The 71,604-nt window shown below is 45.2% G+C and overlaps 4 protein-coding genes and 1 pseudogene across 4 annotated transcripts; 3 read left to right on the top strand and 2 right to left on the bottom strand.

Moving 5' to 3' along the window:
- The first annotated feature begins 15,722 nt into the window (after positions 1–15,722).
- On the top strand, positions 15,723–17,064 carry LOC125534140 (transcription factor AIG1-like). The gene is made up of 2 exons (XM_048697432.2): positions 15,723–16,133; positions 16,262–17,064. Exons 1-2 carry the CDS (start codon positions 15,996–15,998, stop codon positions 16,754–16,756), a joined length of 633 nt encoding a protein of 210 aa, XP_048553389.1. The 5' UTR covers positions 15,723–15,995; the 3' UTR covers positions 16,757–17,064.
- A 2,984-nt stretch (positions 17,065–20,048) lies between these two features.
- LOC125534139 (uncharacterized) lies at positions 20,049–20,722 on the top strand. The gene has a single exon (XM_048697431.2). The coding sequence runs from the start codon at positions 20,106–20,108 to the stop codon at positions 20,562–20,564; it is 459 nt and encodes a 152-aa protein (XP_048553388.1). The 5' UTR covers positions 20,049–20,105; the 3' UTR covers positions 20,565–20,722.
- Positions 20,723–23,119: 2,397 nt separating this feature from the next.
- LOC147986792 (uncharacterized) lies at positions 23,120–26,765 on the top strand (annotated as a pseudogene).
- Positions 26,766–28,412: 1,647 nt separating this feature from the next.
- Positions 28,413–30,664, bottom strand: LOC125539778 (ribosomal protein S5 domain protein). Its single transcript, XM_048703291.2, has 6 exons — positions 30,350–30,664; positions 29,797–29,838; positions 29,594–29,709; positions 29,265–29,370; positions 29,108–29,161; positions 28,413–28,701 (listed from the first exon to the last, which is right to left on the bottom strand). Exons 1-6 carry the CDS (start codon positions 30,629–30,631, stop codon positions 28,546–28,548), a joined length of 756 nt encoding a protein of 251 aa, XP_048559248.1. The 5' UTR covers positions 30,632–30,664; the 3' UTR covers positions 28,413–28,545.
- A 19,931-nt stretch (positions 30,665–50,595) lies between these two features.
- Positions 50,596–52,651, bottom strand: LOC125537925 (BTB/POZ and MATH domain-containing protein 3-like). The gene is made up of 2 exons (XM_048701247.2): positions 51,527–52,651; positions 50,596–50,742 (listed from the first exon to the last, which is right to left on the bottom strand). The coding sequence occupies exons 1-2, from the start codon at positions 52,649–52,651 to the stop codon at positions 50,596–50,598; spliced, it is 1,272 nt and encodes a 423-aa protein (XP_048557204.2).
- Between the last annotated feature and the right edge of the window lie 18,953 nt (positions 52,652–71,604).

Below are 71,604 nucleotides of genomic sequence, written 5' to 3'. Positions count from 1 at the left end.
ACTTGTGGGTTATCAATTGATAACCTTGGTTCTTAACTGATGGAAATACTTATCTCTACTATACTGATTCATCCTCTCCTCTTTGAGGAAATCCCAACACAACTCACATGTAGCAGCCATGAAGGCTTCGGCTAAGGATTCCAGGGCGAGTGCCCACGATTTTATTCTAGGCTCTAAGTGTTATATCAAGGTTGCTTGCTATGGCGATCAGGCCATTGGGTGTCTATATCTTAAGCCTCATGTAGGCGTAATGTCGAATGGCATGGAACTTTGTGAATGCATATCGACCTAGTAGAGCGTGGTAACCACTTCGGAAGGGTACAATGTGGAAGGTCAACTCCTCGGATCGGTAGTTATCAGTTGCCCCGAACACTACACCAAGGGCGATTTTTTTGCTACATCGCGCCTCTTTTCTCAGGATGATCCCCTTAAATGTGGTATAACTGGGTTTGGTGCACTGGTAGAAAAAGGCCATGTTGTCCCAGTTCGTAAGGGCCTTTTGTCCCGGTTCCTGAACTGGGACTAAAGGGTCGGTACTAATGCCCTGTCCCTTTAGTCCCGGTTCAATCCAGAACTGGGACTGATGGGCCTCCACGTGGCCTGTGCGTGGAGCCCAGGCAGGAGACCCTTTGGTCCCGGTTGGTGGCACCAACTAGGACCAATAGGCATCCATGCGTCAGCATTTCTGTGGCTGGGGTTTTTGTTTTTTTTTTGAAAGGGGGGGGTTGGGGGTTTGGGGGGTTTTGGGGGGTTAATTTAGGTGTTTCATATATTGTGTTAGCTAGCTATAATTAATAGAGAGAAGTGTCCTCTCTTATGTCCGTGCTTGGTCGACACTACGTACTATACATACGTATAGAGAGGACTAGACACGCTAGCAAGCTAGTAAGCAAACGAAGGAAACAGAAGATCGTCATGAACATATATGCATACAGAGAGAAGTGATATCGACCACCTCTCCTTCTCCGAGAGATTGGTCGAACAACAAGTTCTCGTATATCTATCTGACACTACCGGCTACATATATACAATAATTATCTCTTACAAATATAATCATACGGACTCATGGTCCACATAGTATTCTCCGTCTTCAGCGATCACGTGGTCAAGAAAGAATGCCGCCAATTCCTCTTGAATTGCTCGCATGCGAGCTGGTGCTAGGAGTTCATCCCGCTTCCGAAACATCTAATTTGAAGAAGGGGGTCAATACATATATATATATATATGAATGAATGAAACTCAGCACAAATGATGGTAATAAAATAAAATTGTGGATGTTGTTATTTACGTACTTCATATTGTTCGTCAGTGTAGCCCCGCTCACAGGTCGTGTGGCGGATGGACTCACAAACGTAGTATCCACAGAAATCATTCCCTTGTTCCTGCCACAACCACTTTACAAGAAATAGAGGTCAATCAAACTGATAAGCAAGAATGCCAAATCAATAGGAGATGCGCGGAACATGCTACTATAGTACTTACTTTCGGGTGTCTAAATTGCAGCTTCTTCGGGAGTCCTGGAGCTTTTTTGGAGAATTTTTTCCAAACCCTGCTAGACAAAGAAAACAATTACTTGATATATCAGGAAATGAACAAAGTTGTTGATATGGTGGATAATGATCGATTTAACTTACTTCTCGAGCATTTGAGTCATGTCCGCATAGTCCTGGGGATCTTTTCGTCTTCAGTCTAAGACAGTTACTAGTCCCTGCTCAAGCTAAATCTCTAGGAGAATATAGTGGTAACTGCACACACATGCATAACTCATCAATTACATTACTATAACCTTGACTAATATATAAGGGAAACCGAATACGCACAAGACAGTAACACTCACTTGAAGTTGTAAGGAAAGAGTATTATATCTTTGTTTTCATTTATTACCAACGATCGTAGCAAGTTGGCCTCGATATCTACGGCATGAAATTTAACCTGAGTTGCATCTATGAGATATGTGTTAATGAACCCAATATCACCGACTTGTCTTTTCTTCAATTCGGCGATCTTCAATCTGCATAATATAGTGAGGATTATTATAAATAAATGCAATGAAAGAGCTGAGCTATACAGAGAGACTTAATGACAGAAGTAGTACTACTTACAGACAGTAGCAGGTGACCGTTGTTTTATCGAGGGCCAATTGATTGAAAAACTGAAAGAACTCCTCAGATGGAACAGGCAACAGTTCAATTCCAACGAGGTCATGCTCCTTTTTAACTTTCACATACAAAGTACTCCTCCCCCCAGAGTCTCTGCAGATTTTCAAGTACCAATCATGCAATCTTCGCATCATCGTTGATAGAGATCTTTCATCTTTGACGAGAGGCTTCCCGTACTCATATCTTTGTATCTGCACCTCCATGGGTTCATAATGTACATCGTTGGGCAGGTAATCGCCAAGATTGCTATAACCGGGCACCATCCTCAGATCATTAGCGATGTTGTCGCTAGGCACCTTGAGCGGGGGGCACGATTGCTTCGCTTGTTCGCCGAGCTGGGCAATTTGTTTCCCAGCTCGTCGTTCTTTCAGCCTTTGATCACTGACAGTACTTCCCGACCGCTCCGCTTTGGCAAATTCCTTTCCAATAATGCGCTCATAGTTTCCTTTCGGCGGAGACTTGGGTGGTTTTGTCAGGGCAGCCAGAGTGCGCTTCGCTTTCACCGGATCTACCTTCTCCTCCAGAGGTGGATGTTTCTTTGCTTTCACCCCTTCAAAGAAGTTCCTCACTTCTTCTCGCGCGATCTCGGCGTTCTCCTCCGGGGTCCTCTCGTATGGTAACTTCTCTGGAGTCTTCAGAGAAGGACCGAATCTGTATGTCCTCCCGCCTCTGGCTATACTGCTAGAAGCCGGCAGAGCATACGGAGCGGTTGTCTTCTTTACTTGCTTACGAGGCGGAGGAGAAGGACTACGACGCGCCGGAGCAGCCGAAGCGGCGACAGGTCTCTTCCCCCTTGCTGACGAGGCAGAGAAGGAGGAGGCTGGCTGCTCGGGCGCGTCGGCGCAAGCGGAGAAGGAGGTGGAGTGCCGCCACGCGCCGGAGAAGGAGCCGGTCGAGTTCCCTGATCGTCACTCGCTGGAGGAGGAGGCGGTGGAGGAGGCGGGGTGCCCTGACTCGCTGGAGAAGGAGGCGGTGGAGGAGGCAGAGTGCCCTGACTTGCCGGAGGAGGAGGAGGAGGCAGAGGCGTCCAGTTCGGAAGGTTGATGAGCTCCTTCCGCCATAGGCATGGAGTCTTCAGAGCAGACCCCAGCCTAGTCTCCCCTTCACCGGTAGGGTGGTCAAGCTAGAGGTCCTCAAATTCCTCTGTTATTTCATCCACCATCACCCTAGCATATCCTTCTGGAATCGGCCGGCAGTGAAAAGTTGCGCCGGGTTCGGTAGGATAAACAGAGCCAACAGCCGCCTTGACCTTCAAATTCATCCATTGCGTCATAAGGTGGCAATTTTGAGACTCCATGATAGCATCCACAGGATAGCTGGCAGGAGCCGTCAAGGCATGCTCCGGCTGAAGCAGCTCGGTGGAAGCCACGCTGCTTCTCCGCTGAGATGGCGGGGTAGCTTCGTGGGAAGCTTCGGCAGTATGTTTGCTGCGATTTGCTTCTCGTTCCTCTATCACTTGTACCCTTGCTTGCAGCGCCTGCATTTGGGTATGCTGCAATTTTTTCCTCCTCTCCTGGGATTTGTAACCGCCTGTGTCTGGAAACCCAACCTTCCATGGAATGGAGCCTGGCGTGCCTCGTGTCCGTCCAGGGTGCTCAGGATTCCTGAGGGCCATTGTGAGCTCGTCGTTCTCTCTATCTGGAAAGAACGTCCCTTGCTCCGCTGCTTCGATATACTGCTGAAGCTTCCTGACTGGTATGTCCATTTGATCGTTCGTCCAAATGCACTTCCCTGTTACAGGGTCCAAGGTTCTGCCAGCCCCGAAGAACCAAGTCCGGCAACGGTCTGGCCAATTAATTGTCTCTGGTTCGATCCCTTTATCAACCAGATCATTCTCAGTCTTGGCCCACTTAGGCCGGGCTACGAGGTAGCCACCTGACCCCGTGCGATGGTGATGCTTCTTCTTCGCAGAATTTTGCTTGTTTGTCGCGGACATCTTCTTACTCTTTTCCGATGTCTTATGGGCCACAAATGCGGGCCAGTGATCTCTGATCTTCTCATATCTACCCTTGAATTCTGGTGTCTCTTTATTTTTGACAAACTTATTCAGCTCTTTCTTCCACCTCCTGAATAGTTCTGCCATCCTCTTAAGAGCAAAAGACTTGATTAATTGCTCTTTAACTGGCTTCTCTGGATCATCCTCTGCCGGTAGGGTGAAATTTGACTTCAGCTCAGTCCAAAGATCATTTTTCTGCATATCATTGACATAAGACACCTCAGGGTCTTCTGTAGCCGGCTTTAACCATTGTTGGATGCTGATCGGGATCTTGTCCCTAACCAAAACCCCGCACTGAGCAACAAATGCGCTCTTTGTCCGGAGGGGTTCAATCGGTTGGCCGTCGGGCGCGATTGCTATGATCTCAAACTTTTCATCCGAGCTCAACTTTTTCTTCGGGCCTCGTCTCTTTACCGAAGTTGTGCTTGATCCGGAGGGCTAGAAAAAAGAACAAAGACTTAATTAATATGTGTACATACCAAAACAATGAATGCATCAATTAGCTAGTCAGCAGAAGCTTAACTAATATATATACCTCGCCGGACTCGGTTCGGTCACCGAAGACGTCATCACGGTCTCCTTCTTGCACCGGCGTTGGGTCACCGGAGCCGTCCTCATGGTCTCCTTCTTGCACCGGCATTAGGTCACCGGAGCCATCATAATCATAGCCAGCTGCTTCCAGACCATTGGTGTCGTTGAGAAACAACGAGACGACGGCATCACTTCCTTGTGTGATTATGTCCCCCAACAACTCTTCTTGTACTTCGTCTCGGGCGGTGTCCATAGTTTCTACAAATAATGACAACATGGCAATTATTATTCAAACATGAAAGATGGATATATTAGTGGCAAACGTAGAACTAATATTAATTAGTGGCCTCAACGCTGCTTCTCTAGGGTTTGGGGTGGCCTCAACGCTGCTTCTCTAGGGTTTGGGGTGGCCTCGACAACGCTTCAAGGATAAAAAAATAAGAGGAAGAAGAAAAAAAAGAGGAGAAGAAAGAATAGAGGAGTACTCCTCTTTTTTTCTTCTTCTTCCTCTTTTTTTTATCGGGAACGAGGGTCGTCGAGGGTCACCGAGTGGTAGAGGAAACCCTAAATAGCAAGTATCGTGGGTGTGAGATACATGTGGCCGTCGGTGTCGGACACTACATCCACGTCCCACAAGTGACGTGGGCGTCGAAGCCCGCGCCACTTGTGGGACGTGGATGTAGTGTCCGACACCGACGGTACATGTATCTCACACCGACGATACTTTCTATTTAGGGTTTCTCCTCTACCGCTCGGCGACCCTCGACGACCCTCGTTCCCGATAAAATAAAGAGGAAGAAGAAAAAAAGAGAAGAAGAGGAAGAAGAAGAAGAAAAAAAAGAGGGAAACGAGGGTCGTCGAGGGTCAGGGTTGCCGAACGGTAGAGGAAACCCTAAATAGCAAGTATTGTGGGTGTGAGATACATGTGGCTGTCGGTGTCGGACACTACATCCACGTCCCACAAGTGACGTGGGCGTCGAAGAAAGAATAGAGGAGAAGCTCCTCTATTCTTTCTTCTCCTCTTTTTTTTCTTCTTCCTCTTCTTTTTTATCCTCTTCTTCCTCTCATGTTCGACGACCCTCGACCCCGATAACATTTTTTTCCCCGATAACATTTTTTTCTCCGAGAGAGTTAGTGTTCCCGAGTGAACCGGAGGGGGACATTGGTCATATCGGATTCGTCATATTTTCTACGAATGTTCTATATACATACATCCATCGATATCATTCCATACATACATAGACATCTACATTATATATGAACAAAAAATATCAAAATTCATCATACATACATCTACAGTATATATGAACAAAAATTATAAACTTTCTCCCCAACTCATACATACATACATACATCTACATCATATCAATATTTTGCAAATTAAGGAGCAGGGAAGGAAGGAAGGGGGAGGATGGGGCGGTAGCTACCTCTCCCGGAGGGATCGGGGAGGAGACGCGGGCGGCCGGCGTCGGGGGCGACGGCGACGAGGACGGGCTCGGGTCGGCAAGGGCGAGGGCGACGGCGGGGCGCGCTCGGGGGCGGCGGACGGGCTCGGGGCGCAGGGGGTGCTCGGGGGCGGCGGACAGGCGGCCGGCGACGACGGTGAGGTAGGGCGCGCTCGGGGGCGGGGCAGGGGCAACGGCGGCGACCGCGAGGCGCAGAGGGTGCTCGGGGGCGGCGGACGGGCTCGGCGGTGCAGGGGGTGCTCGGGGGCGGCGGACGGGCGGCCGGCGACGACGGCGAGGCAGGGCGCGCTCGGGGGCGGGGCAGGGGCAACGGCGGCGACGGCGAGGCGAGCAGAGGGGCAGCCTGGCGGCGTCGTCGGGGCGGGATTGAAGAACTGAACCAAAATTTTCACAAGTGCTGTATATATAGACGGAGCATTGGTCACGGTTCGTGGCACCAACCGTGACCAATGCCCCCCTTTAGTCCCGGTTGGTGCCACCAACCGGGACCAAAGGCCTCTTTTCAGCAGCCCAAAGGGCGGGAAGCGGCGGCCTTTGGTCCCGGTTGGTGGCACCAACCGGGACTAAAGGGGGGCATTGGTCACGGTTGGTGCCACGAACCGTGACCAATGCCCCCCTTTAGTCCCGGTTGGTGCCACCAACCGGGACCAAAGGCCTTGTGCGGCTGCGGCGTCGAAAGTTTAGTCCCACCTCGCTAGTTGAGAGGGGTGCGTAGTGGTTTATAAGCCCCACTGTCGCACCCCTCTCGAGCTTCTCTCCATTGCAGGCTTATGGGCCTAATTGTCACTGCTATGCCTGTGGGCCTGCTGGGCCTCCTGCGGGCCTAAATCCTAGCCCTTTGATGGGTTTCTAGTCGTATTCAGGCCGTGGGGGCCCAGTAGGTGGCATTTTTTTGTTTTTTTGTTGTTTTATTTATTTTATTTTATTTTGTTTTTTGCTTTATTTTTTAATTCTTTATGCTTTTAGTTTTAGAAAAATTATAAACTTTTTGTTAATGCCATTAGTTTTCAAATTTGAAAACACTTTTTTTTGTTTTTTTTGTATTCTTTGTTGCTTTATTTATTTTATTTTGTTTCTACTTACAACAAAATACTTATTGTTGCTATTTTTTCCAGTTTTTTTGTTTTGTTTTCTGCATTATTTATTTTCTTTTGTTTTTTGCTTTATTTTTTATTCTTTTTGCTTTTAGTTTTAGAAAAACTATAAACTTTCTGTTAGTGCCATTTTATTTTTTGATTAACTTTACTATAAAAATAGTTTTTTCCTGTTTTTTTGATTTGTTTTTTGCATTATTTATTTTCTTTTGTTTTTTGCTTTAATTTTTAATTCTGTTTGCTTTTAGGTTAGACAAATTATAAACTTTCTGTTAGTTCCATTAGTTTTAGAAAAATTATAAACTTTCTGTTAGTGCCATTAGTTTTCAAATTTGAATAGTTAAAATTTGAATTCTTTGAAAATTGTTTGAATCACAAGTTTGTGATTAACTTACTAAAAAAATGAGAATAGATGCGCTTATAGAGAAAATTCAACCTAAATTCATAGTAAATTTCTATGAATTTCAGAGAAATTCACTATGAATTTAGGTTAAACTTTTCTCTATTAGGGCATCTATTTTCACTTTGAGAGGAGCTCAACAAGGCAGAGAGGGAAGGGCTTATAAACCGGTGTGAGCCCCCTTCGGTTGGCGAGGTGGGATTAAACTCTGCCCGCAACGAGGACCAACCCTTTAGTCCCGGTTTGTGGCACAAACCGGGACTAATGGTCATGGGCCAGGGGCGAGGAGCAAAATTATAAACTTTCTGTTAGTGCCATTAGTTTTAGAAAGTTGAAAGTTGGCATGGGCCAGGGACTAATGGTCATGGTATTACGAGGGCCGAACCATAAGACATGAAAGCATTTCAAATGAACTCTGAAAGAGTTGAAAGTTGGCATGGTATCATAATTTCACCCACATAGCATGTGCATGTACAAAATGGACAATGGTAGCATGTTCGTGTGTTACAAAGTTGGCATGGTATCATCATAATAGTTGCGGGAGAAAGTCTTCACTTTTTCTTCGCTTGTGTCATTTGCTTATTGCGTCGTAACCATGGATAATCTTCATTGTTTATCAGGATGCTTGAGTCAGCCTTGACATTGAAGGGAGGAATTTCATGAAACTTTTCATAATCTTCAGACATGTCTGTCTTGCCGTCCACTCCCAGGATGTCCCTTTTTCCTAAAAGAACTATGTGGCGCTTTGGCTCATCGTATGATGTATTCGCTTCCTTATCTTTTCTTTTTCTCGGTTTGGTAGACATGTCCTTCACATAGATAACCTGTGCCACATCATTGGCTAGGACGAACGGTTCGTCAATGTACCCAAGATTTTTCAGATCCACTGTTGTCATTCCGTACTGTGGGTCTACATGTACCCCAACGCCTGACAGATTGACCCATTTGCACTTAAACAAAGGAACCTTAAAATCAGGTCCGTAGTCAAGTTCCCATATGTCCACTATGTAACCATATTGTGTGTCCTTTCCGCTCTCGGTTGCTGCATCAAAGCGGACACCGCTGTTTTGGTTGGTGCTCTTTTGATCTTGGGCGATCGTGTAAAATGTATTCCCATTTATCTCGTATCCTTTCTAAGTCAATACCGTCAAAGATGGTCCCCTGGAAAACAAGTACAACTCATCACAAACAGTGTTGTCACCTCTGAGACATGTTTCCAACCAACTGCTGAAAGTCCTGATGTGTTCACATGTAATCCAGTCGTCGCACTGCTCCGGGTGTTTGGAGCGCAGACTGTTCTTGTGTTCATCGACATACGGGGTCACCAAGGTAGAGTTCTATAGAACTGTGTAGTGTGCTTGAGACCAAGAATATCCGTCCCTGCATATTATTGAGTCTCTTCCAAGAGTGCCTTTTCCAGTCAGTCTCCCCTCATACCGTGATTTAGGGAGACCTATCTTCTTAAGGCCAGGAATGAAGTCAACACAAAACCCGATAACATCCTCTGTTTGATGGCCCATGGAGATGCTTCCTTCTGGCCTAGCGCGGTTACGGACATATTTCTTTAGGACTCCCATGAACCTCTCAAAGGGGAACATATTGTGTAGAAATACGGGCCCCAGGATGACAATCTCGTCGACTAGATGAACTAGGACGTGCGTCATGATATTGAAGAAGGATGGTGGGAACACCTGCTCGAAACTTACAAGACATTGCGCCACATCACTCCTTAGCCTTGGTACGATTTCTGGATCGATCACCTTCTGAGAGATTGCATTGAGGAATGCACATAGCTTCACAATGGCTAATCGGACGTTTTCCGGTAGAAGCCCCCTCAATGCAACCGGAAGCAGTTGCGTCATAATCACGTGGCAGTCATGAGACTTTAGGTTCTGAAACTTTTTCTCTGGCATATTTATTATTCCCTTTATATTCGACGAGAAGCCAGTCGTGACCTTCATACTGAGCAGGCATTCAAAGAAGATTTCTTTCTCTTCTTTCGTAAGAGCGTAGCTGGCAGGACCTTTATACTACTTCGGAGGCATGCCGTCTTTTTCGTGCAAACGTTGCAGGTCCTCCCGTACCTCAGGTGTATCTTTTGTCTTCCCATACACGCCCAAGAAGCCTAGCAGGTTCACGCAAAGGTTCTTCGTCACGTGCATCACGTCGATTGAAGAGCGGACCTCTAGGTCTTTCCAGTAGGGTAGGTCCCAAAATATAGATTTCTTCTTCCACATGGGTGCGTGTCCCTCAGCGTCATTCGGAACAGCTAGTCCACCGGGACCCTTTCCAAAGATTACGTAGTGTAAATCATTGACCATAGCAAGTACGTGATCACCGGTACGCATGGCGGGCTTCTTCCGGTGATCTGCCTCGCCTTTGAAATGCTTGCCTTTCTTTCGACATTGATGGTTGGTCGGAAGAAATCGACGATGGCCCAGGTACACATTCTTCCTGCATTTGTCCAGGTATATACTTTCAGTGTCATCTAAACAGTGCGTGCATGCGTGGTATCCTTTGTTTGTCTGTCCTGAAAGGTTACTGAGAGTGGGCCAATCGTTGATGGTCACGAACAGCAACGCCTTAAGGTTAAATTCCTCCTGTCTGTGCTCATCCCACGTACGTACACCGTTTCCATTCCACAGCTGTAAAAGTTCTTCAACTAATGGCCTTAGGTACACATCAATGTCGTTGCTGGGTTGCTTAGGGCCTTGGATGAGAACTGGCATCATAATGAACTTCCGCTTCATGCACATCCAAGGAGGAAGGTTATACATACATAGAGTCACAGGCCAGGTGCTGTGATTGCTGCTCTGCTCCCCAAAAGGATTAATGCCATCCGCGCTTAAAGCAAACCATACATTCCTTGGGTCCTTTGCAAACTCATCCCAGTACTTTCTCTCGATTTTTCTCCACTATGACCCGTCAGCGGGTGCTCTCAACTTCCCATCTTTCTTTCGGTTCTCACTGTGCCATCGCATCAACTTGGCATGCTCTTCGTTTCTGAACAGACGTTTCAACCGTGGTATTATAGGATCATACCACATCACCTTTGCAGGAACCCTCTTCCTGGGGGGCTCGCCGTCAACATCACCAGGGTCATCTCGTCTGATCTTATACCGCAATGCACCGCATACCGGGCATGCGTTCAGATCCTTGTATGCACCACGGTAGAGGATGCAGTCATTAGGGCATGCATGTATCTTGTCCACCTCCAATCCTAGAGGGCATACGACCTTCTTTGCTGCGTATGTACTGTCGGGCAATTCGTTATCCTTTGGAAGCTTCTTCTTCAATATTTTCAGTAGCTTCTCAAATCCTTTGTCAGCCACAGCATTCTCTGCCTTCCACTGCAGCAATTCCAGTACGGTACCGAGCTTTGTGTTGCCATCTTCGCAATTGGGGTATAACCCTTTTTTGTGATCCTCTAACATGCGATCGAACTTCAGCTTCTCCTTTTGACTTTCGCATTGCGTCCTTACATCGACAATGACCCGACGGAGATCATCATCATCGGGCACATCGTCTGGTTCCTCTTGATCTTCAGCAGCTTCACCCGTTGCAGCATCATTGGGCACATCGTCTGGTTCCTCTTGATCTTCACCAGCTCCCCCCGTTGCAGCATCACCGTATTCAGGGGGCACATAGTTGTCATCGTACTCTTCTTCTTCGCCGTCTTCCATCATAACCTCTATTTCTCCGTGCCTCGTCCAAACATTATAGTGTGGCATGAAACCCTTGTAAAGCAGGTGGGAGTGAAGGATTTTCCGGTTAGAGTAAGACCTCGTATTCCCACATTCAGTGCATGGACAACACATAAAACCATTCTGCTTGTTTGCCTCAGCCGCATCGAGAAACTCATGCACGCCCTTAATGTACTCGCAGGTGTGTCTGTCACCGTACATCCATTGTCGGTTCATCTGCGTGCATTATATATAATTAAGTGTCCAAATTAATAGAAGTTCATCATAACATTAAAACCAAAGTGCATACATAGTTCTCATCTAACAACATATAGCTCTCTAGAGCATCTAATTAATTAAACCATACATTAAAACTATGTAAAACATTTCAATGCGAAAACAAATGCGATCATAATCGCAACCAAGGTAACAATTGATCCAACGGCATAATGATACCAAGCATCGGTATGAATGGCATATTTTCTAATCTTTCTAATCTTCAAGCGCATTGCATACATCTTGATCTTGTGATCATCGACGACATCCGCAACATGCAACTCCAATATCATCTTCTCCTCCTCAATTTTTTTTATTTTTTCCTTCAACAAATTGTTTTCTTCTTCAACTAAATTTAACCTCTCGACAATAGGGTCGGTTGGCATTTCCGATTCACATACATCCTACATAAATAAAATTTATGTCACGTTGGTCGGCATAATTTTCATAAACAATAAATGAACCAATAGTTATAAAGATAATATATATACCACATCCGAATCATAGACAGGACGAGGGCCGATGGGGGCGGATACCAAAACCATCGCACTATATAAGATGCAATAATAAAAGTAAGAAAATAATACAAGTATCTATGTAAACATACAAGTAAGAATTTTTTTTCCTTTCAGAAAGAAGATAAGAACAAGAGGCTCACCACGGTGGTGTCGGCGATGATCTCGGCGCGGGTGATCAGCGGCGGTGAAGACGGGGATGGGGCATGACGGACCGCTAAACCTAGACAAATATTATGGAAAATGGAGCTTGGAGGTCGAGTTTGGAGAGGAGAAAGCTTAAGTAGTGTGGCTCGGGCATTCCATCGAACACCTTGTGTACATAGGAGGTGAGCTAGAGCACCACCAAGCCCTCTCCCCCTCGGCCAGAGAAAAACAGAGAACTGGGGTGCTCTACTCGCGAGCGAGGGGTATATATAGGCACCTCATTGGTCCCGGTTGGTGACATGAACCGGGACTAAAGGGGAGCCTTTGGTCCCAGTTCAAGCCACCAACCGGGACCAATGGTGGTGGGCCAGGAGCGAGGCCCATTGGTCCCGGTTCATCCCACCAACCGGGACCAAAAGGTCCAGATGAACCGGGACCAATGGCCCACGTGGCCCGGCTGCCCCCCTGGGCTCACGAACCGGGACCAATGCCCACATTGGTCCCGGTTCTGGACTGAACCGGGACTAATGGGCTGACCCGGCCTGGACCAAAGCCCTGTTTTCTACTAGTGGTGTGCGATTTATCACATTGCATCTTTTGTAGAGTGTCATCGTATATGAAGTTTAAATTACTGCCATCATCCATTAGGACTTTTTGTAGCGACATCCATCCACTATAGGGTTGAGGACTAAGGCCGTTGCTCCTCAGCTCTGGCCGGTATTTGGCTGGTCCTTCTGTCCGAAAGTAGTAGGCATGTCTGGCCATTGATTCGATGTCGCTACGTGATAAACGTGGCTCATCCCCCAAAGGGCTCTTTTTCGTTGATTCCTTGAAGGATGAGTTTTGTAGATCATTAAGATCTCGCAGTCGTTAGATGATGATACGAATGCTTGTTACGCGATTCAATGTTGTTGAGGAGGTCTTCGCCTCCCTTTGCCACCTGTTTAACCACCCAGGAAGTTCGAAGGCTATGAGTTGGGTTTGTGTTCAACGGAACATAGTGGATTGGACATGGTTGGTCCAGGAGTGAGTCAAGGGCAGTTTTGGTTCCTATTACAGGATTCTTTCTTTTTCATGATGACTCTTCTACCTTAGAGCGTTAAAGGCACTCGTTAGGTTGTGTATGCCTATCTCGGTTTGCTGCTTCGACACAAATTGAATCAATCTGTTCTTTTTAAGACAACCAAGTGTCCTCCATGATGTAGAATCTTGATACCAAGTCCTCTACTTCGCAAAACATTTGAACTCGTTGGCGAGAGAGGGCGTCCAAGATGCCCGCATCTTGGCAATTATGCCGAAAAGCTGCTAAGACTTCCAAGTCACAACAATCCAGAATTTTGTTCTTGACGAACAAGAATCTCATCCAAAATTGCCAAACCATCTCGCGAGGTTGTTGTTTAACGTAGATTAGGTCCGAGACATCGGGTGGCCCTGAATTACTCGGGTAGTACTCGATGTCGGGGTGGTTGGGATAAAAAAATTGACCCCGATCTGTTGTGAGCTTGACGCTCTGAGATGTTCTTTTCGTGGTCGCTGCGCCAAAGCTGAATCGGCTGAACCTGCTTTCAGGTCCGAGCTCCAAGCTCTTTCCCGTTGGGCTCGTTTTTGTTGATTCCTTGAAGGATGAGTTTCGTAGATCATTAAGATCTCGTAGTTGTCGGATGATGATGCCAAATGCTTGTTACATGATTCAGCGTTGTCCAGGAGGTCTTCGCCTCCCTTTGCCACATGTTTAACCACCCAGCAAGCTCGAAGGCTATGAGTTGGGTTTGTGTTCAACAGGACGGAGTGGATTGGGCATGGTTGGTGCAGGAGTGAGTCAAGGGTAGTTTTGGTTACCGTTACAGGCTTATGTCTTTTTCGTGATGGCTCTTCTACCTTAGAGTGTCGAAAGCGCTCGTTAGGTTGTGTATGCCTATCTCGGTTTGCTGCTTCGACATGAATTGAATCCCTCTGTTCTTTTTGAGCCAACCAGGTGTCCTCCATGATGCAAAATCTTGATACCAAGTCCACTAGTTCGAAAAACGTTTGGGCTCGTCAGCGAGAGAGGGTGTCCAAGATACCCGCACCTTGGCAATTATGCCGAAAAGCTGCCAAGACTTCCAAGTCACAGCAATCCGGAATTTTGTTCTTGACGAAATCTCATCCAGAATTGCCGAACCATCTCTCAAGGTTGTTGTTTAACGTAGATTAGGTCCAAGACATCGGGTGGTACTCGATGTGAGGGTGATTGGGATAAAAAATTTGACCCTGATCTGTTGTGAGCTTGACACTCCGAGATGTTCTTCTCGCGGTCGCTGCGCCAAAGCTGAATCAGCTGAACCTGCTTTCAAGTCCGAGCTCCAAGCTCTTTCCTGTTGGTCGTGTCCGCCATCCTCCATCAAGTGGCATGTCGGTTCTTGGTTTGTACGCGCGTGGAGATCCTCGGTCGAGCTGAGAGAAATAGTGTGAGCCTCAGCTATAGGTTCAGGATAGTTACTCCTCAGCTCTAAAAGTGAGGAGGGCGATCCTATATGGTTTTCATCTTTGGTTGATCTGATGACTTGAGGGTTTGGCGCAAGGAAAGTGTCGTCTTGGGTTTGATCGTTAACCAATACCTCTATTGTTTCGGAGCGACTGCACATCGGGACCTACATGGGCCACCAATATCGATGCTAAAACGACGGATCTTAGGTAGGGGGTCTCGAGCTGTGAGCCTAGGAACAATGGTAACAGAAGACAAAAGGGACAATGTTTACCCTTTCAAAAAGGTAAAATCCTACGTCCTACTTGTTTGCCCCCGGCTCTCTTTTTTTAGGGGACAATGTTTACCCTCCCGAGAGCAAAGAGTACGTACGAATGACATGTCCCGGCCACTCTCTTTGCTCTCAACTTTCTTTCCCTTGTCTGCCCCCCGGCTGCCGCGTCGCGAGGGGACACGCCACACAGATCCCGGCGCCCCTGTCCTTCCCTCGTCTTGGTTCATCGGTGGAGTGCGAGAAAAGCCACGGCTCCGCTCCATCCAGCATTCCAGCGTTTTTTACTGCACCGAAAAGCTCGAGGAATTTTGACCACTGTTCGGGAGTATACAGCGCGCCCTTTTAGCAGCACCACACCGTTCAACATGGACAAAAGCCACTCTCTTTCGCCGGTCCTCTCTGCGACGCCTGTCTCCACGACTTGACCCCAGATTTACTAGCACAGTGGAGAACTCTGAACTTCATTGATTCGCTTGCTGCCACGCCATGGAAGAAGAGGCACTGTGGAGACATTAACCGTGGGCGGCAGGGGGAGATGGAGCTGCTAGTTAATGAAGTTGGCGGGCGCAGCGCCGACGCTCGGAAACCGAGTAACTCACTCCGTCAAAAAGGCAGGAGGAAGGGCATGATGAGATCTCCAATCGCAAAGGCTGCCACCGCGCAGCGATCCATGCATACGCCATGTCCCTGCCGTGTCCCCCCGCGCCAGCCGCCAAAACAGCCGTCGTCGATCGACCGCGCGCGCTGACGCCATCCACGATCCTGCGGCAGGGCGACGGGCGACGGGAAAGCGCGGCCGCGTGTCGGCGTCCGTCCGGCCCGATCGAGAACCCACCGCGCTGCTATCGAAGCATACGCCACCGACCCCTGGGGTTTCCCGCCTCCTCCCTCTTAAACCCCCCTCTCCCTCCCTCCCATGGTGGCAGCAGAGCACGACGCCTCCACCCAACGGTTGCGCTCCCGATAGCCCGATACGACGAGTGAGGGTCGATGGCGACGGACGGGGAGTGCTCCACGCCGGGGAAGGGGGCGACGGTCCGGAGCCACAGCGAGGCGGAGCGCAAGCGGAGGCAGCGCATCAACGCCCATCTCGCCACGCTCCGCACGCTCGTCCCCTCGGCCTCCCGGGTACGTACCTGTACCTACGTCTACGTGCCGCCATGGGCACGCACGAGGCTAGTTGTGGCTCGAGTTCTATTGGCATTGGCGCAGACAGACGCATTTGGTGACATGGTTGGCCGCGTACGTGCGTGCAGATGGACAAGGCGGCGTTGCTGGGCGAGGTGGTGCGGCACGTGCGGGAGCTGCAGGGCAGGGCCAACGACGCGACGGAGGGCGTGGTGGACGTCGTTCCCGGGGAGACCGACGAGGTGGGCGTCGAGGAGGGCGACTACATCAATGGCGGATCAACGGACGACGACCCCCGGTGGCGGCGTCGCGTCCGGGCGTGGGTGTGCTGCGCCGACCGCCCGGGGCTCATGTCGGACCTGGGCCGCGCCGTCCGCTCCGTCGGCAGCGCGCGCCCCGTGCGCGCCGAGATCGCCACCGTCGGCGGGAGGACCCGGAGCGTCCTGGAGCTGGACCACGTCTACCTCCAAGCCGAACCAGCCAACGACAGGGCGGTGGCGCTCTCCACCCTGCGCGCCGCGCTCCGCACCGTGCTGCTCAACCGGGAGGAGCTCCTCGCCGCCGCGGCCGCCGTGGACGGGTACAAGCGGCCGCGCCTCTCGCCAGTGCACCAGCTCAGCTAGCCAAGCTCTAGCTCTGGCTCTAGCACCCATGCAACGCCAGGGCAGCAAAACGGAGGGGACAATGCCGTGTACACGACACGACAGCGCCATGGCTGCCTGTGTCGTGCTGCTATAGGCCAACCTGCATGCGTACGTACGTGTAGTTTCGCCTGCCATGGTCGGTTCGTGTACTTGCAACCGGCACTAGGAGACCTGTCAGGTATACACTGTGGCGGTGGTTGAGTTTTGCAGCTTGGCTCGTGTGGTGCACTGTTGTGTTTTGTTTTTATCATCAAGTTTGGATTTTCGAAAGAAGAAAAGACACAACAGTTGTGGTGCACTGTTGTGCTGTGTTCTGTCCATCGGTAGTTCAGAACAGTCTGAGCAAGAATCGATCGTTCCTGCTGGTTTGCAGACCACCGCAATGTTTGTCATTAACACAATATATGATGATTTAAGTCAAAAAAAAAAACAGCATTCTAGCGGAGCCGTCATTTCGCCCCTGATCGTCATATATTTAGCAACAGGGGGTGTTGGTTTGGAGCGTGCTCCATTCACCAACCGCTTGCGCGGGAAGAAAGTTTCGTCTCCCTCCTCAGCCTTCCGGGTGGCCCATCTTCTCTTCTTGCCGATGACCCAGACGGCCATGGCATCGGGAAGCATTGCCAATTAATGGCAGCCGCCATGTGCCATGTGCCCACGACCACTCTTGTCACGTTTTTCACTATACTTTTTTGACGCCTGTCACTTTTACCCGCCGCTCGCCGTCAATGGCTACTAAAAGGACGTCGTCATGGCCGAATAGCTCACGACCTCCACTTCAATCCCGCTGTTCGTAACCACTTTCTTCCGCCCTGTCGCCATGCCTCTTCCCCTGCGGCCGGATTGGGTGCTGCTCTCGGAGAAGGAGCGAATGTTGGACGAAGAGCAGGCGGGAGGAGGAGGCCTCCCTCATCGCCAAGGAGGAGGATGTCCATTATGTGCTGGAGGCCGCGCACAAGTAACTTGCCCTTGATGAGTGTCTGGATTGAAATCCCATGACACATCCATTGTTTGATATATACAACATAGGTACGTGCAGATCTCGTATGAGTAGGAGAGGACTTGCCCGCGTAGCTCATCTCGGGTACCATGTCCTCCCCGTTGTCTCTCTATAAGGGAGGCATGGGATGAATGCTACGCTACCTACGCCTCGGCCGGTCGCCCCGGTGAAAATTTCAAACATAGCGACACCGAGAAGGCAGTGTGCGTGGAGAGCGACCGCACCATCTGGCTACAATATGAAGAGGAACATGTGGACCTGGCAGCGGAGAGGGAGCGCATCAGGCGGCGCACATTCGACATGAACATGATGGCATTCATCTAGATGAATCGCGCCCTCTTGGGTGTTCCCCCCTCTTGAAAAATCCGTCTCTAGACTTAACGGTGACAGGCAGGAATGAGATGAAGACAAGGTCATCGGACCATCACATCACCGTGCATAGAGGACAAGTCGACTCACCACATATGCATGTGCCCCATGTACTGCATTACCATCGTCGTGGTGAAGAGCAACTAATGCTTCTCTTAACTTGTAAAAAGTCATTAGTTTAGTAAATAAAGTTAATAAGTGATTTTGCTACCCCCTTTTTAATCACTTTCTAATGCAATGTTATCTCAAATGAGTGTTTTAATCACTCAGATTGAGTGTGTGAAATTTAGAGTTGGTGTAACAAAAAAAACAGGAAAAAAAATGAAGCCGCATTATAGCCACTTCATGTTTGCGCAAAGCGGCAATGACCTCTTATCCATATGAGCGCTCTCCATATCCCATATGACTCTGCGGGCCTAGCCTATAGCCCCGTGGCACATATCTACTACTTCCATCAAAATTGCTTAAATTATATTGAAATCTCCAAAGAATAACTTGTGCTCGATGCACCAATCAAGTGTGAAATTTACTCAGTTATATGCTAAAACCCCCGATTTTGCTATTTTTCATGCAACTAAAATGAGTTTTAGCGTCAGTCCATTCTTCCTTTGCATAGAAGGACAAGGTAGCAAGGAGCAGTAAAGCCCCGAGCCTGTGATGGGGAGGCCGCGTCCTCCACGGTGAGGGCAAGGCGGAAACAAGCAGGAGATGGGGATGCCGCGACCGCCATGGCATCACCCGCGGGGAACAAGTCCAAAGCTTGACAGGGGCCGCCAGTGCCAGAGAGAGTTGGGCTTAGAGGTTTGTGGAGGCACGGGCGGGTGTGGCGGCTGCAATGTGAATGGCCTATTCCATTCATGTCACCCCGCAAATTTAGGAGCACTCAAACATTGGTCTTTAGAGATAATAATAAGAAATAATCCATTGTATAATATATTTTAGGCATCTCTAAATGACATGCATGGCATAAGATGAAGTTGTCTTATGAGAGCGGCTATTCTAAGCCCAAACTCATCTATTTCCGTGTGTGAACAGTAAATTCTTAAGAAGAATAGAAGAAAAATCCAAAAACACTATTTTTTTACATTCATAATGGTTGAGTGCGCAAGGTGCATGCAAATTCTTATGGTGTCACGACATTCAATGAGGTCGTCGGAAAAAATGGCTTTCAAAGAAACTTTAAAGAATTCCACTGTTTAGATCCATTTTTTTTGTTATTTTCCCTGAATTTCCTTTTTGGCAAACAAAATCTTGCATGCTCATAGAAAACTCAAGTATCCTGGATGTCACAAAAATTTAGAATCTTTTGATATATTTTTGGTTATTTCCCTGAATTTACTATTAATCGAGAGCATCTGACCCATATTCAGTAGTCCACGTTTCTTGCTCGGTATTCCCACTCTTTTTCTGTTTTGTAGTCTTTTTGGTCTCATGCTGCAGACTGTCTCATTTCAGCATTTATAATAAAGTATAGAGGTCTAGAGTGACCAAGCTGCAGAGATGCTTGGAGTGTGGCAGGGCGGATGCCCAGCTGCTTTTTTTCTGGCAGGACCAAACCTGAAACCTGACCGTGTTTATCAGTTTCATTCATGCACAAGAAATTGGTAGCCATGCCACCTTCATCGAGAGAAAAAGATTCCCACCCACGATGAACTCACTACGTGTACAATCTTGGTAATCAAAAGTTCAGAACAAAAAAAAAATTTCCCAACCACTATGAACTGCGCCGTCCATCAACCCAAGCTGCTAAGCGAAGAACTTCCCAAACTCCCTGATCTGCATCTCGAAAGTACATTGGGCGGTGAACAACCAGACCAAGGACTTCAGATCAACCACCAGTGGTGGCCATAGTATATCATGCATCTTTGTACAAATAGCCCCAGTATCTCAGATTCACAGATATCTTCAGAGCAAATAAACATAGAAGGCCTGCCTAGCGCGCACACACAGTCGCTTACCATGGCTCCAGGTGTCCACCATCTCCTTGTGCTGCTCCTAGCCTTCACAGCCTTCAATGGCAGCTCTGCGGCGTCTCGTCGTCTTTTGGACACAGCAGCTGCACCAGAGGCCACACCAGCTCAGCCTTCGACGCCGGAAGTTCCAACCACATTGCCTTCAATTCCTTCCATTCCCGCAGTTCCGAAACTCACAATGCCACCAATACCGTTCATTCCGATCCCGAAGGTCGCCATGGCACCAACCGCCACTGGCACAGTTCCATCTCTTCCGATTCCGGCGATCCCAACCACCATGCCGACCATTCCTACTTTGCCTGTTACCATGCCACCAATGCCCTCAATTCCAACTATTATTCCATCCATCCCGATCACAATACCAACAACTATCCCTACCATTCCTGGGTTCCAGATGCCACCTATTCCATTCATGTCCCCACCTCCAGAAACCACCAGCCCATGAAGGTCATCATAGCATGAGACTGCTAGTCAGGGGTTTGATTCGTACACATAATATTATCAGTGTGTTTGTAATGTTTTTGTTCTATTGGATGTTTTATTACTGGCTTGCGTTTGGTGTTGATTGTAAACGCAGATAAGTTTTTGTACTGTCCTGTTTGTTAATAAAGCATTGCTTGGTTTGTTTAAGTTACTGCAAAGGATAAGAATCGTGAATTCCTTTTTCGAATGATACTCCCTCCGTTCCTAAATATAAGTCTTTTTAGAGATTTCAATAAATGACTACATACGGAACAAAATGAGTGAATCTACACTCTAAAATATGTCTATATACATCCGTATGTAGTCCATAGTGGAATGTCTAAAAATACTTATATTTAGAAGCGGAGGGAGTAGCATGGTGTCAACTGTCAACAGAAAAGAATGATGACATCTAAAATGCTCTTATCTTGTTTGATAGAAAAGAATGATACTAGCATGCTCATCTTTTGTTTGACAGAAAGGAAAGATAGCATTTGTCTTTCAACAAAATTAAACAAAGACAGCATGGCATTAACTGAATAAACACCAGCAGGAAGCAGGCACGGCATGTTAATTTACCAAGACATGCTATATGACAAGTATTGGCTAGATGTAAGCTTCAGTGTATCTGAACAAATCCCGTGGCTATCTCGGACTCGTAGGAGAAATAATAAACACCAGACATGCAACAAGATACTCCTGGACTTCCAAACAGTGAGAACAAGGAAAAAAAACATTACGCCATAGATGGAAGAGAGGATTTATCCATCAAACTGACACATTGAAGCAAGAGATTCAAATTTGATGTTAACGGTGATAACAAACATGGATACATTATCATCAGAAATTTTCATAGCATAAGACAGCACTAACACAGAATAACAAAATTTTAAAATGGGCACCACTAAGTTCCATTGATTGTAACTTAAAAAAGGATACATCATGTGAAGCTAATATATCTATAATGATGGGAGTGAACAGTCACCTCTTTGGAGGTGGATGTAGGGTTTATCAAAGGCACTCCAGTATGGAGTTGAAATTACAGTGAGACTAGAGAGTAAATACTTCTGGTGCCTACATGCCACTGAGCCAAGTATAAAAAACAAAGCAGAATTAAAGGCTTGGTAGTACATATGACATATCTTTTGGAAAGGTCAACGGGTTGCTTTGAGCCCACGTGAACTAATTTCCATTAAGCCATTGAGCCAAAACAAACATGGTGGGATTAGATTGAGGTAAATGCACTGGTGGTACATGAAGTTGCTTAGAATGTGCAGTTTGGTGCCTGATGTTGCAAAATACGAAAAAGTGATGCCAAAAGTTGTTTCTACGAGCACGTACGGTTCAAAACAGAGGTGACGCCGTACCCTGACTCGCGGGGCCCAGCTGCAGCGGCTGGAAGCGGTAGGAAAGTGGCTGGTGCGTGGCGGTTTTGCAGAAACACTCCTAACCTCATACCGATTCCCAGAAAAAAATGCCGAAACGGCGGGAGAAGGCAGTTTTTTCGTTTTTTGCGATTTTGTCCTGGGATCGCCTGTTCGTACGCCTTCTTTCTTTCCTTCTCTTCCCGATCAACTCGAGGCGGCGACGAACGTGGCGACAGTCCAGCACGGTGGGTGGCGGCGATGACGGGCGAGCCTCGGCGTCGGCTGCCCGGCGAGGACGCACCACACTATGGTGAGTTCCTTTCTCGTATGTGCCGTCTCTGCCCCCTCTCTGACCCTATTTAGGTTAGGGCTAAAAGGGTAACGATCATGATGTGGTAATCTGATTTTACACGTATGTTTCGTGTGTGCTGTGATTTGAGTATCTGTTCATCCATGAAGGATTAGATGGGCAAAAGAGCAGATTCGTTCCAGGGTTTAACAGGGGGTTTAAAGGTGGTTCCTTCATCCGATTTTGTTAAAGACAGACAGGAAGAACATATGTACTGGTCAAATAGAGCGTGGAGATGTAAATTTAGTTGAAATGGGCAACACTGTGTTAACTCATACATCAAATTAATGTTGATTTACCTCTGCACATAACTGAATGTATGGCTTGCATGAGTTAACTGAATTTTTAACAGTTCAGACTTATCTGAATTTGTGGACAGATTCAGTTATCTGAATTTACGTACAGACTCACTTATCTGAATTTATGGACAGATTTAGTACATAGTTATTTATGGTACAACAATGTGTTAACTCAGCAATATAATTAATTTGATTTATGGTACAACCCATGAGAAGTTTTAACCTGTAATTGTAAGCTAGTCAGTCTACTCGCTAGATGCAATCACCAGCCACAAGACTGACGATGACAACACAGGAGCAGCTACATATTTATTACACACCTGGGAGTACAATGAGACATGCAAACTACAAGCGAGCCTTCTTCTACTACATAAGTTAACTGAATTATTAACAGTTTATAGTAATCTGAATTTGTGGACAGATTCAGTTCAGTTAACTGAATTTTTTGCCATATACATTTAAGTTTATTTGAGGACACTTTCAGTTATCTTAACTGTACAATATAATTAGTTTACTGAATTTTTTGCCATATACAATTAACTTTATTTGAGGACACTTTCAGTTATCTTAACAGTACAATATAATTAGTTTACTAATTTTTTGTCAGTTTCAATAGTTTGTAGCATTATAGAGTTGTGTTAATTGGTTTGACAAATCAAGATGTATATTTGATTGCAGGATCTTTTGATGGCCTTTTCACTGTCGAAATACGCCACAGAGGATTTTTTTTTGGAAGTGACTGCAACATGACTTATATGGACTATGAAGTGGACCGGTTTGATAATTGTGATAGTGACACTTGGTCAGTACTGTGGATTGATGATTTTCTCAAGCAACTAGGTTATGACAGATCCGTGGACAAGCATGATGTCTATTGGTGCCATCCTGGAAAGTCAGTAGCCGATGGACTGAAAGAGATTAAGTGTGATGCAGATATCTTGTTAATGATTTCAGCAACAATTGAGCACAAAAATTTTCTATTGATTATTGACCATGGTGATACTTTGCAAACTCTGACCACAGATGATGTGCTGCTAGATGGAGCTACTGAGCTGCCTAGAATTATAACCCCATCAAAAGTTAGCAAGGGAAAAGAAACTGCATGGTCTTCAGAAAATCCTAATAGTCCAAAACAGAAGAGAGAGAAGAGAGTTAGGAGGTCCATGTACTTTGGTGAAGGATCCAGTTCAGGTGTTGGTCATGTTGTTGAAGAAATGGAAGGAGGAGAGAGTAGAGAGGCAGAGGGACAAGAGGATAATTGTGATGAAGAAACGGATGAGGAGTTCTATGATAGTGATTTTGATGCAGAAGATGGTGATGATGATTTGTTTGACAAGAATGTGGACAAAGAAGTTGATGATCATAGAGAAAGTGAGTTCATACCTGACATTGAAGCAGAACTTCCTGAAGATGCACTAGATGATAGTCACTTGGATCTGAGCAAAGAAGAAAGGGAGAAACTGAAGTACAATTTTAGAGCATTTAACCCAGAGACTGACTTGAATGCACCAACTTTCAGGCTTGGCATGGTTTTTGGAGACATGAAGGAGCTTAGACTTGCTATCAGTTCTTATAGTGTTAGAAACAGAGTGGTAATAAGGAAGACAAGAAATACAGCAACTACATTAGTTGCTGTGTGCAAAGAAGGGTGTTCTTGGTACATGAAGGCAGGCAAGGACAATAGGACAAGTAGCATTGTAATCAAGAATTTTGAAGGTAAACACACCTGCACTAAAGCTTGGGATCTCAAAGTGTTGACTGCACCTTTTCTTACAAGAAAGTTCAGAGAAGAGTTTAGAGATAATGAGAAAATGTCCTTGAAGAAATTCCAAGACAAAGTCCAGGTTGAATACAACATGATTCCAACCAGATTCAAATTGGGAAGAGCAAGGAGAGCAGCAGTTAAGGAGATTAGAGGTGAAGATGATGACCAGTTCAAATGGTTGTGGGATCATGGGCAGGAGCTTAGAAGAACTAACCCAGGCAGCAAGTTTTTCCTTTGCACAAAGGAAGTGATAGATGAGAAAACTAAAATGCCACGGGATCATTTCTCAACTTTGTACTGGTCAATAGATGCTTGTAAGAGAGGGTTTCTTGTTGGTTGTAGGCCCATAATATTTCTCGATGGTTGTCACATTAAGACTAGGTACAAAGGGAATCTGCTTACAGCTGTGGCTATTGACCCCAATGACTGTATATTTCCAATAGCTTTTGGCTTGTGTGAGGTGGAGTGTACCAGCAGCTGGGAGTGGTTCTTAGCATCACTCAAGGATGATCTCAATATATGCAACACTTCCCCCTACACTATAATGAGTGATAAGCAGAAGGTTAGTAGGTGTTTATTTTAATTTCAGTCCTCATCAATTAATTTAAACTTGCATAGTTCTTACTGTACTCTTATTTTTCTCAGGGTCTAATAGCTGCAGTGCAAAAGATTTTCCCAGATGCCGATCACAGATTTTGTGTTAGGCACATCTACCAAAATTTCCACAAATTGCATAAGGGTGAGCAGTTGAAGAATGATCTTTGGGCAATTGCGAGATCAACACATGATATTGAATACAAGAAAAACATGGACAAGTTAAGGGTTGACAGTGAGGAGGCTTACGTATGGGTTGAGGGATTGGAGCCTAGAACATGGATTAAAGCATTTTTTAACACATTCCCAAAGTGTGATATACTCTTAAACAACATGTCAGAAGTTTTCAACAGGTTAGCTTCCAATCCATCCATATCTAATTATGTATTGCAGTCAATTATTAGTTGAAAACAATGCCATGATAGTCCATTTGTAGCCATATAGTAATTACTTTAAAACCATGTCATGACATTCTTTATTAATTTATAGTTATATACTGGAGGCAAGAGAACTACCAATGGTGTCAATGTTGAAGAACATTCATGACAAGTTATCTCGCAGAATTGTTGGCAAACAAAAAGAATCAGATAAGTGGACAGGGAGACTCTGCCCAAAGATCCAGAAAAAGCTTGATAAATACATTGAATGGGCCGCTCATTGCATGGTTCAAGAAGCTGGTAGAGGAGTTTTCCAGGTAACATCCTTCAACAACATCTATTTGGTGGATCTGAATATGAATAGCTGTGAATGCAAAAAATGGGACTTGTCAGGCATCCCTTGCCATCATTCCATAGCTTGTTTCAGACATGAAAGAATTGAACCAGAAAGCATGGTTCATATGTGCTATACCGTGGAGAGTTATAGGAAGGCCTATGCTTATAACATCATGCCATTAAGGGACAAAGCTAGATGGGAAAAAATGTATGGCACTGTTGTCTATCCACCTTTGTACACTAAAGTTATGGGGAGGCCCAAGAAAAATAGGAAGAAAGATCCAGAAGAGAAAAAGGACAAGCATGGAGGGCTGAAGCTTACAAAGCATGGATCCACAATGCACTGTTCCATATGTGGAGCACCTGATCATAACAAAAAAGGCCATTACAAGTAGGAATGACATTCCAAATGAAGAAGTTGCTCAAGCAGCAGAAGAAGATTATGATGATCCATCCATCCTTGCTGTAATGTTCTAAGCTATTAGCGTTATGATTTTTCCCCTAAAAAGTGCACCGCATAATATGTTCTTTACCATATGCAGGACATAATGCCACACACAGTGCATGCTGATTTGGATCCAACTCAAACTCCTGGGTCAATGATTTTCATGATGCAAGAGCAGGTGTTATGTCAACTGAAACTCGAACTCAAGATTCTTCCACTGTTTAGTTTTTTCTACTTATAATCATATCATTTGATTTATTAGGAGAGGTTCACATATCCACCTGCCAGGGACTTTGGTCCACTACCTGAGTCCACTTTCATTGCAAATGCAAGAGCTGATCTTCCACCTGCCAGAGTGACTACAGCTATGTCCAGGGGCAGGCAGCAATCAGCAAGAAGAGGAACAAGAGGAGGGGCTGGGAGAGGACCAAGAGGAGGGCCTGGGAGGGGAGCAAGAGGAGGTGCTACAAGAGGAGCAAAAGCAACTGCTACAAGAGGAGGTGTTGCAAGGGGAGGTGCTACAAGAGGAGCAACAAATGTTGTCGGAACAGAAACTTCACGAGCACAAAATTATGTCCAAGCAGAGGAAGAGGCTGTGTTCACACAGAATGCACCTCCAGATGATGATTGGAATGATTTCCTCTCATTGTAGTTCAAGTAGATGAACAACACCTGAAGCATTTTAAGTGATGCACTAAGTTCATGAATGAACTACCTATGTACTGAATACTGTGTACTGAATCTTCCCTTTTGTGTTGTTGAACCTTTTCATTTTGTTAATGCACTATTGTTGCCATGTATGATGCACTAAATTCATCTCTGATGTAGCATTCCTTTGCAAAATGGATATAACCTGCTTGTACATGTTATTTACTTCTGTATGTGCTTCTCGAAATAAGCAGAGTGCACTGTATGTTGTTCTACCAACATAAAAATAATCGTACTGTTATGTACCTGTTTAATTTCTCACCAAAAAATATTGTTCTTTGTACCTGTTTAATTTGTCCCAAAATAATACTGTTCTATGTACCTGTTCAATTTCTCCCAAAAAAGTAAGGTTCTTTGTAGTGTTCTTGTAACTGTTTAGTTTCTCCCAAGGAAGTGCTTATCTATGCTTTGTTACTCTGTAATATGAGACAAACGGTCAACAACAAATTATTCAAGCTTCATTCTCATTCAAGAAAAAGACTAAACACTTAACATTCTCCGAAAGATTTCATTCGTTACCATGTCCAACCATTACATTGCAAATAAATAGGTAGCAAAATTACTTCTTTGCTACTTCAAACAGAAGTGCAAACATGCCAACAGCAGACAATAACATCCTATCTCTATAGTTCAGCCTCTCCTTGTACATCCTACTTACTAGCTTCTTCTCCAGTCCGTGCCTCTCCTTCTCATCAACCTTCTTGGCCTCCTTCTCCTTGATTAAATTCTCCAGGATCAAATTCTTGCTAGCTGCCTCACCAATAAATTCCCATGGTTTGTCCACCCACTCCACATACTAGCGAACCCTGAAATCCTTTGCAAAATCTCATGGGCAAAAACATTTCACTATGAACTAGTTAAGCAACAACAAGAAATGACCAGTGAGCAGCAAAAGACCTCATATTGACACCCCCAAAATGCAATTATCCAGCAACAGACCTCATATTGCACTCACCCAAAATCAAAATCCGGGAGCTCTTCATCCTAAAAAGGGAATACTTCCTCATTCATTTACAGGGCACCAACGAGAGTGAGAGAAATAAAGGGGTTGAGCACCAGCGGTGATTTTTTGGGGGGTTGTACTACACCTCCGACGAGATTTTGTACCATGGCTCGCCGGCGCCGGCCATCTCTGCTTGGGAGGTCTGACTGCAGCGGTCCCGCACCTCCTCCACATTGCGCTAGCCGACGCCGACGCCGCCCACCTCCTCCATCCTCTTCTCTCAAGGGCTTCGCGGCCCTGTTCAGGCACCAGGCCATAGTCGCCGCAAAGCCGCCGTCGGCAGAAGTGTGTGATTGGGGATTTTGCAAGGGTTAGGGATTGCAGGTGTGCACGATTCATGATTCAGGTAACAAGTGGCCAAATGCCGGTTCAGGTTTTTTTCTGGGAATCGGTATGAGGTTAGGGGTGTTTCTGCAAAAACGCCACACACCAGCACTTCACTTCCACTACGTACCGCTTCCAACCGCTGCCACTGGGCCCCGCGAGTCAGGATACGGCGTCACCTGTGTTTTGAACCGTACATGCTCGCAGAAACAAGTTTTCGCACCATTTTTTCGTATTTTGCAACATCAGGCACCAAACTGCACATCCTAAACAACTTCATGTACCACCAGTGCATTTACCTCGATTAGATTGTACAAATACTTACACTCAACAAACAGAAGCTATACTAGCTGCCAGTTAAGCATTGAAACTGAACAATCAATCTTGTCCCCTCTGCTTATTGTAATAATTCAATTTTCCTGCTGCAAGCTGAATTCACTGCGCTTCCAAGACTCTCAATTTTTTCATATTCTACTTTGAACATGACAACAACTGTACCATCTTTGCCAGTGTCATAGTCCTGTTTAATATCTTCGGCATGGAAATGCTGCAGCTGTTCAAAGATTCAGCGGTCATACTTAGGCTTCAGCAAATTGTAGCCATTCACCCAAAAAAAAAGTTAGAAGTACATTAATAACCTCCAGAAGACACACAAGTATTGCTTGGAATTAATTTACTGGTTACATTAGGCTCTAAACTCAACATAACATACAGCAGAACAACTCAATGTACTGTGATTTATTTCACTTTGCTGCATGCAAGTACTCAAACTAGATAAATAGCGCTTAGGTTTTTCAACACAATTGGTTCTATTGAGCAGACACACCATAAATATGATATACCCCACAAATGTTTATAATAGCAACTCTGTATTTATGCTTTAATTAATTGTCTGAAAATAAGTGTTGGTGTCTGAGGTGTCTCCAGTACAATATTTTTTGTGTATATGCTTACTATACCTGATTATAGACCGTGCCCAAGAGATCAAATGGTACTTCCATGCCCACACGAGCCTGAAATGAAAATACCCACCAAGTCAGAATTATACACACTTCCAGCTTCACATTCTTGCATGAATCAGGCAAGAGCAGATGGAACATATTTGAGCTTGACCACCTTGGGCTTCACAAGACAAGTAGGAGCATCTTTAAGGCACTCAGCAGCAACCCCACCATAAGCTCTCACCAGCCCGCCGGTTCCCAGTTTTATGCCTCCAAAATATCTTTAGCAATGTTTAAAGGAGGAAATTAGCATAAAGAGGTAATCACATGAACCATGTGTCTCATAAAAAGATGTAGTGACATATATGTTACCATCACTTATCTACAATTTCATTTCTATAGCTCACTTAACTTATACAAAGTTAAATACCAACAAACTGGTAAAATTATTAGTCATGATAAAAAATCATGAAAATGAAGGGGCATTACTTGACAAATGGCTACCTTATTACAACCACCATGACCATATCTATGCCCGATGAACTGATGGCAGAGTATATTGGCTTTCCAGCCGTGCTTGAAGGTTCGCCGTCATCGTTATAACGGAATTGTTCTCCCACCTAAATACACAAGAGTGCAAAGACAACTCGCCATTAACAATCATAGAGACGGCATATCAGTAGAAGGCTTTATATAAAACCACGAACCTTGTATGCCCAGCAATTATGGGTGGCACGAGGATCCTTGACCTATAACACAAAACCATGTAGATCTAGTCAACAGAGTACACGGAAGTTCTGGTTTCGGGATGGACAAGTCAAGTTTGCTAGTACAGTCCAAATGCAAATACACTGATGTATATAACTGTATACAACCGCAAGGCTAAGCCCGCACACATAACAAGCAACATATCAGGCGCAATGCTTGTAAATCTTAGACAAAAATTACACCATTGGAAGCACTAGATCGTGAATGAACACATTCAGAAATGCATCAGCATGACAAGGATAACCTTGTAGAGCATAATAACTGAATTAACACATGGTTCAGGTGAGCAGAACATATTATTTTACTAGATAAACTAATGAGTTCTCTTGATAGAGCATTTGATTGGGTTGCACATCATTTTCTGATGACCAGGTAGAGAAAACAAACTAGATTGCTCCAATCTGCAATCAGGACTACATGAGCCGCTGCAACTGGAGATTAGGGGTCAAGAACTCGATGGAAAAGGAATCGGGTGGGAACGAGGAGGCGCACCTCGTTGAGGAAGGACATGGCGGCGCGCTCGTCGGGGACGGAGGCGGCGACTGCGATGAACTTGCTGCGCTTGATCTCGCGCTCGCAGCGGACGCGGCCCACGAGCGTCGTGTAGGGGGTGGGGGCCGACGACGCGGAGGAGGACGAGGAGGACATGGCGCGCGCGGCGGCGGTGGCCGAGCTGCCGCAGGAGCAGCGGCGGTGGACGGCGGCCGCGGGGTCGAGACCGGGGAGCAGGAGGGGAATCGAGCGGAGGCGTGGGGATAGGCGCACGGCCGCCATGTCGCCGGGCGCCGTGGGTGAGTGGAAAACCGTTGGTGGGTATGGAATCGTCGCCCACGTTGTAACGCTCATGGGCCAGCCCTAGAACGTGTGGCCTGGGAGCCCACGCAGTGCTAACTGGGCCGGTCACAGGCGCGGCCCAAGGAGCTTAGATTTTTTATTCAAAAATAAATAAATAATTCGTAATATATTACTAAAAATATTTATATAAATTGAATATTAAAATAAAATTACGAATTTTCACGAAAACATGTATTTAGTCAATGTTAGTCATGCATTAAAAATGTTTAATGTATATCTAAAAAGTTTCAACATGTATTGAAAAAAAGTTCAGAAGGTATCTAAAAATGTTTGTCAGTGTATTTATATAATGTTCATCATGTATTTTTTTAAATGATGCATTTTTTAGAATACATCATGAATTACAAATAAAAAATTAAGAAAACAATTGAAAACAAAACTAAAAAACAAAATGAAATAAAAATAGCTCAAAGCCGAAGAAGCACTCAGACAACAGAGTTGTCGAACTGGGACTGCCCAACAGTTAGCACTCATGTGCGTTACTGGATAGGAAATGCCATGTTGCCCACGCGTTCAAGGACACAGACAGTTTCGTACAATCTAGAGTGAAGTTACAGGTGGTGGTGCATACTCATGTTTGTAGGGTTGCGGCCTGATGTAAGCATGTCTTCTGGTTGAAATTCTCTTTCCTTCCTTTTCTTATTAGCATAGTGTCCCGTTCTTTCTTGGGCTTGAAGACAAATTTCCTTGATTTGCCTAGCAAGGGCATGTGGATCAAGAACTACATGTTGTAGTTCACATGCGTTGCCAGCACGCGAAGTGGAAGTTCAAAGAGTTGCAGAGGATCCCTTCCATAAAGAACTTTATAAGGAGTCATCTTTTTTTTTTGAAATAAACAAAATTTTATTCATTAGCAATAACCAATACATCGTTTGTGAGAAATGTTACAATTTCACTAGTAGGCTCCTCAAACCAATCCGAAGTCGGAAAAAATCTAGCTAATCTAGCAAGTTCATGTGCTACTTTATTTGCCTCTCTGTTACAATGTTCGAATTTAGTCATGATAAAATCACAAGCATAGTGATAGCAGTCATCGAAGATTGCCGCCGCCGCTCCCGCTGACTGTCCTCCGTCTTGCATGGTCTCAACCACCTCCAGATTGTCAGAGTTGATGATTAGGCGATTACATCCTGCCCTTTGCGCTAAATCTAGGCCAAATTTGAGAGCTAAGGCCTCCGCCATGAGAACGTCCGCACAGTAGTCTATCTTTCCATTCCCTCCCGCAATAAACCTACCTTTGTCGTCTCTCAATACTGCCCCCATCGTACCCTCCAGCAAGTCATGGTCAAAAGAGGTGTCAACATTGAGTTTCACAAAGCCCCTAGGAGGACATTGCCAACCCCCCTTTTTCATGGACGCATTTGAAGATGATGCATTTACAAAATTATATGTAAGAGCTATGATCCCCATTGAGATCTGAGTCGCATTTTGAGTGAATTCCTTATGCACTAATTTCCTTCTTTCCCACCATAGATACCAAGGAGAGATAGCTACCATTTCTCGAACATTTTCGTACCCCATAATGCGCGGATCTTGATCTGGAAGGAGTAATAAGTATTCCAGTATTGCCTCCCCAGCACGATCAATCTCACAAGCTCTCTCAATAATCATATCCAACCCTAGCCTTTTCCAAACCTCCTTCGCTTTTCTACATAGGAAAAGCAAGTGCTTCATATCTTCTACATCCTGAGAGCATGTAGGACAAAAGGGTGAGACCTTCATGTGTCTATTAGTGAGTGTTGCCCGACATGGAAGAGTACCATGTACTGTCCGCCATAAAAAAATTTGACTTTAGCCGGACAAGATAACTTCCATATCTGACACCATATAGGGTTACGTGTGCTCCGTCCCATCCCGTTTGAAATGAAGTATTGTGCCACCATTCAACACTCTGTCCATACAAGTTTGGAGTTTAACTGAACTTACTGTGCTATTAAATATGCATTTAAATCATAAAGTATGGACTTTGGAGGGGCATTAGCTACGGTTTCATGTAAGATGCATATAGATGGCTTACGGAACACGACAACTAGGGGTAACCCTAATACAAGAGTAGTTGAGCTCAAGCTCCAATTCGTGTCTCTTGCAGCTGACAAAAGCAAAAGTAAATAGCAGTTTATCGTAGGAATCAAACAACGACCCTTAGATTCACCAGAGCTGCCCGAGGGAGATCAGCATGGGGGTGGGGTCAAATTTTCAGTGGCTCAGGGGACATCCCCTCCCACCCCCACCCCCTCCAACCACGAAGAAAGTCATGTCGCGACGTCCCGTCTACAGGAGGAGGCTTGAGTATTCATCGAATAAGAGGATACGATGCTCGGGCCTCCACCAAGCGCGTGGTCGACTGGGAACCCGAAAGAGACTCCGGGTCTCCCAAGGACATTTCCCCAACCAGTGGGCCTGACTTGGGAAGAGGGTCGTGGCACTTGGTTGCACGGGGAGCTATGGTGACGCGTGTTGTCATGTCTCTGGGGCGTCTGGCCAGACCTCCCCCCATGGGACATGCACGTCCCCTTTGGCATATCCCTTATGTAAGCAGTGGCGGTGCCAGGAATCCAATCATGTGTGGTCAATTAAATATTATGTAGTCAGATGTATGCATTTATAATATTTTTTGGCATAATTTCTACTTGATGTATGTAGCTTTTGCCAAAAGCTGTGTCGTCAATTGACCACTCAGCTTAAGTGTGGCTTCGTCACTGTATGTATTGTAAGGACTGGTTCAACCATACCCGACCTCAATGGGCCACGTGCGCGTGGTCAGAAGTGTACCGTGGCGTCATCAACCGGGGTTACCTACTATCGCTATTAGGCACATGAAAGTGCGTTATATCGACTAGAGGGGGGTGAATAGGCGATTTTTATGAAAGTCTTCAAAACATGGAAGTTATGAAGACAAACGATAGAAATAAACCTATTGCCATGCAGCGGAAGGTAGACTACACTAAGCAAACCATAGTCAAGTATTCAATGGAGTGAAAGCACAATGACTAATAGCAGTAATGTAGTAAGGATCAGGTAGGAAGATATTATGAAGCCAAACAGAACATGCAGTCACTCAGTGAAGACAAAAGATAGTGCAATCATACAATGACTTCACAAGGACCAACAGTAAGTAAAGGGAAGGGAAGGATGAAACTAGTGACTCGTTGAAGACAATGATTTGTTGGACCAGTTCCAGTTGCTGTGACAACTGTACGTCTGGTTAGGGCGGCTAGGTATTTAAACCTGAGGACACACAGTCCCGGACAACCAGTCCTGAACATGCAGCTCAGGACACCCAGTCCTCACCATATTCCCCTTGAGCTAAGGTCACACAGACCTCGCCCAATCACTCTGGTAAGTTTTCAAGGTAGACTCCCAAACCTTCACAGACTTCGTTCACCGGCAATCCACAATGTCTCTTGGATGCTCAGAATGCGACGCCTAACCGGCTGGAGGATTCACAGTCCTCAAGTGTAATAAGTCTTCAGATCACACAGACAAGAAGACTTAAGTGATGCCTAACACTCTTAGGCTCTGGGTGGTTAGGGCTTTATCCTCGCAAGGAATTCTCTCTCAAAGGCTTCGAGGTGGGTTGCTCTCCAACGACAAAAGCCGTACTCTAACTCTGAGCAGCCAACCGTTTATGGTTGTAGGGGGTGGGCTATTTATAGCCACTAGGCAACCCGACCTGATTTGTCCGAAATGACCGTGGGTCACTAAGGAACTGACACGTGTTCCAATGGTCAGATTTCAAACTCACGCGGCAGCTTTACTTGGGCTACAAGCAAAGCTGACTTGTCCGACTCTGGACAAGTTTCGCTCTCATAGTCTTCACTCGAAGACATAGGTTTTGGTTAAGCATCACTTCAGTCATTCTGACTGGTTCACTTGGACCCCACTTAACAGTACGGTGGTTCCTATGACTCAACAAAGAAGAAAAAGAACTACGAAAGATCTAAGTCTTCGAGCTCCATAGGCTTCATGCGATGTCTTCTCTTGTCATAGTCTTCAATGTGAATATCTTCATATACCACCTTTGACATCAATGTCTTCATACATTTTTAGGGGTCATCTCTGGTAGGAAAACCGAATCAATGAGGGACTTCTACCTGTGTTATCCTGCAATTCTCACAAACACATTAGTCCCTCAACTAGGTTTGTCGTCAATACTCCAAAACCAACTAGGGGTGGCACTAGATGCACTTACAATCTCCCCCTTTTTGGTGATTGATGACAAACTAGTTGAAGTTTTCAATGGGGAATATAATATGTGAAATTGTAAAGGATAAGGAATTGTCTTCATAAGTTGCAAGGGCTCCCCCTGAAGATGTGCATATAAGTAATTTGCTTTTGGAATGCAAATGCACATGGCAGGTTGTACTTGTGGAGATCCTCTTCAACTTATGATGACAATCCATTATGCATGTGAAGGTATGTGAAGATAATGACATGCATAATGGAAAATGGATGTCTGCAAAATGATCTAAGTGCGGAATTTATCGTCGCACATGCGGAATTTATCATCGCATCACAAAGTGGTAAATAAGTAGCAGACGACCATTGAGTTTAAGTGTTACAACTCAAAGAACCAAATGTATCAAAACGAGAGTTGTAAACACGAAGCAAAATATAAAGCAACCGCCCATATCGACCCGCTTGAAGACTATCAAACTCATATGCTTCTCCCCCTTTTGTCAGTAAGGACCAAAAAGGTTTGAAGACATAGAGCATCTACTCGTTCCCATGAAGAGTAGATGAAGCAGCAGGGTCGTCGGTGGTGTTTGGCGGTGCAGAAGAGCTTGGAGCAGTGTCGAAGCGTGCTGAAGGAGGTGGTGGTGAAGTAGCATCGTCTTCATCCTCTATCACTTTGGCATTCATAGTTGTAGCAGAGGAGGAGAACTCAGAGTCTTCAAGAGATGGAGTTCGTCGCAGCACTGCCTTTCGAGGAGGTGTGGAGTCAAACTTGAAGCATTCAAAGAAGCCATCCTCTTGAAGATCATCTTCAGAGCACATCAACGTCAGCCCTTTCCATGTGCGTCGAGAGGTTTCATGGGAAACAAAAGCATTCTTGGTGGCAAGATTGCGAATGCGGTTGACATCCACCAAGAGGCTTTGCATTTGAAGCTTCAGCCAGTCATGATGCCTATCCTGTTTCTGATGAAGAGCCACCAGAAGCTCTCGGTCATTAAGAACACGAGTGCGCTTCTTGGGTCGTTGGGCAGTTGTGCTGTCGGTGGCTTCAGTAAGGGCAGGATGTGGTGCACATGTAGTTCCAGCCAAAGGATACACACGAGTGACTGCTTCAACTCCTTCAATGTTCTGAGAAAAACTTTGATGCTCCGCATTCTGAAGACTTAGAGGTTCCTTGGCAGGCTCAGGATAGATGGCTTCAATAGACATATCCACATCAGGCAGAAAGATCCGATGATTGCGAGCAGATGGCTGATATGAGATAGCGGAGTGAAGTTTGATCAGCCGCATTACCCATGGGGCGTAGAACTTCAAGCCAAAAAGATTAGAGCCTGATGCAGCAAGTTGGCGAATGAAGAAGTCCTGTGCATTGAAGCATTTGCCATGAAGAATATAGAAGACCAAAGTCTTCATTGCACCTTCCAGCTTGGCATGTGGAGAGTGTCCTTTGATGGGCCAGAGAGTTCGCCGTATGATGTGATAAATAGTCCTTGGCAGATACTCTAGGTCTTCAACACAGAACTCTTTGGGATATGCAGCATCTTGGGGCAATGGCTTCATCATACTAAGCATCTGACTCATGTTAGGTTCAGGCTTCTGAAAGATGCTCTCCACAGCTTCACTGTGAAGTTGACAGCCAGATTCGTAGAGGTCGCCAGGAGTGGGTAGACCAATGAGCTCAATGATGTCAAAGGCTTTGGCTTCATGATGAACGTTTCCTGTCATCCACTCTAGGACCCAAGTCTTTGGATCTCTATTGTACCCGCGGATGTGAAGTGTGGCATAGAATTGGAGCAGCAACTCTTCATTCCAATGCTCTTGATCGGTGACGAACGGCAGCAATCCAACCTCCTTGAAGCAATCCAGAGCTTCTTCCAGGCATGGCAGACCAGCTATTGCTTCAATGTGAAGACGCTTGTGTGGGAAGATGCGACCTTGATTGTATAGAATGCAGGAGTAATAGCTTCGCTGCGGATAGCTCCAGAACCGATCAGATGATATTCTTTCCCTTGAGTAGGGGTTCCTGGAGCTATTGAAGAATGTGTTGTCTGCTCTGAATCCATTGACATTGAAGGATCCAGGTGCTGATGCAGGACCTGGAAACCTGGGCAATCTTGGGATTGGCTTATGTACCTGAGGCCTGTGCTCAACATGATAGTTGAACTGAGGACCGGCAGCAAGCGCAGGAACAGAAGCAGTGGGATCAGTGGCGTCGCTGACTTCTGGTGCTTGGGTTGGTGAAGGCTCCACATTAGCTTCAGCCATGACAACGTCAGTGGCTTCATTGGTGTTGGTGGTGGCAGCCTCAAGATTTTCAACCTCCACTTGACAAGCTGGAGAGTCGGTCACAGTCACGTTCTCCTCAAGAACAGCTTTTTGTTGGGACGGGGGTGTAGCAGCTTTTGGGGCTTCTTCTTCATCGGCTGATGCAGTCGGAATCTCTTCAGCAGCTTTAGCTTCAGACTCAGAGACTGGAGGCCTTGGTCCTTTGCGAAGCCTGCGCAATGCTGGCGACGCCTGTGGAGTTGGAGTTGGCTGGGCCTCAAAGTCTTCTTCCTCTTGTGGGCGATCAGCCCATGAAGCATCCTAAGAAATTGGCGTCAGAGGACGACCAATGCTGATGAGTTCGCTGTGTGTTAGCACAGGCGATGATACCTGTTGGTGCTCGAGCTGAGGAAGGACTGCATCATCTTCAACATGGTCATGGTGACCAATGTCTTCAGCAGCGATGGGATCAGCTGCTGGAAAGTCTTCAGCTTCATGAGCCTCTATGAAAGCAGGCTCATGGACAGTCAGTTGACGTTCTTGCAGTTCAGCGTCAGGGTGAACCATGGAGATGGGTTCAACAATCAAGGGCTCTGTGGGAGCAGCCCGTTCCTTCTTGGTCTTCCTTTTCTTCTTGGAGGGGGCAGTAGCAGAGGCTTCAGGATGTTTCCTCTTCCTGGCTTCAGCCTCAGCAGTCCTCGTCTTCTTCAGCTCTGAAGCGGTTGACCGGGCCTTTGGCTTCGAGCCAGTCATGCTAGTTGGGAAGACAATGGGATCTGCTTCCTGCCTTGGTGCGTTGGGTTCGGCCATAGTGGGCTTCTTCTTCTGCTTAGCAGCCATCCTGGGATCAATGCCCGGACGCCCAAGGGCCTTGCGCTTCTCAGCCTCGTTGTAGCCTTGCACACATTTGTCAGCCAGACTCTTCATGCGCTCCCGAGAACTCTGAGCTTCTGCGCGTTTCTTGAGAAAGGCTTCTTTGAGCTCGTGCAGCATAATCTTGAAGTTTTTCACCTCTTGCACGCTGAGCTTTGCCATATGCTTCTTGAACTGAGCCTTTACATAGTCAATCTTTTGCTTCAGTTTGACGATGCGCTGAGCGAGAGCTAGCTCTGAAGCAATGGCGCCATGGAAGGCGACACTGAGGCCAATGGGTAGTTGCAGATCTTCGAAGCTGATGTTGGGCGTGTCAAACCACTCATCAATGAAGTTGTGGATGATTGTCACGTCAAAGAGAGGCAGATCATTGAAGATTTCTGCTTCTTCTTTGCTCTTGATGAGTTGCTCAAGAGCGTCATCTGCAAGATCTTCATCACTGGACAGATCAATGGCATCGTTGCGCAGAATGGCAGCAGCTGTCAGCTCTTGGCCGGTGTGTGGTAGAGGCATCTTGACCTTCTGGGGCTTGGAGATGCGTGACAAATCTTCAGACTGCACACTGTCTTCAGGAGGTGCAGTTGCCAATGGCTTCGCTCGTGAGATTTTTGGTGCAAAGGCAGGCTTGGAAGCTTTTGGCTGCTTCAGTTTCTTTGGCTTCGGCGCTGCAGGCGCTTCATCTGAGTCAGCGTCATCTGCAGGCTCATTTACGGCAGTCCCTTGAACCACTATATGGGTGATGAGACCTTCAAGGTTGTAGAAGGGCCCAAGAAGATTGGGTTCAGCTTCGCGAGTTCCATCGGCACGGGGAGCAGAGGGACCAGGGTTGAAGTCTAATCCCAAAGACTTCTTGTTCTGCTTCGCTGAGTTCTGGGCAAACTGGAAGTTGCGCTTAAACAGATTGTCGTCACGACACCATAGCAGTGACGATGGGTCAGCATCCGCAGGCTGTGGTCCACGGACCATGCAGGGATAGAAGCCTTGTTCAATGGCTTCATCTCTGGTCCTAGGTTGAAGATTTTTGTAGAGGATGTCTCCCCATGGTCACTTAATGGCATTCTTTTCAGCATATTCCTTTGTCACAAATCTGTACTTGAACCACTGTTCTGCCCAATAGCGTCGAATCCATTGGATTCGTGTCTTGCGCTGATTGTAATCCTCTTCAGGATCTGTCTTGTACAGCTCTGAGAGGTCATTGGGCAGATCTCTTGATGTTTCTCCTCGACGCTTTCTACCACCCTTCCTTGCTGATTTCTCTGAAGCCATGAACTTTAAACTGAAAGGCTTCAATACGTTCAAAGGCTTCAAAGGTTTTCGCTTGCTGGACAAACAGGAACTGGCTTCGGGAGAATTTATGTGATGCTGTAAGTATTCTGCAAATGAATGCAGACTATGAGAACCAAGGGATTCTCCCACGGACATGTACCTGTGACAGCCTTAAGGTGCGAGGGAAGGGGAAGAGGTCATATGCATTCTCAGAAGATTTTGAAGATAAATCAGTTTAGAAGACATTGACCTCATCGTGCGAAGACATTCACTCATAGATAAGGAGTTGGTTCCAGATTTGTATGAATCCATGGATCAGTACAAGTGAGGAATCTAACTACTTTGTGAAATACAAGTGAATATACTAGGCATATTATGAGATGCAGTATGTAAGAGATCCAACTTGTGTGAACAGAAACTGCTTGTGGTAGAAAGTGACGAAGCTATAGGATCAAGGGGGCTGTAAAAAGGAAGTTTTATTTACCACACGAAGAACTGCTAGACGGAGTGGAAGAGGAGGCCGAGCAGTTCGATCGTCCGTGCCCTAACTTGGCGAGGGAGGACACCTACGGCGACGGCGGAGAAGACGATGTCCGCGGTCGGCGTGAAGACGGCGTCGGAGAGGTTGCGGTAGCGAAGCGCTTCATCGCCGGCGTCGTCGAGGGCTAGCGGTGGCGCTAGGGTTCGTGTGAGAGTGGAAGAAGAGATAATGACTGCTGTGAGGTGTGTATTTATAGGTACAGGGGTGGCACTACGTTATTACACAGGTGCCCCTGGCGATTCACATCTGAGGAACACGTGGCCATCATGCAGCATATCGGGGGTTGTTCCACGTCCCACACACGCCTGGATTGTCGGGTGGTCGTTCCCACTTCTCCGGGTTTCAGGTGAAGGAATGAGCATTGAAAATGGTCTTAATGTTTGTCTCTGTATCTTCTGCTGACAAGGACGCAGAGAAGTCATTCGACAATTTCAATAGAATGCATATGACTTGGAGAGATAGAGTTTGAGATAGAAAGCATAGAGAGGTTAGGGTCCGATCACATTCACTTAGTTCAAAAGATTCAACAAGAAGACATAGCTATAAGTGAATGCTGTAGAGGACAGAACACTAGTATATATATATATATTCAACATAGTGAAGATAAACATGAAGACATGTTGAGACTTAAGCCAAACCAAATGTGAAGACATAGCAAATGTAACGCCATGAGTGAAACACTTCGAACAGAACCTTTGGTGGTGGAGTTACCCACCGTATAGGAAGTATTAGACCAAGACACGACGCACAATTATTGTGGCGCTCCGAAGTCAAATTCCACATTAATGTATTCACACTTAGAATGTATGTCTTCATTGATTGAAGATATACTTTACTTCGTGTGTTGCACATCTAAGTCATCAATCTGCATAAGTGTTAGGATGTGTGCCTGATCACAGGACATTTGAGGATTCCAAGATATTTAGCTCACACCGTAACTTGCAAAATCTCTTCTCATCCAAGGGCTTGGTGAAGATATCCGCCAATTGCTCTTCAGTGTTGACGTGTATGATATCAATATCTTCCTTCACAACATGATCTCTGAGAAAGTGATGACGAATTTCAATGTGCTTTGTCTTCGAGTGCTGAACTGGGTTGTTGGCAATCTTGATGGCGCTTTCATTGTCACAGTAGAGTGGCACTTGCTTCAGATGAATGCCATAGTCCTTGAGTGTTTGCTTCATCCACAGAAGCTAAGCACAACAAGATCCAGCAGCAATGTATTCAGATTCAGCAGTGGAGAGAGATACACAGTTCTGCTTCTTTGAAGACCAACATACAAGTGATCGTCCCAGAAAGTGACATGTGCCTGATGTAGACTTGCGATCCACTTTGTCACCAGCATAATCAGCATCCGAGTATCCAACCAGATCAAACTCTGAGCCCTTTGGATACCATAATTCTAGAGTTGGGGTGTGAGCCAAATATCGAAGATTTCGCTTCACAGCTAAGTGATGCGACTCCTTTGGTGCCGCTTGGAATCGAGCACACATGTAAACACTAAGCATAATATCTGGCCTAGATGCACATAGATAAAGTAAAGAACCAATCATGGAGCGGTATACCTTTTGATCGAACTCTTTACCATTGTCGTCGGGACCCAGATGATGTTTGGCTGGCATTGGCGTCGTGAAGCCTTTGCAGTCTTGCATACCGAACTTCTTCAGGCAATCTTTGAGATACTTCTCTTGAGATATGAAGATGCCGTTGCGTTGCTGTCGTATTTGAAGACCGAGAAAGAACTTCAGCTCTCCCATCATGGACATCTGATATTGCTCTTGCATCATATATCCAAACTCTTCACTGTACTTCTGATTGGTGCAGCCGAAGATGATGTCATCCACATATATTTGGCACACAAACAGTTCACCATCATATGTCTGTTGGAAATATGCCCTAGAGGCAATAATAAAAGCATTATTATTATATTTCCTTGTTCATGATAATTGTCTTTATTCATGCTATAATTGTGTTATCCGGAAATCGTAATACATGTGTGAATAATAGACACCAACATGTCCCTAGTAAGCCTCTAGTTGACTAGCTCGTTGATCAACAGATAGTCATGGTTTCCTGACTATGGACATTGGATGTCATTGATAACGAGATCACATCATTAGGAGAATGATGTGATGGACAAGACCCAATCCTAAACATAGCACAAGATCGTATAGTTCATTTGCTAGAGTTTTCCAATGTCAAGTATCCTTTCCTTAGACCATGAGATCGTGTAACTCCTGGATACCGTAGGAGTGCTTTGGGTATACCAAACGTCACAACGTAACTGGGTGACTATAAAGGTATACTACGGGTATCTCCGAAAGTGTCTGTTGGGTTGCCACGGATCAAGACTGGGATTTGTCACTCCGTATGACGGAGAGGTATCACTGGGACCACTCGGTAATGCATCATCATAATGAGCTCAAAGTGACCAAGTGTCTGGTCACGGGATCATGCATTACGGTATGAGTAAAGTGACTTGCCGGTAACGAGATTGAACGAGGTATTGGGATACCAACGATCGAATCTCGGGCAAGTAACATACCGATTGACGAATGGAATTGTATACGGGGTTGCTTGAATCCTCGACATAGTGGTTCATCCGATGAGATCATCGAGGAGCATGTGGGAGCCAACATGGGTATCCAGATCCCGCTGTTGGTTATTGACCAGAGAGCGATCTCGGTCATGTCTACATGTCTCCCGAACTCGTAGGGTCTACACACTTAAGGTTCGGTGACGCTAGGGTTGTAGGGATATGTATATGCAGTAACCCAAATGTTGTTCGGAGTCCCGGATGAGATCCCGGACATCACGAGGAGTTTCGGAATGGTCCGGAGGTAAAGAATTATATATAGGAAGTGCTATTTCAGCCATCGGGACAAGTTTCGGGGTCACCGGTATTGTACCGGGACCACCGGAAGGGTCCCGGGGGTCCACCGGGTGGGGCCACCTATCCCGGAGGGCCCCATGGGCTGAAGCGGGAAGGGATCCAGCCCAAAGTGGGCTGGGGCGCCACTTCCCCCTAGGGCCCATGCGCCTAGGGTGGGGGAAACCCTAAAGGAAGAGTCCTAGGAGGGGAAGGCACCTCCTAGGTGCCTTGGGGAGGAGGGATTCCTCCCCTTGGCCGCACCCCCTAGGAGATTAGATCTCCTAGGGCCGGCGCCCCCCCTGGCCCTCCTATAGATAGCGGGGAGATGGAGGACTTCTTACCCCTTGCCTTTGGTGCCTCCTTCTCCCTCTCCAACACCTCCTCCTCTTCCATAGTGCTTGGTGAAGCCCTGCCGGAGTACTGTAGCTCCATCACCACCACGCCGTCGTGCTGCTGCTGGAGCCATCTTCCTCAACCTCTCCTTCCCCCTTGCTGGATCAAGAAGAAGGAGACGTTACGCTGACCGTACGTGTGTTGAACGCGGAGGTGCCGTCCGTTCGGCGCTAGGATCTCTAGTGATTTGGATCACGTCGAGTACGCCTTCCTCATCCCCGTTCTTTGAACGCTTCTGCTCGTGATCTACAAAGGTATGTAGATGCAATCCGATCACTCGTTGCTAGATGAACTCCTAGATGGATCTTGGTGAAACCGTAGGAAATTTTTGTTTTCTGCAACGTTCTCCAACAATGTCTTCGTGAAGAGAGTGGGATCGAGGGAACCAGGTATGAAGCCTTTGCTCTTCAGGAAGTATTTGAGTGTGTCATACCAAGCCCGAGGGGCTTGTTTGAGGCCATACAGTGCCTTGTTGAGCTTGTATACCATGTCAGGATGTTTTGGATCTTCAAAGCCAGGCGGTTGTGCAACATACACTTCTTCTTCAATCTTGCCATTGAGAAAGGCGCTCTTCACATCCATTTGATATAGAAGTATGTTATGATGATTTGCATAGGTTAGCAGTATGCGTATGGCTTCCAGTCTAGCCACAGGAGCAAATGTTTCATCGAAGTCAATGCCTTCCACTTGAGCATATCCTTGAGCAACAAGACGAGCTTTGTTTCTGACAACTTGACCATGCTCATCTTGCTTGTTGCGGTATATCCATTTGGTGCCTATTATGTTGTGCTTCCGAGGATCAGGACGCTTAACCAGTTCCCATACATTATTCAGCTCAAACTGTTGAAGCTCTTCTTGCATAGCTTGAATCCATTCAGGTTCCATGAAGGCTTCTTCAACTTTCTTGGGTTCTGTTATTAGACGAATGCGAAGTGCCCACAGAAATTTGCTAGCTGAGTTGCCCTTGAACGAGTGAGCGGACCAGGGGCATTGATGCTATCAATTATTCTCTCAATCTGCACTTCATTGGCAACACGAGGATGTACAGGGCGAAGGTTTTGCTCTTGCTGATCATTGTCATTGTTAGTGGGATTGTCTTCAGGCTGAGCATTGTCTTCAGGTTGATCAGGTGCGGAGATGATAAGTTCCTCTTCAGGTTGAGCTTCAGAGGGTATGATTTCTCCAGTTCCCATAAGGTTGATTGATTCGCTGGATGGAACTTCATCTAGCACATTTGGGAGATGCTCTCTTTGTGAACCGTTAGTCTCATCAAACCGCACATCCACTGTTTCAACCACTTTATAATGAAAGATATTGAAGACTCTGTAGGAGTGCGAATCCTTTCCATATCCAAGCATAAAACCCTCATGTGCTTTTGGTGCAAATTTTGAAGTGTGATGTGGATCCTTGATCCAGCACCTGGCTCCAAATACTCTGAAGTAACTAACATTTGGCTTCTTGCCAGTAAGGAGCTCATAAGATGTCTTGTTCAGAAGCTTGTGAAGATAAATACGATTGATTGTATGGCATGCAGTATCAATGGCTTCAGGCCAGAATTTTCTTGGAGTCTTGTATTCATCAAGCATCGTTCGGGCCATCTCAATGAGTGTTCTGTTCTTGCGTTCGACGACGCCATTCTGCTGTGGCGTGTACGGAGCTGAGAATTCATGTGTGATGCCCAAAGTATCAAGATATGTATCAAGGCCAGTGTTCTTGAATTCAGTGCCATTGTCACTTCTGATATGCTTTATCTTGGCGCCATAATTGTTCATTGCTCGATTGGCGAAGCGTCTGAAGATATCCTGCACTTCAGTCTTGTAGAGGATTATGTGCACTCAAGTATATCTAGAATAATCATCAACAATGACAAAGCCATAGAGACAAGCAGTAGTAGTAAGAGTTGAGTAATGAGTGGGACCGAAAAGATCCATGTGAAGCAGTTCGAAGGGTCGAGTGGTTTTCATGATTGTCTTCGAGGGATGTTTGGCCCTCGTCATCTTTCCTGCTTCACAGGCACCACATAAGTGATCTTTCTTGAACTTGACGCCCTCGATGCCTATGACATGCTTCTTCTTTGCAAGGGTGTGGAGGTTCCTCATGCCAGCATGCCCTAGCCTCCGATGCCAGAGCCAGCATTCTGAAACTTTTGCTAGAAGACATACGGCAAGCTGTGGTCCTGCTGAGAAATCTACCACATAGAAATCATCTTTCCGATACCCTTACTTTTACCAGTGTCAGCAAATGTGATGTGACTCTTGTCGGATGGACGTAGGGTTGAGTCCATAAGAAGGCTTCTTTTGCCAGTCATATGATTGGTACACCCACTATCAATAATCCATTCTAAAGATGCTGGTGTCGTACCCTACAGTGCAGTTAAGGGGATAGGCTTCACGAAGAGAATTGTGAAGCAAAACATTTGATGAACCAGTGGGTTATGAAAGCTTAGATCCAGATTAGGACTAATAGGGAGAGTAGCAAGCGATTCAGGAACGAAGTACATAGTAAGACCATTCGGGCATTTGATCTTGCGCCCTACAAGATGTTTAAGGTCCCCAGCAATAGCGTCAGACGATTTTGGTTTTCTGCTGGAGACCTTTCCCTGCAAAAGAGAGTTAAGCTTTCTTAACCACCCACATCTTCAAGGGTGGCTTAGAAGCAATAAGTCTAAGTGCAGCATCTGAGAACTTTGGCTTTGGAGCCCTAGCAAGCAGTCTTGCAGGCGGACAATAGTACTCATAAGAATAAGTAGAATAGTTCTTGGTCTTATGAACATGGCGGTTTGATGAACCGTGCTCATATTCATAGGCCTGAGTATGGTTTCCCTGCAAAATATTTGCGTTAGTGTGACTCAGGTGAGTCCTCTGTCTGTATGAAGCCTTTGGACCGTATGAAGCCTGTGGTCTGGGGTTTGTCTTCTTCACGTGTGGTGTCATGATGACATTCACAGGAAGATTCTCCAGACACTTTTTCGGAACCCAGATCTTCTTCATAGGCGGTCCATTCCTGCAGTTAGTACCAATGTACCTGGCAAACACTTCACCATTCTGATTCTTAAACAGTTTATAGTTTGCATCAAAGGATTCATCAATGACAATGGGGTTTGCACAAGTGAAGCCAGATAGAGTGGATGGATCTGCTGAAGATTCCTTTGAAGCAACCCATGTGGTTTTGGGGTACTGCTCAGGTTTCCAGTAAGAGCCATCAGCATTCATTTTCCTTACGAACCCAACACCCTCTTTCCTCGGGTTTCAGTTCAAGATCTGTTTTTTGAGGACATCACATAGTGTCTGATGCCCTTTAAGACTTTTGTACATCCCTGTTTCAAGCAATGTCTTCAACCTAGCATTCTCATCAGCAATAGTAGTGGTATCCTCAGCAGAGGGGTTAGTTTCCACATCAACAGTTGAAGATATTGCAACAGTAGTAGCAGTAGAACATTCAGCAACAGAAGTAGTATTATCACGCTCAATGCATTTAAGACATGGTGGTTCAAATCCTTCCTGAGCGGAACTAATCTATTTGGCGCGAAGTGACTTATTTTCCTTTTGAAGATCTTCATGAGCCGCTCTCAATTTCTCAAGATCTTGCTTCCTTTGAAGATAATCATAGGAAAGCTTTTCATGAGTTGTTGAGAGCGTTTCATGACGACTTTCAAGTTCCTCATACTTAACGTGAAGATTTTTTATGTCTTAATTAAGAACTCAGAATGAGTCATTTCAGCGCCTAACAGATCATCACTTTTGTCTAACAGTTTTTGAATATGTTCCATGGCTTTCTGTTGTTCAGTTGCAATTTTAGCAAGTGTTTTGTAGCTGGGTTTTGAACCACAATCAGTGTCATCGTCACTAGATGTTTGATAGTGAGTAGTGCGTGTGTTTACCTTGGCACCGCGTGCCATGAAGCAGTAGGTAGGAGCGGAGTAGTCCTTGTCATTTGCATTGGTGTCGATGATGAAGTCATTGTCTTCAGTGTTGAAGATGGACTTGGCAACGTATGCTGTAGCCAGACTTGCGACGCCAGAATCAGACTCCTCCTCAGATTCCACCTCCGCCTCCTCAGAAGCGGACTCCTCCTCTGAATCCATTTCCTTGCCAACAAACACACGTGCCTTGCCAGATGAGCTCTTCTTGTGTGATGAAGACTTTGAGGAAGACTTGGAAGAAGACTTTGAGTATTTCTTCTTCTTCTTGTCGTCAGAGTCATATTTCTTGCTCTTCTTCTTATTTTTGTTCTCATTGTCCCATTGCGGACACTTAGAGATGAAGTGGCCAGGTTTCTTGCACTTGTGACATGTTTTCTTCTTGTAGTCATGAGCAGAAGCTTCATCATTTCTTGAGCTTGATCGGGAAGACTTTCTGAAACCTTTCTTCTTGGTGAATTTTTGGAACTTCTTCACAAGCATAGCAAGTTCCCTTCCAATGTCTTCAGGATCATCAGAACTGCTGTCAGATTCTTCTTCAGATGAGGAGACAGTTTTTGCCTTCAAGGCACGAGTTCGCCCATAGTTTGGACCGTAGATATCTCTTTTCTCAGAAAGCTGAAACTCATGTGTGTTGAGCCTCTCAAGTATGTCAGACGGATCGAGTGTCTTGAAATCAGGACGTTCCTGAATCATCAGGGCTAGGGTGTCAAACGAACTGTCAAGTGATCTCAGTAGTGTCTTGACGACTTCATGCTTGGTGATCTCAGTAGCGCCAAGGGCTTGAAGCTCATTTGTGATGTCAGTGAGTCAATCAAATGTGAGCTGGACATTCTCATTGTCATTTCTCTTGAAGCGGTTGAAGAGGTTGCGAAGGACACTGATTCTCTGATCTCTCTGGGTTGAGACGCCTTCGTTGACTTTGGAGAGCCAGTCCCAGACTAGCTTAGATGTTTCCAAAGCACTCACGCGGCCATACTGTCCTTTGGTCAGATGACCACAGATGATATTCTTGGCAGTAGAGTCCAGTTGAATGAACTTCTTGACGTCAGCAGCAGTGACACCTTCTCCAGCCTTGGGAACGCCGTTCTTGACGACATACCATAGGTCGACGTCAATGACTTCAAGATGCATGCGCATCTTATTCTTCCAGTAGGGATATTCAGTTCCATCGAAGACGGGGCATGCAGCGGAGACTTTAATTATCCCTGCAGTCGACATAGCTAAAACTCCAGGTGGTTAAACCGAATCACACAGAATAAGGGAGTACCTTGCTCTGATACCAATTGAAAGTGCGTTATATCGACTAGAGGGGGGTGAATAGGCGATTTTTATGAAAGTCTTCAAAACATGGAAGTTATGAAGACAAACGATAGAAATAAACCTATTGCCATGCAGCGGAAGGTAGACTACATTAAGCAAACCATAGTCAAGTATTCAATGGAGTGAAAGCACAATGACTAATAGCAGCAATGTAGTAAGGATCAGGTAGGAAGATATTATGAAGCCAAACAGAACATGCAATCACTCAGTGAAGACAAAAGATAGTGCAATCATACAATGACTTCACAAGGACCAACAGTAAGTAAAGGGAAGGGAAGGATGAAACCAGTGACTCGTTGAAGACAATGATTTGTTGGACCAGTTCCAGTTGCTGTGACAACTGTACGTCTGGTTAGGGCGGCTAGGTATTTAAACCTGATGACACACAGTCCCGGACACCCAGTCCTGAACACGCAGCTCAGGACACCCAGTCCTCACCGTATTCCCCTTGAGCTAAGGTCACACAGACCTCGCCCAATCACTCTGGTAAGTTTTCAAGGTAAACTCTCAAACCTTCACAGACTTCGTTCACCGGCAATCCACAATGTCTCTTGGATGCTCAAAACGCGATGCCTAACCGGCTGGAGGATTCACAGTCCTCAAGTGTAATAAGTCTTCAGATCACATAGACAAGAAGACTTAAGTGATGCCTAACACTCTTAGACTCTGGGTGGTTAGGGCTTTATCCTCGCAGGGAATTCTCTCTCAAAGGCTTCGAGGTGGGTTGCTCTCCAACGACAAAAGCCGTACTCTAACTTTGAGCAGCCAACCGTTTATGGTTGTAGAGGGTGGGCTATTTATAGCCACTAGGCAACCCGACCTGATTTGTCCGAAAAGACCCTGGGTCACTAAGGAACTAACACGTGTTCCAACGGTCAGATTTCAAACTCACGCGGCAGCTTTACTTGGGCTACAAGCAAAGCTGACTTGTCCGACTCTGGACAAATTTCGCTCTCATAGTCTTCACTCGAAGACATAGGTTTTGGTTAAGCATCACTTCAGTCATTCTGACTGGTTCACTTGGACCCCACTTAACAGTACGGTGGTTCCTATAACTCAACAAAGAAGAAAAAGAACTACGAAAGATCTAAGTCTTCGAGCTCCATAGGCTTCATGCGATGTCTTCTCTTGTCATAGTCTTCAATGTGAATATCTTCATATACCACCTTTGACATCAATGTCTTCATACATTTTTAGGGGTCATCTCTGGTAGGAAAACCGAATCAATGCCGGACTTCTACCTGTGTTATCCTGCAATTCTCACAAACACATTAGTCCCTTAACTAGGTTTGTCGTCAATACTCCAAAACCAACTAGGGGTGGCACTAGATGCACTTACGGCACGTCATGACTAGTACGCCCCTCCCCACTCGGTAAGGAAGGAAGTCAACTCTCTTCCTCCTAGGATATAAAAGGGATGACAAGCGATGGAAAAAAGGAGAGAACTAGAACCGAGCGATGGAAAAAAGGAGAGAACTAGAACACACAAGGTGCCCCTCCACCTGTTGTAAGCAGAGAGCCCTTTTCCCTCTTGATACACAAGAAAATAAACACACCTCAGAACAAGGGGGATTAAACTGAAGCTAGTGGCCTGAACCTGGTTAAGCTGCCTTTGTCGTAACTCGTAATGTGATGGGGGTGTTTTAACCCCTGACCGGACAATTTAGGAGCTCATCTGTAGCTTCGATATCAACAATCACCCATCGGCACACCTAGATTAGAGAATGGACACATGTCCGTTGACATTTCAACCTTTCTTCTTCGGTTTAGTTGGCTTGGAGGATTAGTTAATTGGATACCCAATCTGCATATATTTTTCAAAGTCGTTGCTTCTACTTGCATCATCATATGGGCCTGAAGCGGTGTAAGTAAGGCATGGGCGTTGGATCAAAGATCAACGGCGAGAACTAAGCAAAGTGAATTGAGACAGTACTTAACTGAAGAAATAAGACAATTGCACAGATTCAGGCCCAGCTCCTAATAGGTAGGAGCTGTCGTTAGGTTTTGTACAGTATGTGAGCAAAGGAGAAAACGAGCACAATCGAACCAAAAGCAAACCCACAAGGTTATTTTGTACATTGAGTAACGTTGGCAAAAAGAAGTCGTTATACACTGAATAACTGTAAATTCCAAAATAAAGCCATAGCCTAGGACATTCATTCTACCAATTTGTGGTTACGGACTGAGAGTCCGAGAACAGTATCCGCTCCACCGGTTCACATGCCCATCGATCCACCCTTGATCAGCCGACCAGACTAGCGGCGCCTCATGTACACTCGACAAGAGACCACCGCCGCGGGCACCAAGACGCAAGCGGAGACGAGAACCGCACGGCGGACCTGCGATGAGCGCTGCTGCCTCTTGAGCCATCCGGGTGTCCTCCGCGGATTGGTCCGCACCACCTGATTGCAACAGAGAGCCAACAAGTACGTATAAGATACCAGGAGTATATATGGGCGTTTCAGAGCACTATTGATGGCTGCATATGCATCATCTCATCTCAACACACGCCCTTGGTTATCTATGTTATATTATTCAGCTCAAGCCTAGCTAGGCGAATGATGAAAGAAGCAAACGTGAAAATACTGCATGTGCAGATCAGCTTATAATTTGTACACATTGTGGCGATGAGTCGGGATAGTGGTGATGCCAAAGGCAAGAATATATCGGCTTTAGACATAGTTAAACATGCATGCTCTTTAGTTTGAAGGATTCTCAAACATAGTCACGGATCCTCTTTTCGCAACGTTCTCAAAACATGCGAATGTTTGGTACCTTTTTTGTTTGAAATGATAATTGGAATCTATTGATACTAGACCTTACATCATATCAAATGAAAAAAGTGAAAAAAAATATGCGAAGAATTTCATGTTGGTCCACCGCTGGCTGGGGTGTGGATTCTTTTCGGAAAAAGAAGATCTACTTATAAGAATCAAAATCCTGTAAAATGTCAAAATTCATTTGAATCGCAGGAGCCTCTCTCTATACTATCGTAAACTTCATATGTGTATGTATGTGTAAAATTAGTGGTGTTTCTTGAAAGACCGGCCCTGTAACCAACATGTTCAACACATGGAATCACCACTGAGCTTGGTGGTTTAGCAAGTTGTGCAATGGGTACGCTAGTGGTTTAAAAATCAATATATTTTAACACGTAAAAAGAGTTCTTATGTAAATTTCTCCTACCTCTGGCAACGGCAAATTTTCTTGTAAAATTTCTGACATGACCTCCGGACAGCTTGTCACAAGGTGCTTGAATCCATCGGTCTTCTTGACATCACCGAACACATCCCGCGAAGACATAAAGTCAATGCAAACGTCTTTCAGTCGCTCGCGACAATGCTGCTTCGCTAAAGTTAGGGTGGTTGCAACTGTCTGCACGTCAATGCCTCGGCATAGCTCTCCTTCACACATGGCCGCTAGCCTGTCCAACCCGTACCGATCCGCGGCAACCATCAAATGCTGCAGTGTCGTGTTCTTCCTGACATCGCGATTATCCGGCAGGGCATCTGTGTATATAAAGTGAAGAAGCGCCTTGAATACAAAGGGCTCCACGTCATCAATGTTGATGCGCTGCATATTGTTCTCTTTCATCGGACCGAAGAGCTCCGCCCTAAAGAACGGCGTCCGAGCGGCCAACACAGCTCTATGAGCCTGAAACGATTGGTCGCCCACGACGAACGTCACATCCGTGCCTTCCCCGTCCTTCAACATGTTCCCAAAGTCTTGGTGAAAGTTGGACGGCGGGATCGGGACGATGAAGGCGCTCACATCTTCCATGTGGCGCTCTTTCAAGACCGTGAAGACACATCTGATGGTGAAGCAGTCGTCTTTGAGGGCACGCAGCTTGGACTTGGGAACAAAGCCCTCGTAGCCCCAGCTCGCAACCATGGAGGTAAAGGTGTGCCGCAGGCTCGGTTGCTCAACGACTTGGCCATCCTTGCCCCATATGCTCAGAGTGTACTTGGTCATCACCTCCACCCCTGGTTGTCCTCTACGGAGACGGAGGAAGGCCGCCGGTGTGTCGGCGTGGGCACATCCGGCCTCGTTCTTCTTGAGTCCGTCGGGGTAGAACATGATGTCCCAGTCGCATCCGCCGGCGCTGAACGTGCTCGACGTGACCCAGCTGCCGGCGCCCATGCCGTCGATCAGCGAGAAGTCGGCGATCTCGAAGTTGTGTATCACGGTGTCGCCCTCCGTGTAACATCGTGACCACGTCTCGGGCGCGTAGAGTTTCGCCGGAGAAGAACCTATGATGTTTCCCATGGCGAAGGGCAGGAGGTCGATCGAGCTGGGCAACGATCGTATCATATACGCGTCGGCCGGAATAAACTTGTAGGCTAAGCCAGAAGAGTTAAGAGTCCGCGTCCGGTACGTACTACAAGTGATGGAAAACATACCACCTTCCAAAGATGGTTGCCCGACAAACAACGTCGGGATTGGAAGGCCTCGCCAGGAGACCTCGGCGTCAAATAGTTGAGGAAGTGGGGAGCCTCTATTTGTCAATTAACTGAAAAAACGAGTGCATCACTCACTTCTAATAGGGACCGTCAGATCTTCATACAACCACGCAGAATAGATCGTTCTACTGTTCATCGTCTTCCTTCCTTCCTTCTTCTTCCTCCCGATCCACCAGCCTACCACGCACCCCCCCCCCCCCCCCCCGGCTCCCCACCGTCGTTGCTAGCCACCACCCCGTCCATCCCTCTAAGCCTGGGACCACCCAAGAGAACCTCCGGCGATCCCGTGCACCCTCACCCCTAAGATAGATACTAGGGCCATTACTTCACTCTAAGATAGAAGGTGGGCTAGTACTTCTCCGGCGAGGTCCGGTCAAGATGGAAGGAAGAAGGAGAAGGAGGGAAGAAAGAAAAAAGTTACTTACGCGAGAAGGATTTTCAGGAACATGAGAAATAGCAAATCCAGAGGAAGTGTGCATGTGGGCGGCCCAGTTTTAGCGTCCATCCGATTTTCTACAAATTTTTCTTTGGTCTCTTCCGTTTGCTCTAGTTTTTTGTTTTCCACGAAACAATGAATATTTTTTGAATATATTATTTACATGCCTTTTTTAATGTGTGTTAACATTTTTGAAAGGTGGTCAACACTTTTCAATTAGGGGAACATTTTTTAAATGCATAAGTGATTTTTAAAATTTTAAATTGGATAAACACCTCATTGCATTTTTAGAAAATGTTCACTATGTATAAAAAAAGTTCATTATGTTTAAAAATCCATTGGGCATAAAAATGTTCAGGGTTTACTCTAAAAAATAGCTATATGTAAAATAAATATATTCATGGAAGTAAAAGAAAAATGACAAAAGAAAAAATAGAAAAATAAGCAAACTGCAAAACAGAAATATACGGCATGAAAAAAGTAGAAAACATAAAACTAGAAGAAAAAAAAGAGAAGGGGAAAACTGGAAAAGAAGAAAGAAAAGGAAAACAGTCAAAAACCAAAAAGACAAAAAATATATTAAAAACACTAAAACCGGAGCAGGAGTGTTGCCCACTTGGGACTTGTCAAGAACTACTGAAGTTGAAAACTTTCCCAAAGCCAAAAGTAGTAAATAACACATAATAACATCAAAAAAGAATCTTTAAATTCGCTTATCCTCCTTAACTTGAAATTGATTGGGATACATATTCGCTAATAATCTAGATGGAGTATGATTTATTCATCTAAGTAGAGAAATCTCTGAATAGAGACACTTCTTTGTACAAGGAAATCACCGTTGACTTTTTTCGTGACCAGGACAACAGTACTATCGTTAAACGATCGGTCCTTCACTTGTAGATTGTTCGTGAGTCAAACTCACCCTCTTACCACGCCTAACACTACCCATTCATAAATCATTAAATTTAGGTCATTTTTTGATTTTTTTTGATTTATTCACTCGTGAAGTACCACAGGTATCTAGGAAATAGTTACTTCCAAGTGAATCGTCCCTAGATACCTAAAATCCAAATTTCATTATGGTCCATTTTGTGTAAATATAGATTGTACCAAAGATGCAATTTTTTTATAAACCCTTTGACCTTCTTCTTCGTTCATCAAAACTTCTTCAGTTCTATCCAAGCTCGACTTTGTCCGAATCTGTTGGAAATATGCCCTAGAGGCAATAATAAATGGGCGCTACTCTGCGCCGGTCGACCGGCCGAGTCGCTCCGCCGGTCCACTTGCATCCGTTGGATTCGTCCATCCTGAAACGTTGGATCTAGCTCGTTTGAGACGTTGGGTCATGCAAAACTGAAACCACTGAATCCCATGCAAAACGAGCCCGCTTTGTCCGCCCGCATGGAACAGGTAGTGGTTGCCATGCGCCGTAGCTAGCTTTTCTCGTGACGCCCAGCTTCCGCGAATGTCCACCGCACAACACACCATGGCTGCCCTGCATCGCGGTTGCAACTTGCTGTTGTCGCCTCGCAGGCACTCCGTCGTCCGGCCGTGCGTGCACGAAACGAGTTGCCAGCGCCATGCTCCGATGCTTTGCTCGTCGACTCCTGATACCCCAACTCCCATGAATATCCCGTCCACTGTTGCAGCTCGGTGCCGCCGCCCTGCATCACTGTTGCAACTGGATGTCGTTGCTTCATGCAAAAAGCTCGTTGTAGCATGGCCTCTCCTGGTCCCAACAAATTGTCTTGCCGGTTGCAGTTTTCCGTCTCGCTAGTCCCAGCAAATCATCTCCCCTATCCTAGCAAAAACATCCCAGCCACAAAAAATCTCGCTGGCTGGTCGCAACAAAAATTCTTGCTGGTCCCAGCAAAAATGAACGCCGGTTGCAGCAAAAAAATGGCCATCACCGTGTCATAGCAAAAATTCTCGCCGGTCACTGGTCGTAACAAAAATTCTCGCTGGTCGCAACAAAAATTCTTGCTGGTCGCAGCAAAAATGAACGCTGGTTGCAGCAAAAAAATGGCCATCACCGGGTCGTAGCAAAAATTCTCGCCGGTCACTGGTCGAAACAAAAATTCTCGCTGGTCGCAACAAAAATAAACACCGGTTGCAGCAAAAAAAAAGGCTTGCAATCACCCGGTCCTAGCAAAAATTCTCGCCGGTCGCTGGCTCAACAAAAGTTCTCCCGGGTCTGAGCAAAGTTGATCGTCGGTTGCAGCATAAAAAAGGCTAGCCATCGCCAGGCCGCGGCAAAAATTCTCGCCGGCGGCTTCTCACAAAAAAAAAAAGTTATCGCCGGTCCCAGCAAAAATGATTGCCAGTTCTAGCAAAAAAATGACTTGCCATCAGCGGGTCGTAGCAAAAAAAATTATTGCCGGTCGCGACAAAAATATCTCATCGATCCCAGCAAAAATAATAGCCGGTTGCAGCAAAAAACATGGCTTGCCATCGCTAGGACACAGCAAAAAATTTCGCTTGTCCAAGCAAAACAACTCATCGTCGTTCGTAGAAAAAAAATTCGTCGTCGGTGGTAGCCGCAGAAGGTCACACCGGTCCTAGCAAATTTACTCGTCGGTTGTAGCAAAAAATTCCTTGCTGTCGCCAGTCGCAGCAAAAAATCACGTCGGTCCCTAAAAAACAACTCGCCGGTTGTAGCTCGATATCAACCGGTCAGGGCTCCGACGGGTTGTTCATGGCATGTGCAACAAAAAAATGGAAAGAGGAAATGACTGGACACGGGTAGGGACAGAGACAAGTGTAGGGAAAAAAGAGGGCTGGCAGCTAAAGAAAAAACTGATCAGGGCTCACCAGCATGTGCGCGTAGGTGCAAGAGGAGCCGGTGGATCAGGGCAGATCGTACGCTGCACACGCGACTGGCTCGACGCGCAGCCGGTCGTCCGGCAGGGAACGTTTCCCATAATAAATTAGTTATTATCATATTTTCCTGTTCGTGATAATCATTTATTATTCATGCGAAAATTGTATTGATCCGAAACTCAGATACATGTGTGGATACATAGCCAACAACGCGTCCCTGGTGAGCTTGTACTAGACTATCTTGTTCATCAAAGATGATTAACGTTTCCTAACCATATATATGAGTTGTCATCTGATAACGGGATCACATCATTAGGAGAATGATGTGATGGACAAGACCCAAACTATGAACGTAGCATATGATCTTGTCAAGTTTATTGCTATCATTTTCTGCATGTCAAGTATATGTTCCTATGACCATGAGTTCATGCAACTCACTGACACCGGAGGAGTACGTTGTGTGTACCAAACATCGCAACGTAACTGGTGACTATAAAGGTGCTCTACAGGTATCTCCGAGGGTGTGTGTTGAGTTAGCATGGATCAAGACTGGGATTTGTCACTCCGTATGACGGAGAGATATCTCAGGGCCCACTCGGTAATACAACATCACAGTAAGCTTGCAAGCAATGTGACTAAAGAGTTAGCCACGAGATCTTGTATTACGGAACGAGTAAAGAGACTTGCCGGTAACGAGATTGAACTAGGTATGGAGATATCGACGATCGAATCTCGGACAAGCAACATACCGATAGTCAAAGGGAACTGCATACGGGATTAGCTGAATCCTTGACATCAAGGTTCGACGATAAGATCTTCTTAGAATATGTAGGAACCAATATGCGCATCCATGTCCCGCTATTGGTCATTAACCGTAGAGGTGTCTCGGTCATGTCTGCATAGTTCTCGAACCCGCAAGGTCTACACACTTAACGTTTGGTGACGATATAAGTACAGTTGAGTCATTATGGTGGTTACCGAAGGTTGTTCGGAGTCCCGGATGAGATCCTGGACGTAACGAGGAGGACGAAGGTCATCAGAGTTCGGAAGTGTTCCGGGAGTACCGGGTTGAGGCCAGGAGAGCCGAAAGGGGTTTCGGGGGGCCCCGACACCTGTTGGGGGCCTCATGGGCCAAGGGGAGGGAGCACATCAGCCCACTAAGGGGTTGTGCGCCCCCAAGTCCCCCTCCCATGTTACCAGAGGAGGTGGGGCGCCCCCTAGGGCTGCCTCCACCTGGCTTGTTGGGCAAGTCACCCTAGGGTTTCCCTTGGGGCGCCCCCATCTGCCCTGGCCGCCCCTAGGGTAAACCCTAGGGCCGCCACCCCCTCCTCTCTTCCCCTATATATAGAGGTGGAGAGGGAGGGAAACCGCACCCCTACACGCCGCGGCGCCGCCCCTCCCCTCCCTCACCGTCCATCTTCTTCTCTGTTTGGCTTGGCGAAGCCCTGCTGAGATTTCTTCACCATCACCGCCATCACGCCATCGTGTTGCCGGAGGACTCGAGCTACTACTTCACCATCTCTTGCTGGATCGAGGAGGAGAAGGCAACATCAAGCCGTACGTGTGTTGAACGCGGAGGTGCCGTCCATTTGGCACTAGATCGGGAGTTCGCGGGACGGGTTGTGATTGGATCGCGAAGACGTTTGACTACGTACCGCTTCCGCTTAGCGATCTACAAGGGTATGTAGATGCAATCTCTTCTCTCGTAGATGTTCATCTCCTAGATTGATCTTGGTGAGCGTAGGAATTTTTTTGTTTCCCATGCAACGTTCCCCAACTGTGGCATCATGTGCTAGGTCTATGCGTAGACGACATCACGAGTAGAACACAAAGGAGTTTGTGGGCGTTGATATTCAGATTGCTTCCTTCCTTGGTCTTGTCTTAATTCAACGGTATTGTGGGATGAAGCGGCCCGGGCCAACTATACATGTCCACGTACATGAGATCAGTTCCATCGACTGACATGTGACTTTGTTGCATAAGATGGCTGGCCTGTCTCTCCCACCTTAATTGAATCGGATTCGACGAAGGCAGTCCTTGTAGAAGGTTAAATAGCAACTTGCATATCACCATTGTGGTTTTGCGTAGGTAAGAATCATTCTTGCTAGATAGCCATAGTAGCCACGTAGAACATGCAACAACAAATTAGAGGACGTCTAACTTGTTTTTTGCAGGGTATGTTGTGATATGATATGGCCAAAGACATGATGAGATATATTTGATGTATGAGATGATCATGTTTGTAATAGTTTATATCGAATTGCATGTCGATGCATACGGCAACCGACAGGAGCCATAGGGTTGCCTTTAATTATTGTATGACCTGCGTGTCAATCATTAAACGCTATGTAATGCTTTACTTTATCACTAAGCGGTAGCAATAGTAGTAGAAGCATGGTTGGCATGACAACCCCGATGGTGACACGATGATGGAGATCATGGTTTCATGCCGGCGACGATGGAGATGAAGGAAATATGCCCTAGAGGCCATAATAAAGTTGTTATTTTATATTCCCTTATTCATGATAAAGGTTTATTATTCACGCTAGAATTGTATTGATTGGAAACCCTAATACATGTGTGAATACATAAACAAACATGTCCCTAGTGAGCCTCTACTAGACTAGCTCGTTGATCAAAGATGGTTAAGGTTTCCTAACCATGGACATGAGTTATCATTTGATAACGGGATCACATCATTAGGATAATGATGTGATGGACAAGACCCATCTGTTAGCTTAGCATAATGATCGTTCAGTTTTATTGCTATTGCTTTCTTCATGTCAAATACATATTCCTTCGACTATGAGATTATGCAACTCCTGTATACCGGAGGAATGCCTTGTGTGCTATCAAACGTCACAACGTCACTAGGTGATTATAAGGATGCTCTACAGGTAGCTACGAAGGTGTTTGTTGAGTTGGCATAGATCGAGATTAGGATTTTTCACTCCGAGTATCGAAGAGGTATCTCTGGGCCCACTAGCTACTAGGAAAATGCTTATAGACAGTAGCATAGTAGTAGCGCTTATTATAACAAAGCACTGCTACTACTTATCAGTAGCGCTTTTTTAGAAAGCGCTACTACTATGCACTTACCAGTAGCGCTCTTTTAGTAAAAACACGCTACTACTACAAGTGCCAGGCCGTTGTCGGCAGGCCAGGCATAGTAGTAGCGCTTTTATGTATGAAGCGCTACTCCTACTGGACGTAGTAGTAGCGCTTTCTACATATCAGCGCTACTACTACCGGCTCCTTATCCAGCCCAACGGCCCGCGCTCAACCTCTCTCTCACTCCTCCGGCCCTCACTCACTCGCGCGCCTCTCCGCCATCATCGCCGCCACCCTCCCCCGCGCACCGCCGTCCCCCGTGCAGGAGCTCTCCTGCCGGCCGCCCTCGCCCGCGTCGGCTCTGCTCCCCCGCCGGCCACCCTCCCCCGCGCCGGCCTCTTCCCCAGCCGGTCGTCCCGCACCGGCCTCCTCCCGTGCCGGCCTCCTCCACCACCGTGAGGTACTCCTCCTCCTCCCTCTAGGTTAATTAACTTAGGTCAATTTAGTTCATTAGGTTAACTAAGTTGAACTAAGTGAAGTAGCTAGGATAATTAGGTTTGCTAACTAGGTTAATCAGATGTTTTTTAGATGTTTGCTTAACTAGTTTGGTTGTGGTACTATTAATTAGATGTTTTTAGTTAGGGAAGTAGGTTAGGTAACTAATTAATTAGATGTTAATTTAGGGCAGTGGTGTTTAGTTTATAGAAAAAATTCAATATAGTTTTTTTACTGATTTTTAGTAAGTTTTTAATAGAATTAGTTAGAAAATTAATAGAACTAGTTAAACTAGTTTATTTTTAGTAAGTACTAGTTTATTTTATTTATAGTAAGTGCTTAGTTGAACTAGTTGAATTAATAAAACTAGTTTATTTTTAGTAAGAAAATTTAGGTATATGAGATTTGATGATCTAATTAAAATTTTGAAGACGCTATGTCTTGGAGAGGATGGATTTTGAAGACCATGAAAATTTTGAAACGAAGAAAGTTCACCTAAGGACCCATCATGGTATGGATTTTGAAGTAAATCTATACAATTATGAGAGCGTAACCCATTTTGGTTGTAAAAATTGGGAAGCACTTTGCAAGATGTATGGTTTTTATGAGGGTATGCTTGTCACCATGGATCTTGGTGATCCTGACATCGACCAAGAAAATATGGACATTTGGGTCCTTGTTGATACGCTTCCAATTCTACCGCTATGTGAGTTTCTCAAACATAGTTATTAACTAATTTATATTCTTTATTTCAAAATAGTTGACAGCTTATTTCCATTGATAGCTTATTTTCATTCTTCAAAAAATGTGCGGAAGATGGTAGACAGAACCTACTACACCGATGGCTCTAAGTTAACTTCTCAGGAGAAAAATCATCTGATCGCATTTTGTACTGATCTTGAGAATTACAATACCTAATATCAAACTCCTCCACATTATGGTGAATACGTGCCACTAGTGTATGTGTTGAACCACGCTAACATCCATGGAGATGCCATGGTAAGATTTTTTACTATTACGACATCCGTGCATCTTTTGCATAAATTCTTTTAAAACTTAAGTACATTGATAACTACAAAGTTATTACTATGTTTTTCAACAGAAAATCCCATCGGATTGTGTGCCTCATCTGATGTATGAGAATGGTCGCCTTGATGTTTTGAACATACAGCCAGGTCATCCTACGAGTCACACATGTGCATATCGGATTTCTAAAAATAGTGAAGATCTGATAATCAAAGAATATAAAAAATGTATGGTCAGTCGTAGGGAGGTTCTTGGAAGCAAGATTGTGCGAAAGGCAAGAATTGGAGACAGGATAATCTCCATTCTCGATAATGGAGAGTCAGGGGCTATCTTGTTTTATGCTATTTTACCTAGGAGAAGGTAGTAGGTCCTAGCTAATACTCATGATCATGTGCTAAGAACAACTAAGTAGGATTGGTTAGATGACTATGATGATGATGTGGTATCGAGTAGAAGTTGTATGATCGATGATGATGAGTATGACTTGTTATTATGATACCAATGATGAGTTATTTAATATTATGATCGATGATGCATGATGCTAAGTTGTTATATGAGCATGATGAGTTATTATATATATTAGTAGGTGAAATGAACATGGATTAGATTCAAGTGGAGGCAACATGTGGCGCACATCGAAGGTACTACTAATCCAAACTAGATCAAGTTTGGATTAGTAGTACTTTCGACATGCTCCACATGTTGCCTCCACTTGAATCTACTCCACGTTCATTTCACCCACTATTATATATAATAACTAATCATGGTCATAAAATCATGTGATGAAAGTACTGTATATAAAACCACAACGAAAATAAGCTGTATTTTTAAAAATATAGGAAAAGTTAGCAACAACGCTTTTCAGAAGAAGCGCTACTGCTACTTAGTACTATCAATAGCGTTTACCAAAGAAAAGCGCTACTGCCAACTAGGTATAGCAGTAGCGCTCCCTTTCCAGCGCTACTGCTACTAGTTAGCTATAGCGCCTTAGTGGTAGCGTTGGTACAAGCGCTACTACTAGCTCAAAAACAAGCGCTACTACTAGGGTTTTCCCTAGTAGTGGCCCTCTCGGTAATACACATCATAAGCTTGCAAGCAAACGACTAAGGAGTTAGTCACGAGGTGATGTATTATGGAATGAGTAAAGAGACGTGCCAGTAACGATATTGAACTAGGTATGAAGATACCGATGACCGAATCTCGGGCAAGTGACATACCGAAGGACAAAGGGAATTGCGTATGTTGTCATAACGGTTCGACCGATAAAGATCTTCGTAGAATATGTAGGAGCCAATATGGGCATCATGGTTCCGCTATTGGTTATTGACCAGAGAGGTGTCTCTACATAGTTGTCAAACCCGTAGGGTCCGCATGCTTAAGTTCGATGACGATATAGTATTACATGAGTTATGTGATTTGGTGACCGAATGTTGTTCGGAGTCCTGGATGAGATCACAGACATGACGAGGAGTCCTGAAATGGTCAAGAAGTAATGATTGATATATAGGATGAGCGTATTCGGACATGGGAAGTGTTTCGGGGGGAACCGGGTACTTATCGGGTCACCGGAAGGGGTTCCGGGCACCCCCGCCAAAAGATATGGGCCTTATGGGCCAAGAGGGGAAACACACCAGCCACAAGGGGCTAGTGCGCCCCCATATGGGCAAGGCCGAGGAGGAGAAGGAAAGAGGGGAAGGGAAAGGAAAGAGTGGAATATGATTCCCCCTTCCTTCCCTCTCCCCCCTCTTTCCTTCCCTCTCCCCCCTCTTTCCTTCCCCCTCTGACAAATATGGCGGGGGGGGGGGGCAAGGGCAAGTAGGATTCAGACCTACTTGGGGCACCCCTTGGCCTCTCCCCTCTCCCTCCCACCTATATATATATATATATATGAGGAGGGGGGCGCCTAGCACACCCAAGACAATTTCCTAGCCGTGTGCAGTGCCCCCCTCCACCGTTTACACCCCCGGTCATATTTTCGTAGTGCTTAGGCGAAGCCCCGCGGAGATCACTTCACCATCACCATCACCACGCCGTCATGCTGATGGAACTCATCTACTACCTCGATGTCTTGCTGGATCAAGAAGGCGAGGGACGTCACCGAGCTGAACGTGTGCAGAATGCGGAGGTGCCATGCGTTCGGTACTTGATCGGTTGAAGTGCGAAGAAGTTCGACTACATCAACCGCGTTGTGAAACGCTTCCGCTTACGGTCTACGAGTGTACGTAGACACACTCTCCCCCTCGTTGCAATGCATCTCCATGGATAGATCATTGCGTCTGCATAGAATTTTTTTGTTTTCCATGAAAGGATTCCCAACAATGGCATCATGAGGCAGGTCTATGCGTAGATGATATGCACGAGCAGAACACAAAGAGTTGTGGGCGGTGATAGCCATACTGCTTACCACCAATGTCTTATTTTGATTCGGCGGTATTGTGGGATGAAGCGGCTCGGACCAACCTTACATGTCCACGTACATGAGACCGGTTCCATCGACAAACATGCAACTTGTTTTGCATAAAGGTGGCTGGCGGGTGTCTATTTCTCCTACTTTAGTTGAATCGAATTTGACTGAGGCCGGTCCTTGAAGAAGGTTAAAACAACAAACTTGATGAATCACCGTTGTGGTATTTGCCTCAGGTAAGAAAGGTTCTTGCTAGAAGCCCGTAGCAGCCATGTAAAACTTACAACAACAAAGTAGAGGACGTCTAACTTGTTTTTGCAGGGCATGTTGTGATGTGATATGGTCAAGACATGATGTGATATACGTTGTTGTATAAGATGATCATGTTTTGTAAATTGGCAACCGACAGGAGCCTTATGGTTGTCTCTTTATTGTATGAAATGCAAACGCCATGTAATTGCTTTACTTTATCACTATGCGTTAGCGATAGTTGCAGAAGCAATAGTTGGCGAGACAACCACGACGCAACGATGGAGATCAAGGTGTCGAGCCGGTGACGATGGAGATCATGACGATGCTTTGGAGATGGAGATCAAAAGCACGAGATGATGATGGCCATATCATGTCACATATTTTGATTGCATGTGATGTTTATCTTTTATGCATCCTATTTTTCTTAGTACGGTGGTAGCATTATAAGATGATCCCTTCACTAAATTTCAAGATAAAAAGTGTTCTCCCTGAGTATGCACCATTGCTACAGTTCGTCGTGTTGAGAGAGACACCATGTGATGATCGGGTATGGTAGACTCTACATTCACATACAACGGGTGCAAGACATTTTTGCACATGCGGAATACTTCGGTTAAACTTGACGAGCCTAGCATGTACAGACATGGCCTCGGAATACCGGAGACCGAAAGGTCGAACGTGAATCATATAGATATGATGAACATAGATATGTTCACCATTGATGACTACCCCATCTCACGTGATGATCGGACATGGGTTAGTTGATACGTCCATTTTGCATCATGATTTTATATTGATATTTATTGCATTATGGGCTGTTACTACACATTATGTCACAATACTTATGCCTTTTCTCTCTTATTTTACAAGGTTTACATGAAGAGGGAGAATGCCAGCAGCTGCAATTCTGGGCTGGAAAAGGAGCAAATATTAGAGACCTATTCTGCACAACTCCAAAAGTCCTAAACTCCATGAAAGTAAGTTTTGGAATATATTAAAAATATTGGGCAAAGAAAGCACCAGAGGGGGGCCACCCACCGTCCACAAGGGTGGAGGGCGCGCCCTACCCCCTGGGTGCGCCCCTGCCTCGTGGGCCACCTGGCAGCCCCCCGATGCCCATCTTCTGGTATAAGGTGCCTTTTGCCCTGGAAAAAAAATCAAAAGGAAGCTTTCGGGATGAAGCGCCGCCGTCTCGAGGCGGAACCTGGGCAGAACCAATCTAGGGCTCCAGCGGAGCTGTTCTGCCAGGGAAACATCCCTCTGGGAGGGTGAAATCGTCACCGTCGATCCTCTCATCGGGAGGGGGTCAATCTTCATCAACATCTTCACCAGCACCGTCTCCTCTCAAACCCTAGTTCACCTCTTGTATCCCATCTTTGTCTCAAAACCTCAGATTGGTACCTGTGGGTTGCTAGTAGTGTTGATTACTCCTTGTAGTTGATGCTAGTTGGTTTATTCGTGAAAGATCACATGTTCAGATCATTTATGCATATTAATACCCCTATGATTATGAACATAAATATGATTTGTGAGTAGTTATGTTTGTTCCTGAGGACATGGGAGAAGTCTTGTTATAAGTACTAATGTGAATTTGGTATTCGTTCGATATTTTGATGAGATGTATGTTGTCTTTCCTCTAGTGGTGTTATGTGAACATCAACTACATGACACTTCACCATTGTTTGGGCCTAGGGGAAGGCATTGGGATGTAATAAGTAGATGATGGGTTGCTAGAGTGACAGAAGCTTAAACCCTAGTTTATGCGTTGCTTCGTAAGGGGCTAATTTGGATCCATATGTTTCATGCTATGGTTAGGTTTATGTTAATTCTTCTTTCGTAGTTGCGGATGCTTGCGAGGGGGGTTAATCATAAGTGCGATGCTTGTCCAAGGAAGGGCAGTACCCAACCACCGGTCCACCCACATATCAAATTATCAAAGTAACGAATGCGAATCATATGAGCATGATGAAAACTAGCTTGACGATAATTCCCATGTGTCCTCGGGAGCGTTTTCCTTTACATAAGAGTTTGTCCAGGCTTGTCTTTTTCTACAAAAAGGATTGGGCCACCTTCCTGCACCTTGTTTACTTTTGTTACTTGTTACCTGTTACGAATTACCTTATCATAAAACTATCTGTTACCGATAATTTCAGTGCTTGCAGAGAATACCTTACTGAAAACCGCTTGTCATTTCCTTTTGCTCCTCATTGGGTTCGACACTCTTACTTATCGAAAGGACTACGATAGATCCCCTATACTTGTGAGTCATCATTAGTTGATTTGGATCACGTATCACTTAGATGACTTGAGGGATGTCTATTCAAGTGGGAGTTCTTAAGTAATTTGATTAATTGAACTTAATTTATCATGTACTTAGTCCTGATAGTATTTGCATATCTATATTGTAGATCAATGGCCCATGCTACCGTTCTTGTGAATTTTAATGCGTTCCTAGAGAAAGCTAAGTTGAAAGATGATGGTAGCAACTACACGGACTGGGTCCGTAACTTGAGGATTGTCCTCATTGCCACACAGAAGAATTATGTCCTTGATGCACCGCTAGGTGAAAGGCCTGTTGCAGGAGCAGATGCTGATGTTTTGAACGTTTGCCAAGCTCGATCTGATGACTACTCGATAGTTCAATGTGCCATGCTTTACGGCTTAGAACTGGGACTTCAAAGACATTTTGAAATGTCATGGAGCATATGAGATGTTGCAAGAGTTGAAGTTAATATTTCAAGCAAATGCCCGAGTTGAGAGATATGAAGTCTCCAACAAGTTCTATAGCTTCAAGATGGAGGAGAACATTTCTTTCGGTGAGCACATACTCAAAATATCTACGTATTATAATCACTTGACTCAGCTGGGAGTTGATCTTCCAGTTGATTGTGTCATTGACAGAGTTCTTCAATCACTTCCACCAAGCTATAAAGGCTTCATGATGAACTATAATTTGCAAGGGATGAACAAGAAAATTCCTGAGCTCTTTGCAATTGATGTCTACTACAGAACCTTCTTCTTGTAGACATTGTTGGGCCTCCAAGTGCAGAGGTTTGTAGGACAACAACAAATTTCCCTCAAGTGGATGACCTAAGGTTTATCAATCCGTGGGAGGCATATGTTGAATATGGTCTCTCTCAAGCAACACTACAACCAAATAACAAAGAGTCTCTTGTGTCCCAAACACACCCAGTACAATGGTAAATTGTATAGGTGCACTAGTTCAGCGAAGAGATGGTGATAAAAGTGCAATATGGATGGTAGATATAGGTTTTTGTAATCTGAAAATATAAAAACAGCAAGGTAGCAAGTGGTAAAAGTGAGTGAAAATGGTATTGCAATGATAGGAAACAAGGCATATTGTTCATACATTCACCAGTGCAAGTTCTCTCGACAATGATAACATAGTTGTATCATATAACAATCCCTCAACATGCAACAAAGAGTCACTTAGAAGTCACTAATAGCGGAGAATAAATGAAGAGATTATTGTAGGGTATTAAACCACCTCAAAGTTATTCTTTTTGATCAATCTATTGGGCTATTCCTATAAGTGTCACAAACAGCCCTAGAGTTCGTTCTAAAATAACACCTTAAGATACACATCAACCAAAACCCTAATGTCACCTAGATACTCCAATGTCACCACAAGTATCCGTGGGTTTGATTATACGATATGCATCACATAATCTTAGATTAATCTATTAAAACCAACACAAAGAACTTCAAAGAGTGCCCCAAAGTTTCTACCGGAGACTCAAGACGAAAACGTGTGCCAACCCTATGCATAAGCTCACATCACAGAACCCGCAAGTTGATTACCAAAACATACATCAAGTGGATCACGTGAATATCCCATTGTCACCACAGATAAACACATGCAAGACATACATCAAGTGTTCTCAAATACTTAAAGAATCAATCCGATAAGATAACTTCAAAGGGAAAACTCAATCCATTACAAGAAGGTAGAGGGGGAGAAACATCATAAGATCCAACTATAATAGCAAAGTTTGCGGTACATCAAGATCGTGCCAAATCAAGAACACGAGAGAGAGAGAGAGAGAGAGTGAGATATCAAACACATAGTTACTGGGTGATGGATTCCCCCTCCGACAGGGTGCCGGAATAGGGTCCAGATTGTTTTTTGGTGGCTACAGAGGCTTGCGGCGGCGGAACTCCCGATCTCGGTTCTGTTCTAGAGGTTTGGGGATATATAAGAGGTGTTGGCATCCAGAACAGGCCAGGAGAGTCCACGAGGGGCCCACAAGGTTGGAGGGCGCGCCCTAGGGGGGTGGGGGCGCCCTCCACCCTTGTGGTGTCCTCGGGACTCTTCTGGTGCATCTCCGGTACTCTGTGGGCTTCTTTTGGTCCAAAAACAATCGTTGTAAAGTTTCAGGTCAATTGAACTCCGTTTGATATTCCTTTTCTACGAAACTCAGAAACAAGGAAAAAACAGAAACTGGCACTGGGCTATAGGTTAGTCCCAAAAATAATATAAAATAGCATATTAATGCATATAAAACATCCAAGATAGATAATATAATAGCATGGAACAATAAAAAATTATAGGTACGTTGGAGATGTATCAAGCATCCCCAAGCTTAATTTTCCTGCTCGTTCTCGAGTAGGTAAATGATAAAAACAGAATTTTTTATGTGGAATGCTACCTAACATATTTATCAATGTAATTTCTTTATTGTGGCATGAATGTTCTGATACGTATGATTCGAAACGAAAGTTTAATATTGACATAAAAACAATAATACTTCAAGCATACTAACAAGGCAATTATGTCTTCTCAAAATAACATGGCCAAAGAAAGTTTATCCCTACAAAATCATATAGTCTGGCTACGCTCCATCTTCATCACACAAAATATTCAAATCACGCACAACCCCGATGACAAGCCAAGCAATTGTTTCATACTTTTGATGTTCTCAAACTTCTTCAACTTTCACGCAATACATGAGCGTGAGCCATGGACATAACACTATAGGTGGAATAGAAGGTGGTTGTGGAGAAGACAAAAAGACGGAGATAGTCTCACATCAACTAGGCATATCAACGGGCTATGGAGATGCCCATTAATAGATATCAATGTGAGTGAGTAGGGATTGCCATGCAACAGATGCACCACAGCTATAAGTTTATGAAAGCTCAAAAAGAAAACTAAGTGGGTGTGCATCCAACTCGCTTGCTCATGAAGACCTAGGGCATTTTGCGGAAGCCTGTCATTGGAATATACAAGCCAAGTTCTATAATGAAAAATTCCCACTAGTATATGAAAGTGATATTGATACGTCTCCATCGTATCTACTTTCCCAAACACTTTTGCCCTTGTTTTGGACTCTAACTTGCATGATTTGAATGGAACTAACCTGGACTGACGCTGTTTTCAGCAGAATTGCCATGGTGTTATTTTTGTGCAGAAATAAAAGTTCTCAGAATGACCTGAAACTTCATGGAGAATATTTTTGGAATTAATAAAAAATATTGGCGAAAGAATCAAGACCAAGGGGGCCACACCCTGCCCACGAGGGTGGGGGGCACGCCCCTGTCTCGTGGGCCCCCTGAGGCTCCACCGACCTCAACTCCAACTCCATATATTCACGTACGGGGAGAAAAAAAATCAGAGAGAAGGATTCATCGCGTTTTATGATACAGAGCCGCCGCCAAGCCCTAAACTCTCTCGGGAGGGCTAATCTGGAGTCGGTTCGGGGCTCCGGAGATGGGAATCCATCGTCATCGTCATCATCAACCTTCGTCCATCATCAATTTCATGATGCTCACTGCCGTGCGTGAGTAATTCCATCGTAGGCTTGCTGGACGGTGATGGGTTGGATGATATTTATCATGTAATCGAGTTAGTTTTGTTAGGGTTTGATCCCTAGTATCCACCATGTTCTGAGATTGATGTTGCTATGGCTTTGCTATGCTTAATGCTTGTCACTAGGGCCCGAGTGCCATGATTTCAGATCTAAACCTATTATGTTTTCATGAATATATGTGAGTTCTTGATCCTATCTTGCAAGTCAATAGTCACCTATTATGTGTTATGATCCGGTAACCCCGAAGTGACAATAATCGGGACCACTCCCGATGATGACCATAGTTTGAGGAGTTCATGTATTCACTAAGTGTTAATGCTTTGGTCCAGTACTCTATTAAAAGGAGGCCTTAATATCCCTTAGTTTCCAATAGGACCCCGCTGCCACGGGAGGGTAGGACAAAAGATGTGATGCAAGTTCTTTTCCATAAGCATGTATGACTATATTCAGAATACATGCCTACATTACATTGATGAACTGGAGCTAGTTCTGTGTCACCCTATGTTATAACTATTGCATGAGGAATCACGTCTGACGTAATCATCCATCACTGATCCAATGCCTACGAGCTTTTCACATATCGATCTTTTCTTAGTTACTTTTCCATTGCCACTGTTACAATTACTACAAAACTGCTACTATTACTTTTGCCATCGTTACCGTTACTTCCATACTACTTTCCTACCAAATACTTTGCTGCAAATATTAAGTTATTCAGGTGTGGTTGAATTGACAACTCAACTGCTAATACTTGAGAATATTCTTTGGCTCCCCTTGTGTCGAATCAATAAATTTGGGTCGAATACTCTACCCTCGAAAACTATTGTGATCCCCTATACTTGTGGGTTAACAAGACTATTTTCTGGCGCCGTTGCCAGGGAGCATAGCTCTATTCTTTGAGTCACTTGGGATTTATATCTGCTGGTCACTATGAGGAACATGAAAGACGAAAAAACCAAGATTTATCCCTCAACTATGAGGGGAGGTAAGGAACTGCCATCTAGCTCTGCACTTGATTCTCCTTCTGTTTTGAGTAAACTTGCGACACCTAAACCTGCTTCTACTATTAATTCTGATATGTCGCATGTTACTGATGATGCCACTTCTGCTATGCATGATGCTTATGATGAAACTACTTCTATGCTTGATAATACTGTGCCACTAGGTGAATTTCTTGATGAACAACTTGCTAGGGCTAGAGAGAATGAAATTAATGAAACTAATAATATTGATGAAAGGGATGATGAAGATTCTCCCCCTAGATATGAATTTCCTGTTGTGCCTGAGAGTTATGTTATGGATGAAGAAACTGCTAGAGATTTTCTTGCTTGCAATGATAGATATGATCCTAAGAAATTCTTAGCTAAGCTAAAAGAAAAATCTTTCAATTCTAGAATGAAATATGACCCTACTTTTGCCACTTCACCTATCTATATTTCCAATAAGGATTATGATTTCTCTGTCAACCCTGAGATAATTACTTTGGTTGAATCTGATCCTTTTTATGGCTATGAATCTGAAACTGTTGTGGCACATCTTACTAAATTAAATGATATAGCCACCCTATTCACTCATGAGGAAAAAATTCGTTACTACTATATCCTTAAGTTATTTCCATTCTCATTAAAGGGTGATGCTAAAACATGGTTTAATCCTCTTGATCCTGGTTGTGTGCGTAGTCCCCAGGATATGATTTATTACTTCTCTGCTAAATATTTCCCCGCTCATAAGAAACAAGGTGCCTTAAGGGAAATATATATTTTTGTGCAAATTGAAGAAGAGAGTCTCCCACAAGCTTGGGGGAGGCTTCTCCAATTACTTAATGCTTTGCCTGATCATCCTCTAAAAAAATGAAATACTTGATATCTTTTATAATGGACTAACCAATGCTTCCAGAGACCACCTGGATAGTTGTGCTGGTTGTGTTTCCAGGGAAAGAACTGTTGATCAAGTTGAATTGCTATTGAATAATATGTTGAGTAATGATAATAATTGGACACTTCCTGAACCAATCCCTAAGCCAACTCCGAAGAAAAGGGGTATTCTATTTATCAGTCCTGAAGATATGTAAGAGGTAAAGAAATCTATGAAAGAAAATGGTATTAAAGCTGAAGATGTTAAGAATTTACCACCTATTGAAGAAATACATGGTCTTGATAAACCAACACAGGTAGTAAAGGTAAATTCTCTCTATAGATTTGATGAAGGTGATATTCCTCGTTATAAGTCTGCTAGCCAATGCTTAGATGAGTTTGGTAATTTTATTGTTAAACAAGAAAACTTCAATGCTTATGTTGGTAGACAATTGAAACGCAATGCTTATATGATTGAACACTTGAGTGATTATATGTCTAGAGTTAAAGGTGAACTTAAGCTTATTAGTAAACATGCTTCTATGGTTACCACTCAAGTAGAACAAGTGCTTAAGGCTCAAAATGATTTTCTCAATGAATTGAATAATAAGAAAAATGATAATGCTGTTGGAGTTA

The sequence above is a fragment of the Triticum urartu genome, chromosome 2A (assembly GCF_056163025.1).
Source record: "Triticum urartu cultivar PI428250 chromosome 2A, HENAU_Tu73, whole genome shotgun sequence".
Lineage (NCBI taxonomy): Eukaryota > Viridiplantae > Streptophyta > Magnoliopsida > Poales > Poaceae > Triticum > Triticum urartu.
This window is presented reverse-complemented; position numbering and strand designations above follow the sequence as displayed.

Bases quoted from the DNA above. Each gene is read 5' to 3' on its own strand.
- LOC125534140 (XM_048697432.2), top strand. From the start codon at position 15,996: ATGGCGACGGACGGGGAGTGCTCCACGCCGGGGAAGGGGGCGACGGTC. The intron at 16,134-16,261 runs GTACGTACCTGT...ACGTGCGTGCAG, and splicing joins TCGTCCCCTCGGCCTCCCGG to ATGGACAAGGCGGCGTTGCT.
- LOC125534139 (XM_048697431.2), top strand. From the start codon at position 20,106: ATGGCTCCAGGTGTCCACCATCTCCTTGTGCTGCTCCTAGCCTTCACA.
- LOC125539778 (XM_048703291.2), bottom strand. From the start codon at position 30,631: ATGGCGGCCGTGCGCCTATCCCCACGCCTCCGCTCGATTCCCCTCCTG. The intron at 29,839-30,349 runs GTGCGCCTCCTC...TTTGTGTTATAG, and splicing joins CCATGTCCTTCCTCAACGAG to GTCAAGGATCCTCGTGCCAC. The intron at 28,702-29,107 runs GTATAGTAAGCA...ATCTTTGAACAG, and splicing joins TGGGCACGGTCTATAATCAG to CTGCAGCATTTCCATGCCGA.
- LOC125537925 (XM_048701247.2), bottom strand. From the start codon at position 52,651: ATGATACGATCGTTGCCCAGCTCGATCGACCTCCTGCCCTTCGCCATG. The intron at 50,743-51,526 runs GTAGGAGAAATT...TGTTGCAATCAG, and splicing joins AAAATTTGCCGTTGCCAGAG to GTGGTGCGGACCAATCCGCG.